At 40.4% G+C, this 65,151-nt stretch overlaps 2 protein-coding genes across 2 annotated transcripts in view; one reads left to right on the forward strand and one right to left on the reverse strand.

Annotated features, from left to right (window-relative positions):
- The first annotated feature begins 16,910 nt into the window (after positions 1–16,910).
- SCG3 (secretogranin III) lies at positions 16,911–60,729 on the forward strand. Its single transcript, XM_079767642.1, has 12 exons — positions 16,911–17,300; positions 17,969–18,021; positions 18,487–18,532; positions 18,627–18,842; positions 25,739–25,881; positions 26,702–26,851; positions 29,774–29,951; positions 32,352–32,468; positions 36,105–36,188; positions 36,959–37,090; positions 53,943–54,023; positions 59,882–60,729. Exons 1-12 carry the CDS (start codon positions 17,210–17,212, stop codon positions 59,998–60,000), a joined length of 1,410 nt encoding a protein of 469 aa, XP_079623768.1. The 5' UTR covers positions 16,911–17,209; the 3' UTR covers positions 60,001–60,729.
- A 3,457-nt stretch (positions 60,730–64,186) lies between these two features.
- LYSMD2 (LysM domain containing 2) overlaps positions 64,187–65,151 on the reverse strand; it is a 16,136-nt gene continuing 15,171 nt past the window's right edge. Inside the window, exon 3 of the mRNA XM_079767763.1 lies at positions 64,187–65,151. This exon is cut by the window's right edge and continues 9 nt beyond it. Within this exon, the coding sequence (XP_079623889.1) occupies positions 65,118–65,151 (34 nt within the window). The 3' untranslated portion in view covers positions 64,187–65,117.

The raw sequence follows: 65,151 nt of genomic DNA on the forward strand, positions 1-65,151 counted from the left end.
AAAGTGAGGAGCACTTTGTAGTAACAGAGTAAAATGCTTGATCTCTCTGACTCCATCTAGTTCTGGTTTCTTTCCAAGTGAGGATCCAAGTCCACTGAGAGGAATTTAGATATCTCATTCATTTATCAGGAATCAAAGGATAATTCTAATAGATTAGAGAAACTCTTTTGTATTTTATCTCATCTAAGATGACACTGATTCTAAGACTATCATTATTGTATAGACCACAAGGAAAGAACAGAAACTGCTAATTAAACTATGACACATTGCTTTCTTATTACTAAGGATATTTAAATTTATTGAAAGATCTCTTGATTTTTATCAAATTTATCTCTCTTGGGCATACATCAAAAAAAGAAAATGTAAACAAAATTAATGGATGAGAATGTCCTAAAACTCACTTTTACTCAGACTTCAACTCTCCTGAACTACTCATCACCTCAGAGTTGTCAACATTGGTTGTTTTTGTTTTGTTTTTCACACTATATCATTCTCTGTGCCATCAAAAGCATTAGTGTTGCAGAATTTCTACAACAGTGTTTCATCATTGTCTCTGGGATTTTTCTCTGAGCTTCTGCTACCCGTTCTAAAGAATCGATGCACATGCACAGGCAATAACTCTGTCATGATGGTTGCCTGATCAACAGTGGCAATAGGAAGCAAGAGGAACCTAGGGCTCTGGTTCCTGCATGTCAGTCCATTGGCTGATGCTGGGCTAATTTGTAGAAGCTTTACCTGGAGAGCCTGTTAAAATCTAAGATTAAGCCCTAGCTGGTTTGGCTCACTGGATAGAGTCAGCCTGGGGACTGAAGGGTCCCAGGTTTGATTCCCATCAAGAGCAAATGCCCGTGTTGTGGTCTCAATCCCCAGTTAGAGGGTGTGCAGGAAGCAGCTGATCAATGATTCTCTCTCATCATTGATGTTTCTCTCTCCCTCTATCTTCCTCTCTGAAATCAATAAAAAATATATACTTTTTTAAAAACCTAAGATTAAGAGTCCTATTCCTTGAGATTCCGATTGAGTAGGCTGAGGTAGGGTTCTAATGAATACAATTCCAAGTAGATACAAGTAACACAAGGACTATTGAAACATGTTGGGATCAAAACCTAGATCTACCATTTGCCAATTACTTGATCTTGAGCAAAGTAACCATGCCACACACCCTAGATTTCTAATCTGTAAATGTGGGTGATAGTAACACCTGGCTGATGGGTTATTGTAAGAATTAAATAAATTAACACATATAAAACACCCAGGACACTGCCCAACACAGAATATGTGCTATATAAGTGTTTCAGGTCAAATTTAATAATAATAACCAAGAAAATTTATTAAATTTCACAAATGCATTTAACAAATGCATCTGTATCACTACGGAGACACTAGAAAGGCTAGTGAGAGTACTGATAAAAGTAATCAAGACCATTTATTGAACATTTATTATGAACCAAGTGCTCAAAAAAATGGCATCTCCCCTTTGCCTCCTGTGTTTGCAGAATTCAATAAAGCTGTACTCTGGTTACTGTCCCCTAATTACATCAGCAGAAAAGGTGTCCATATCACTGAGCCGACTCAGGCAAACCCTGTATATCTTTTATAATGATAGAACTTCACTTAATAAAGCATGTGATTGGGACGCTTAACTCCAGACTTCTTAAATGGGGCTCAGTCCACTGCTGGATCCAGTGCTGCTGGAGGGCAGGAACTATGTTTCTTGCTTTGGATTGGGATCGTTTTGTTTTTGCTCATGTCTACATTGTTTTATTTTCATTTCATCTTGTGGTGGGTGCTTTATTTCTCCTAAATTTATCTCACAAACAGGAAGAGGTAGCCCTTGATTCTAGTTCACCACGGTTGGGTGAACAAGCCTCTGCTCATTTCGTCCTTGTCTGTTGTGATCTTATAAGTGCCTTTTGTTTATTTGTTCTAATTTTACTGCTAAGCAGTACTCCAATGTATGAATTTAGTAGTTTATGTACTTCGTTGATGAACATATACTTTGTTGGAACAGACACTATTTTATTAACTTTCAGTGAGAAATGTGACACAGTGGAGTCAATCTGACCAGCCTATGCTGTCCCTGTGGCTTCACTACATGGGAAGCTGAATCTTTAGAGTGTGTCTGTATAAGTCTGGAATCAGATAGGACAAAGGGAGTTTGTTAGATAATTCAAAAAGCCAATTATTAACAGTGATATTGTATTAGGAGGCTTGACATAAGGCTGGGTGAGTAAGGCCCATATTTGCTTCAGGGACTCTCCTTTGTTTCTCCACAGTGGGTTCCAGACCCTCATGATTGACACATATTAATTTTAATCTTGGGCATTTCCTTGTTTAAGAATGTGCTTTGACTGTCTCAGCTGTTCTATTTAGTTGAATTACCTGAAGCCCTCCGCCCCCCTTCTTCCATTCCCTGTTCTAGGATGGAGGACTTCCCCATTACCCTCACCTAAAGCATCACCTACAGGATTTATGCCACAAGGGTCAATCGATGGTGCTCCAGCCACCTGGAGGAGTCATGTGGATCAGCCACCCCACTCTGCCTTACTCTGAAAGGTTTGCAAGAAGTCATAAAAGTAATCAATTTTGTAGATGGATAGGATAACTGATGAGGGAGCTAACATAATCAAAATGAAAAATATTTTTTGAAACAAAATTATTTCCAAACGTGGAAATCAAGTAATCAAGACCATTTATTGAACATTTATTATGAACCAAGTGCTCAAAAAATAGAATTATACACAATTCAAATTTCAGTGTCCAAAAATAAAGATTTATTGAAGCCCATTAATTTATGGGTTGTCTATGGCTGCTTTGGCACCCTCACAGTAGAGTTGAGTAGTTGCCACAAAGATGATATGGCTCACAAAACCTAAAATATTTACTATTTGTCCCTTGATGGAAAATATGGACCCCTGATATAAGACAGCAAGTCATACCAATATCTAAGGGGAGAATGTTCTGGGGAAGAGAATGGCAAGAGCAAAGGTCAGGACTGTGGTTGGCTTGTGTTTAAAGAACTGCACAGAAGGCAGGATGGCTAGATGGCAGGGAACAAGAAGGGGATGGTAGGAAATGGCAGGAAATGAGAGCAGAAAGGACACTATGGGCCACATCTTCTTGGGATAAGGATTTTAAGTGAGATGAGAAACCATTTAAGGGGTTTAAAAAGGAAATGACGTGATCTGACAGCTGGTTGCATAATAGACTGAAGGGCACGGCTTCTTAACCCATATTTTATGGATAGGAAAAAAATTATTGTCACTAAGTTTTAGCTGCAATTTAACATTTACTTCAATTATGAATATAGCCAACAAAACACAGTGACTTTGTCACTAACAGAAATCACAAATATTTTCATATCATATCGCAGTTGTTGCAATTATCTTGAAATGTTATTTATTAATATCTCTACTTATAAATTATTACTATACCTTCTACTGAATCTTATTTAATGCATTAAAAAAGTATATGTTTTAAAAAAGCATATAGAGCCCTGGCTGGTGTGGCTCAGTGGATTGCAGCATCATCCTGTACACCAAAAGGTGGTGGGTTCAATTCCTGGTCAGAGCACATACCCAACTTATCAGTCCGGGTGTGTTTGGTAACTGATGAATATTTCTATCTCTGTCTCTCCCCTCCTCTTTCTAAAATCAATAAAATTCTTTAAAGAAAAATAAAGTATATAGATATATATTAGTATATTACATATATCTACACTATTTGTACATATTACTATATCACACATTTCTTTTTAGTTATTTTAATAACTATTTCATTGTAATTCTTTCTTGTTTAATGCAATGTGTTTTACTTTATGTATTTAAAGACATCTTTCTAAATTTCATATGCATGACCAGCCTGCTAAAGAGGCCCAGGGCCCAAGAAAGGCTAGGAATGGAAGGAGGGGGGAGCATTAGGAGGACTAAATTGGAGAAGAGAGGAGTAGGTGGGTCCAAGATAACTATTTTAATCTGCCTGACACATAGCAAGCACTAAATACATATACATTTTTATTATTAGCACTTTGAATTATATCCTTGTGGTGTTTTAGCTGTCTGTGAAATATGCTACTTTGTGATCTGCATTTTTCACTGGGTTTTGAACTTCACGGGTCTACTTATATGTAGTTTGTTTGTTTTTTAGTAAATATACAGTTGGCCCACTATATTCCTGGGTTTCACATCAGAGGCATCAATCAACCACTGATCAAAGCATTATTTTCCATCCATTGCTGGGAATCCTCTGATGCAGAGGGCCAACTGTATGCATTGTTCTATGCCATATAGAAAGGACCTAAGCATCCAAAGATTTTAGAATCCACAGGGGGTCCTGTAACCAATCTCTCTCGGATACCATAGTTAAATTTGGGGGGTAATTAAATGTTACACACACATTTTCAACTGTGTGGAGTTGGCATTCCTAACTATGTTGTTCAAGGGTCAATTGTATATGATATCATTCTTTGTCATTACACATTTTTAGTACACTTTTAAGATCAAAGAGTAGTTAATTGTAGATATATATCATTATTAATCCTCAATAATTGGACATTTACATTTTTGTTTTTACTTTTATAAAAAAAAAAAAAAAACATGAGCCCTAGTCGGTTTGGCTCAGTGGACAGAACGTCGGCCTGCGGACCAAATGGTCACGGGTTTGATTCCGGACAAGGACACACACCTTGGTTGCAGGCTCCTCTCTGGCCCAGGCCTGGTCAGCGCTTGTGTAGGAAGCAACCAATCGACGTGTTTCTCTCACATCGATGTTTCTCTCTGACTTTCCCTCTCTCTTCCACTCTCCCTAAAAATCAATGGAAAAAATACCCTCAAGTGAGGATTAACAAAAAATAAAAATAAGAAAATAAAAAAAAACATGATAAACAGCAGCATTAAATCTGCACATCCATGATTATTCAGGACATACTACTCAGTGTACTAGATACTCAATCAGTCTCTTGAAGATTTCTACCTTAGCTTCCCTCCTAGTTGGGATTTCATCTTTCCTCCTTGGCTCACATATACATGAGCAATTTCTGCGTTAATTCTCCTGATTCAGCCTAAACCCCCAGGAGTTTCCCCAGATATATACACTCTTTGGTCTATTCTATTCCGACTTGCTACATAGAAGTAAAGCAACAGGAACCCAAACTAAATTCTTTTCTTTTTTTTTCCAAACTAAATTCTACTATCCACTTGGTGGCAGTATTTCCTAAATTTTTCGAAGAATATCTGGGGAGGAAATAGGCACCTTCTGTTATTTCAAGAGTACTTTCCGTGTAACCCCAATCCCATAAAGTGATGTCCAATGTCACATGAATGGAAAGAGGTAGGATTGTTTCTGCAGATACTTACTAGGTCAGTACAATGGTATGGTAATTCTAGAACTTTGCTTTGAGGGTTGCTTCAACAAATAGCTTCTTTTTAAAAGCTTTTGTTAGACCTGTCTGGTGCTCTCAGTGGTTAGAGCATCGACCCACACACTGAAGGGTCAAGGGTTCTATTCCCAGTCAAGAGCATGTACTAGGGTTGCAGGTTTGATCCCCCGCTGACTCACATCGATGATATTTCTCTCTCTTTCTCTCTCCCCCTCCCTACCTCCCTTCCACTCTCTAAAAATCAATGGGAAAAAAATCCTCAGGTGAGTATTAACAAAAATAATAATAACAAAGGAAGAGAGAAAAAAAGAAACTAAGAAAGTTTGTGTTCATTTTTCTTATTAAAATATTAGGTTGCACACATTTTTTTGAAATAGAGAAAAGAAGTCACATGTTTTTACTTGTATTTCTTTCTGGTTCTTTTTTTCTCTAAGCATATTTTTACAGTTGTAATCAAACTGTACATAAAATTAACTTCTATTTCCTCCTAGCATTAATCGGGTTGAAAATTAATATATTGAAATAAAATGTTAAGAATACTTATTTCCAGGAGAGGTGGTTACAGGTGATTATCCCAGATAGTCAAAGTGGATTTTCCTTATTCTCTATCACATCATTCTATTTCCTTTGGGATTTCATCTTTCCTCCTTGGCTCACATATATATAAGCAACTGTCTGAGTTAGCCCTCCTGATTCAACCCAAGCCCCCAGAGTTTTACCAAACAACACACACACTTAAGTGAGTTCCTTCACCTATCACAATCTCTAGTTATCTAGCTTATGTACTTTACTAGAGGCCCGGTGCACAAAATTCGTGCATGGGTAGGGTCCCTAGGCCTGGCCAGTGATCAGGGCTGATCAGGTTCCCTGCCTCCCGGTCTCCCTGCCTCCTCCTTCCCTTGCTCCTTCAGCACACTGCCACCGCTGGTCCCCCGCCATGTTCTGTGCTGTCCCCTGGTGATCAGTGCACATCATAGCAATCGATGGAACTCCCGGTCTCCCAGTCAAACTCCCAAGGGATTAATTTGCATATTAGCCTTTTATTATATAGGATTATATTAGTTCAGATTCTCTGAACACAGGCTCTAGTGTAGAGTTGTGTGCAGCAGGTTTATTGGGGGCCGTAAAGAAGAGGAGAAGGCAGCTTTGGGCTGAGGGAGAAGCTGTCTGCAATGTGTCTGTTATTGAGGAGGCCTCAGCCAAGCTTGTCACAGCTCCGGAACTGAGATGGCTCTTTAAAAAATAAAAGTAAATAAAAAAAAAAATATATATATATATATATATATATATATATATATATATACATATATATATATATAAAATTGATTTCAGAGAGGAAGGGAGAGGGACAAAGAAGTAGAAATATCGATGATGAAAGAGAATCATTGATTGGCTGCCTCCTGCACACACCTCACCCAGGATGGAGCCTGCCACCGGGCATGTACCCTGACCGGGAATCGAACTGTGACCTATTGGTTCATAGGTTAATGCTGAACCACTGAGCCACTCCAGGCTGTGATGGCTCTTAAGAGCTGTCTGAAACTGGGGTAAAGAGGCCAGGCCTTTGTATGTCCACATGAGCTAGTCACTGGCCATTGGCCACCCCCAGAGAGGGGGTGTAAACCTGGGCAAGGCAGTTCCCAGTGAAGGGCTAGTGGTAATCTGGGAAGAGCACCAGTCTCCTGTATATTTACTGCGTTTTTATTTATATCACCCGTAAAATGGAAGCAATATGCAGGCAGAAGCCTCATCTATCTTGTTTAGTATATTTCCTCATTAACATACAGTATAAATACAAATATAAACAACCCTGTGTTAGAATATTGAATGAATAGAGGTATAGAGAGTTCGAGGAACCTGCCAATGGTTTCCCAGTTAGTGAGTGGTGGCATCGGGTCTCCACATTTCTCACTCCAATACCCATGCTACTAACACTTAACCAGAACACACAAAGATTCCTATTTACACGTAAAACTTTCAGAAAGAATAAGACCTCTAAAAACGGGAAATCCCCAGAGAAATCTGAAATGTAAAGCACAGAGTTAGGCCAGCTGAGTCTACTCAGATCCCCTGCCCACCTACAGACTGATCTAATACTCAACATTAGGGGTTCTGCATTTCATTTTTAAAAGGAAGAATTTCTGTGTCTAAAAATGGGTTTTCCATTTCCATGATTGTCAGACTTTTACACTTGATCTTAGCCAAAGGGCCGAGAAGCGATGAGATTGTCACACTTTTAAAAACGTGAAAATGTGAAAGCAATTTTGGACAAGGGAGAGGTAACATGAATCTATTCAACTTCTGAAGCTTTCTAAGTGTGAATACTGAGGAAGAAACCAGCCACACATGGTTACTGTTCACCTTCATCAAATTTGGTGAGTATAATACAATGAGAATTCTAGGAAGAGGCTCTGGGCATAGCTTCAGCAATTAGTGCAAAGAATTTCATATTTGCAAGTCTACATGAAAAACTCAATATTTTTCAGTAGAGATGAGTTGGAAAAATTCCTTTCGGAGGAATTGTGCCGAACTGTAGCCTATTCAACTGTGAAGGCTGTTCAGTTACCTGTTGCAAATAAAACAAATGGTCTGACTTGTTTAATTTATTATCCACAATTCATTCATAGGCATATGGGCAGAGAAGGCACCAGTTTGGGCGGGGAGGCACCTGAAGCTTATAAAATTTTTGAGGCTCTCTTTTAAAAAAAGTAATAACAATACCAAATTGTGGTATTGTTATGTACGAATATTTATTTGGATGAGGAAATAAATCATAACAAATTACAAATCTTGAAAAGCTGACAAATACTAAAAACACTATAAAATAAAAAAAAATACATAACATTTTCACTAACTGCCTGACATACCTGTATGTTATCTTTCTTCTCTCTTATTTTTGGGCCATAAGTTTTTCACATGATATTGATTTTTATAGTATTAATTTATATAGAGAAAATATAAGGAGCACTCAATCTTTCCTATGGCATGATGGTCAAAACTTTGTTTTTAATTTCTGATTATTGGGATACTTGAAACACACACACTGCATTGCTGCTACAGATTTATTTTATGCCCCCCATACACAGGGATTCTGATAATACCTATTGTGTGAGAAAAATGGTGTATATCTAAAACTGTTTACTCAGCATTATCAGGTATAGTGTTATTAAAAAGAGAGAGCTTCCATTTGGACTTGGCAAGGATAACTGTATCTTCCATTTATAGTTTTACACTTCTACATGTCAGCTCTGGCTCAGTGTGCTTCTGTCTTTTTACTTTCAACCTTTCTATGCCATTACATTTAAAGTATGGACCTTGGGAGCAGCATATAGTTGGGTTGTTTTTTCCACCCAGTCTGATCATCATTTCTTTTTTTTTTTCTTTATTGATTAAGGTGTCACATATTTGTCCTCATCCCCCATTCCCATCCCACACCCCTCCCCACGGATGCCCCCACCCCCCTGTTGTCCTTAACCATTGGTTAGGCTTGTATGCATGCACACAAGTCCTTTGGTTGATCTCTCCCCCTACCCCCACCCTCCCCTACCCTCCCTCTGAGGCCCGACAGTCCGATCGATGCCTCCTTGTTTCTGGGTCTGTTCTTGTTCATCAGTCTATGTTGTTCATCATTTCCCCTAGATGAGTGAGATCATGTGTTACTAGAAATATACTTATAAGAACCGAATGTGAGACGAGCAATAATGGTTATGGTGACAGGCAAATGAATCAGTCTGTAGTGAGTTTCTTTCTGGACCAACAGTTCTTTTGAGACCCAATTTCAATGTCCACCAGTTCCTTATGTGTACAGGTCGGCACTGACTTTTCAGCTCTGGATGGTGGACAAATGGTGGTAATGCAGGTCCGAATCCCTCTGGTTTGGTCTCGCCCGGACGCAGGGGCACGGCTTCACCTGGACTCAGGGGCCCGCAGCCTCACCCGGACCTGGGACCCAGCATCACCCGGGCCCCGGGGCGCGTGGCCTCACCCGGACCCAGGGGCGCGTGGCCTCACATGGACCCCGGTGCACATGCATGGCCTCACCCAGGCCCGGGACCCAGCCTCACCCAGACCCAGGGGTGCGCAGCCTCACCCGGACCCGGGACCCAGCCTCACTCAGATCCAGGGGCGCACGGCCTCACCCGGACCCGGGACCCAGCCTCACCCGGACCCGGGGGCGCACGGCCTCACCCGGACCCAGGATCCAGCTTCACCCGGACCCAGGACCCAGCCTCACCCGGTCCCAGGGACGCAGCCTCACCCGGACCCAGGGACGCAGCCTCACCCGGACCCGGGTGATCATCATTTCTTTTGATCAAAGTGTTTAGTCCGTCTGCATGCTCTTCAGGTTGTACTTTGCAGCAGCATTGATTGTCCCCAAGTTACTCTGTCATCCCTATGACTTTGTTTTCATCCACTGTTGACATTCTTTGGTGCCAGAAGCAGTAGGACACATTCAAATCAATTTTTTAAAAAGTTTATGGCTATCTAAAGAAGAGCTAGGTCTTTTCCTTGGGCCTTGGAAGAGGCTTCTCCAAGCTTAAGTATGTTTAATTGGCTTCACAGTAAATCTGTCTTTGAGCATAGGAACAATGGCTTGAACAGAAGTAGGGTAAAAGAGCCACTTGTTTATCATTTTCCACTAACTGTTGAGAGAATCTGACGATATACCAGAAATGAGATGGTTGTCTTTGAGTGGAGAGGACAAGAGAGGCAACTGGACTATGGAACACCAGATCAGTATGTCAGGAAGTTCCTTTTTTCCTACTGTTGTCTGTTGACCTCTATTGGAATTTCCAGAACATAATGCTTTTAACTTTTTATGTGGTTAAAATTATCAGATTTTATGACCCCAATGTAAGGATCATAATAAAATAAAGGATTTGGGGGGTTTGTGAATTTATGTGCATGAACATAGGTATAGAAATTAAATATTTAGTTATATATATATTTTAAATTCCCTTTATTTTAAAAAGAACAATGTTCGATAAAATGCAATACAAAATTTAATAATATTTGAGTTGTAATTTTGTCATATACTGTAGAAGTTGGTAACATCTGTCCTTTATATGGAATTCAGAATTGCTAAAAATTATTTATACTCCTTATTTTTTCAAATATCTCTTGGAAAAGTCTTTGGATACTTTTTTGGTGTGTTTTTTGGGGGAGGGATGTTCTTTTGAACCCCAGTTACAGCTGATTTCCACCAGACAGGACATTGACCAGGGAAGGCCTGTCTGAAGAAGGGATATTTACCAGGATAAGGACGAGCTAACCATGTGAAGGAGCACTCCAGGTAGAAGGAAGAGCAAGGAAAAAAGGCCTGAGTTGAGGGAAAGTTTGTCATATTCTGGGAATGATATAAACAGCATGAAAGGAGATAAAAAGTGGTTATCTTCAATTTTCTCCCTCCCTCCAGATTCATCATCCACCCCATCCTGTGCCCAAGAAAGCTGACTTGTAAGGACTGCTGGCATCAGTGGCTCCCTTGCCCTCTGGTTTCTGGTTGAGTGCAGCCACAGGTGGGCACTGGTAGGAGATGAGAGGAAGAAAGGAGAGTGGAGTCAAGAGGTTTATTTTCCTGTCAGGGGCCCTGTGTACAGCTCTCAGGCCGTGGTTGGTAAAATGGCTCCCAGCTGTTACTAGGCACAGGGTGCTGCACCTTCCACGTTGCTTCACCAAAGCTCCACAATTACCTGTGAGCAGATTTACATCTTTATTTTATTTTTAATTTTAGAGAGAGGAAGGGGGAGAGGGAGAGAGAGAGAGAGAGAGAGAGAAAGAGAGAGGGAGAGAAACATCTATGTGAAAGAGAAATATTGATTGGTTGTCTCCTGTGTATGGGACAATACTCTAACCACCTGAGCCACATCGGCCAGGGCATGACTTACATTTTTAAAAGATCACTTTTGTTGTTTTAATAAAGTATGAACTGGAGGAATGGGGGTTTAGGGCAAGAGCAAGGAAGCAAGAGAGATTTGACAATAACAGTTAAAATCAGAACTGACTTTAAAAATCTTGAATGTCTGGACACTGTTTGAGAAACACAGGACTCTGAGCTCCATTTATTCATTTACGTTTACAATCACTATTTATGTGCCAGCACTGTTATAGTCACTCAGGAGAAATAGATAAATAAATTATATATTTGAAAGATCAGTGGCAAGGAATAATAAGAAAGTAGAGCAAGGTAATGGGGTTGGGGAGTACAGGGTTGGTATAGTGGGTGCAATTTTAAATAATTCATCACTGAGAAGGTGACATCTGAGCTAAGGCTTGGAGCAGGTGAGGGAATGAGCCATGTGGAGACTATTGCAGGCAGAGGAGGAGGTCACTGTGAAGGCGCCGACACAAGGGCATGTCTGGCCGTGTCAGGAGCAACAGAGGCCAGTGTAGCTAGAGCTCAGGGGCCTCAGGGGGAGGGAGAGGAAATAAGGTCAGAGAGGCCACAGAAGCCTTATCATGTGGGGCCTTTCTTGGGGATTTTCTTGGGGAAGAGACAGCAGAGAAGAGGTTACTAATCCCCTCTCCGCTCTACCCCACCCCATGGGGAGAAGTGCGCACTCTCGCTCAGCCTCCTTCTATCCACTGTCCATGACTGACAAGAGGGGAAATTCATAATCACTCTTAGTTTCTCAGAATGCATTAGTCCTGTCTAATTGTATTTATGCAGTGTCTAGCAAAAAATGCTGGCCTAATTCTCCAATGTCTGTAAAGTATTGGCATCCTAGGAGAAGAAAACTGAAACTGCATCATTAACCCTGCAGGGGCATTGGCAGCTAAGTCACTTGGGGTCCCCATGGCAGCAGCATGCCTACCGGGATGGCTGGAGGACAGGCTTTGGAGCACCAGAGCAAAGATATTGATTTTCTGTTCCACTGAGGAAGATGTTTAATTGTATTTTCAGAAAACCTTTGGGAGCAAAAGAGGAAAGAAAAACAGTCTCTCTTATTACTCTCTCCACTTGTAAGCAGTAAATTTAAAATAAACCTTTTTTAGACCCTGGCTGGTATACTCAGTGGTTAGAGTGTGGACCCTTGAACCTAAGGGTCTCCGGTTTAATTTCAGGTTAAGGGCACATACCTGGGTTGTGGGTTCACTCCCTGCCCTCCCTCCCCAACCCCCTGTGGGAGGCAACCAATCGATGTGTCTCTCTGGCATTGACATTTCTCCCTTCCACCTCTCTCTCCCCCACCCTCCCTCCCTTCCACTCTCTCTCTGGAAAGCAATGGAAAAAGTATCCTCTGGTGAGGATTAACAAACAAAAAAACAAATAAATAAATACACCTTTCTTTATGAAAAATGTCAAGCACATACAAAGTTTGAGAGAATAATATATTGACTCTCTGAGTATTCATTACCCAATTCAGTAATTATCAACTAATAGCCAATTATATATATATATTTAAAATATATTTTTATTGATTTTAGAGAGGAAGGGAGAGAGTTAGAAACATCAATGACGAGAGAGAATCATTGATAGGCTGCATCTGCATGCCCCCCACGGGGGATAGAGCCCACAACCTGGGCATGTGCCCTGACTGGGAATCGACCATGACCTCCTGGTTCATAGGTCAACTTTCAACCACTGAGCCATACCGGCCGAGCATGGCCAATTTTATTTTTTCTATTTGTTTAACTATATATTTTTTTCTGGGGCATTTTAAACATATTCCAGGCATCAATATGTGTTGAGCACTTACTACATGTCAGACACTGTTCTAAATGCTTGAAATACAGCAACGAAAAAGTATATAGACAAAAATCCCTGTCCACAAAAATCTCAGTCTAGTTGAAAAGAAAGATAAAAATAAAATCAATAAATGAATGATATGGTAGGTTAGGTGATAAGTACAATGGAGGAATATAAGGCAGGGGAGGGGAGGGAGAGTGCAGGGATTACAACTTGAAATAAGGAGGTCAGGGGATGAGCACTGAACTTTGAATGCACTGCTCAGATCTCACTTCAGGACCGAAGGACTTAATCCCCCAGCTGCTGAAAAGAACCACTTCATCCAAGGTTATGACTCCTTCCTGGGAAGGCCTGGGAATGATTGATCTATGCAAGAGTGTAAGTGCCTACACCTCGAGCTCCAATTCAGGACAGATTGGCTAAAGCTTCCACTGAAACTAGGTTGCAGCTTAACTTCTCCCTCTGCCAAATCCTGCATCTTTCCCAGTCTTTCCCTTCCATAATTGTTGGTTCAAGAGCATATCCTAATAAACTCCCTGTATGTTCATCTCCATTTCAGGGTCTGCTTTTCAGACCCTCTGACAGTAGGCCTTCCTAAGAACATGGCTTCTTAGCAAAGATATGTTTGTAAAGGACTGAGTCCTGATAATAAGGCATTCCAGTGGAGAATCACACTGGCAGAGTGCCTAAGAGCTCTTTAAGGAGCTGGCAGCTCCTGGTTACTGCAAGACTTTGTGATCCTCCAATGTGGCACAGCCATAATCTCAGCATTTGAAGACCGAAGGTAGATAGGCAACCTTCCGTCACTTCACTGTGTGTAAATGGATTTCCAGGTAAGAAGGGCTGTAAGAAGGGCTGAGAAATGAAAGATGAGTAAGAGAAGATCCTATCCCTGGAGGAGTTTACAGTTTAGCGGGATACCCAGATATGTAAACAGATCATTACAGTGAGAGGTACAATTTTATAGATATATGTATAAAATATTTCCTTAGAAAAAAACATGCACCAAAAGGACATATATCAAAAGTTAGCAGTGATTATCTCTGTCAGAAGATATTTTCCCTTTTTGCTTATCTGTTTTTCAGAAATTTTCCTTGAATATATATTTATTATTTTTGAAGTAAGAAGAAAAGAAGCATGTACAAAAAGCAGCACAATGGGATACATGCTGTATTGGAAGTGTGCACAGTATTCTGAGGAAGCAAAGAATGTCTGGGGAAGTCAGAGAAAATCTGGCAACCTCTACCTTTCCAGTCTTACACTTATATGTGTCTTTCACCTTCCAACCCAATGCAATGCATGGCCTTCTTTGGATCCTGGTCCAAGCAAACCAACTGTAAAAATATTGATAAGGCAAGTGGGAAATTTGTACTCTGCCTGGATATTTGATGATACTTAGATAGTATTATTATTATGAAGTATGCTAACGGTATTACAATAATGTTGGGGGGGGGAATCCTTATCTTTTAGGTAAATATCCTGATATACTTATGGATGAAGTGATATGAAATCTGGGATTCTGTGGGTAAATAATCCATTGGGGGTGCAAAGTGATTGAAAATAAAAAATAAAAAGAAAAGTCATAAGTTAATGACTATTGAAGTTGGGGAATGAATGCATGGAAGTACATTTCAATATTTTCTCTACTTTTGCTTTTGAAATTTTTATAATATACAAAAATAATTAATATAACAATATTATCTATAATAAATAAAAACATTCTTCAAATATATCTTCAAGTCTCACTCAAAAGGCATCTTCACTCATGAATGAGCAAGCAACAATCAATCCATGTGCATGCTGATGCCTACGCAACCAGCACTCAGCTCACTGGGCATTGCATGCTGTCTGTCTTATAATCATCTGATCTGTGTCAATGACACTTGTCTTACAATTTCAACATATGTCTTTTATATTATTCAACCATTATAGTGTGCTTACACACAATAATCAAATATTTTAATCTTTATATTATTAAGAAAAGTGGCATCTTTTCTTTGAAACCTTTCTTTTTTACCTTAATTTTTTAAAATATATTTTTATTGATTTCAGAGAGGAAGGGAGAGGGAGAGAGAGAGAGAGAAACATCAATGATGAGAGACAATCATCAATCGGCTGCCTCCTGCACGCCCCACACTAAGGATCAAGCCTGTAACCTGGACATGTGCCCGGACCAGGAATCGAACCATGTCCTCTTGGTTCATAGGTCAATGTTCAACCACTGAGCTATGCCAGCCGGGCTACCTTAATTTTTTATTATGAAAAAATTTAAGTATATACAAAAATAGAGAGAAGATTATAAAGAACTCCTCTATTACTAATCACCCAGATTCAGTAATTATCAATGTTTTGAAATACTTGTCATGTTTGTTTTTTGAATGAGTAGAACTGTGTTAATGAAAATCTTATACTGTTTTTCATTTCACTCACAAGCTCTAAAAATATCAATATTATCTTACATTGTGAGGTAAACAGCACATGCCATCTCTGTTTTAAAGAAGAGGATACAGGAAATTTACTCTTAACTCAGCTGGGATTATAAATTGTGATTTAAAGTTTTTAAATGCAGTATACTGGGATAATAATGCTATGTTATCCCAGCCAAGAAACAAATATTTGTTTTAAAGTAACTGTTAGATTAAAAGTACTCTTTAGATTCTTAAAGGAAATATTTGAATGACTTCCAAACTCAAAAACCTCCAGAAGGAGGGGAATGTGTTTGTTAGCTTGTTTGTTTGTTTGTTTTAGGTACTTGAATGGCTAGCTTGCTCTTGAAAAGCCGGGGTACAGAAATAAAAGGCCTGATTGTGCTGAATCCTTCTCTTCTGTCATTATTCAGGCTGGTTCCCAGCATGCTGCAGTCCAAAGGAAAGGGTCCAAGCACTATTTAAAAATCAGAGACTAAAGAGCTTACTCAGCACTCTGCTCACATTAGCATTGCTTGCTTTCATCTTTAAAAGTATTTTATTATACAGTAACCTCAGGTTGCTGGGAATATTCTCAGAATATAGGAAGCACCTCCTTGACCTAATTATGAAGAAAAATGGTTTTCATCACTATCCCTTCTCTTCAAAGCCCCCTGGAACAATCAGATTTTTAAGCATAATTGAGTGCTGGCGAAGAATTTTACAGAAGTGCAGCTTTTTGGTGGTGGTGGTGGTGGTGAAGGGGCAGCTGTCCCCTTTGGTGAGAATGGGAAATTTTAGAATAAAACCAACCCTTGCTGTTCACCTACCCAGGACTGATGAAGACATTCACTCTTAGGGGAAGAGGCATTTTTTTAAAATATATATAAAGTTCTGTTTCAGCATCTAGGAGTGAGAGTGTGTTGCAGCAATCTGTTTGAAAGAATGCTTCTTGAATTTCCCAATTAAAAAGACTCCATAGAGCCGAGACAAAAAGAGCACCAAGGGATGCTTGATATGTCAACCTAATCACAAAAGGCAGGGCTTTTCTAAGAATTGTATCTACCTTTTAACACAAGGTGGAATGGGAAAAAGGGATTCTGGAGCAGATATCCCAGAATGATCCCAACGCAGAACCCTTCACACGGATTCTCTAGCTTTTCTTGACAGGTGCACGGGCAGAGAAGGCATTTGGTCCTCGAGGCAGTGTTTACTCGGGGAATTACGACGATGGTGTCCAAGCTTAGGGCAATCGAGGTGACCCTGAGCGCAGGAGCAGCCCTAGGACTGCGGCACAGAAAATACGCTAGCCGATCTGTCACCCTTCCCCCCTTCCTTTCCCAGGGGATTGGAGTAGCGTTGGAGTCGCTGACGCCATCCTTTCCCGCCTCTGGCTTGCAGGGAGCATGCGCTTCCTTCCACACTTGGTCTCAAGGAGAGTAAGGCTACGCCCTAGCGGCTCCGCGGCGGGCTCCGCGTCACAGGAACTTCAGCACCCACGGGGCGGACAGCGCTCTCCTCCACCTGAAGACCTGACTCCCGAGCGCCCAGAACCCTTTCTAGTCTCTTTACTCGCTAGCGGCGTCAAGCCCCACCCCCGGCTGGGTTCCCACCACTCTTCCTCCCTGCACCCGCCCTCCTAGCTCTTCCTGTTTTTTACTCTTCTTTTTCATTCATAACACAAGCCACCGCTCCGGGAGCCCGGCGCCAGGCTGTGTCTGAGCCAAGAGTGGAAGAATGGGGTTCCTTTGGACCGGCACTTGGATTCTGGTGTTAGTGGTCCACAGCAGCCCAGTTCAAGCTTTCCCCAAACCGGAAGGCAGCCAAGGTACGTGGACACTTTCCTTCCCACTTCCCTTTATTCGCCGCGAAAACGTAAAGCGTGGCATAATACATGAGCTGCAAATCACCTTGCCTCATTTTCTGATCAGATCATATCTGCGCATATTGACAGAAAATCCGTTCGAATTTAGAGAGAGATCCCCCCCCTCACTTTTTATATGATAGAGCAATAACCTGGATTGTTTTTGAAATATTTTATTTTGCAATTGGGAGAGGGAGGCTTTTCTGCCTAATAAAGTGGCTTGGGTTGTTAGGTTTTGTTTTGTTTTCTAGTTGTCTTACCATCTTTCTCAGACACTCGATTCAGAACAAGGTTGGGGGAGAGGGAGTTTTTAATGTGCTAATAATACCAATCTAAATTATGCTCTGTCTAATTGAAAACAGCTGGTAAGCCAAGTGTTAGAACTATATGTTAGTTTCTGGTAAAAAACAAGTATAATTCTATTAACTCAGGAAACACAGCAGGATAATAAGCAAGGCAACATGATGGTCATTGTATAATCTTGATAATCTTTGTTAACATATATTTTTGTTTCATGGTTATCCAAAATATGTCTCCTAATATTGGTTTTGCTTTATGAAGATTTTATTTTAAAGAGACATATTGTGTCTGTCCAAAACACAATTAAACTTATATTTTTGTGTTTATTCTAGGCAAACCTGTACATAATAGAGAATTAAGTGCAGAAAGACCTTTAAATGAACAGGTAGGTCAAAAATAAAATAAAAAATTCTATTTCAATTTATTTTAGTTATTATAACTTAATGTAATTATGTTATGACATTTTAGCCATTTTGAATTCACAAACTTCAGGGGATTAATAATAAATGGACATAAACTAGGATGGGCAATATAATTTTGGTAATATCTATATAAAACATAGAGTTGACTATGTAATAATCCAGTAAGGTCCACTCTATTGTAAGATTGCTTATTTTTTCAGAGATTTACTTTTCGTCAATAATGTAGGAGAAGGGGATTAATACCTATAGACCATCGGCCTTTTATTTTATCTCACTTACTCCTTATGATGATGTTTTGAGATAGAAATTATCTATATTTTACAAACAAGAAAACTAAATCCTATGGAGATTACATTATTTAGCTGTAAGAATTAGTAAGAGGTGGAGCAATGGTTTAAAACCAGGTCTATCTCCTCTTTGTTTCACAGATTGCTGAAGCAGAAGCAGACAAGAGTAAAAACATATACTCTCCAGGTAAAAAGAAACTGTTTTGATGTTAATTTAAGTGATGTAGGCTCTGAGAATTGTAAATTAAATGGATATTTTGGGTTTGGGGCTTTTCTTACAGAAAACAAGCCAGGTGAAAGCAATTATTCCTTTGTTGATAACTTGAACCTGCTAAAGGCAATAACAGAAAAGGAAAAAATTGAGAAAGAAAGACAATCTGTAAGAAACTCTCCATATGATAATAAATTGAACATGGAAGATGTTGATTCAACCAAAAATCGAAGATTAATTGATGATTATGATTCTACTAAGAGTGGACTGGATCATAAATTTCAAGGTAAATGAGGGTGGGAAATGTTGCTACATATGTTCTCTAATTTGGACTTCTCATTGTGGGTTAGGAGAAAGTCCCATATATATATATTTTTAAAAATATCTTATATTCTCACAATCCTCTATTAATCAGGTTCAAACTTGAGATAAAGCCCAAATTTACTGGCAATGTACAAAGCCCTAGCTCCACAGAAGCCCAAATTTTATTTGTTCTTTAAAGGTCCCTTTACTGCTACTTTGAAATATTTAAATCTACTGCTTATGTTTTATGCTATTTAATATTTAGCATCTATATATTTATATATCTACATCTGTATATATATGTATATAACTACCTACTTAATATTTTGCTTTAGAAGTCTCAGAAGCACCTCAAACTTAGCATGGCAAAGATTAATCTCGTAATATCTGTACACCTTACAACCTAGCCCTCTTAGAGTGCTCTTTCTCTAAGAAAGGCACTACTTCCCATGCAATTTTTTCAAGAAAGTAATCTAGAAATCAAACTACTTCTCTTTTTCCTGGCCCCTCAAATTGTAATCCACCAATCTTATCAATGTCACCTCCTGTGTCTGTCAATGTTTTTTCTCTATTTCTAATCACCAATCTCTAACCACGTCTCACTTCAACTCAGCAAACTCTTCTACTGGATCTTCCAGCATCCACTCTGCCCCTCTCCAACTCATTTTTCACGTAGCAGCCAGAGTGATCTTTTCAACACACAAACATGTTACTCTTTTGCATAAAGCCCATTAATAGATTGCCATTTCCCTTGGGATAAAAATCAGAATCCTTAACATGGCTTCTGTAGTCCTGCATGGACTGGTTCCTGTCTACTTTTCTAGATTCATCAAGCACACATGATCTGATAAAAAAAAATCTTGTTCCTTTCTTCATGGCACTTAATGCAATTTGCAATTTTACATTCCTCAGTGTGACTACTTAGGATTTATCTTTTTATCCTAAACTAAACTGAAAACCTCACAAGAACAGAGACATTGTAGCCCCAGTGTCTGGGTGGTCATGAATTCATTGCATGAATTCATAAATGAATGAACGAATAAGAAAGGAATACATGAGAGAATAAATGAACTACTTACCTAGGCATTGAAGAAGAGAGTGTGTTTTCAATCCTGAATACTATTGCTTAGGAGTGACTGCAGATTGTCTTATATGTCCTTGCTCTGCTCCATGGCCCAAGAGAATTATGCTGATTATCTCTGCCAGAAAATAACTGCCAACTTTTATAAGATATCACAGCCTGAGGAGATTTCAGATATACTGTGTTGTGCATGTAATAAGGTGGGACAGATGGTTTATATTTTGACACATTTTATATTGCATACTAGTCCCAGAATTTTTTTTCTTGAATTCTACGTTTTAACCTAAAATATGTTGGCTAGAAATAGACACTGGGCATTGCTGTATACAAAAGAGATTAAACTACTTTGAACTGACATTTGATTTAATGAAATTTAAAAGCAGTCTAATGTTTGAATTTTTTTGGTCAAACCGATTGTGCGTTCAGGCAAAGGCACAGATCTGTTTGTGATCTGATCACTATCTTGAGCAACTTATTTTTAAATTATTCAACATTTTACTACCATCCCAGGTGGGTTCCCAATTACCAAGTGTCAGTCCTGATGGCTCTAGGTTTCCCTTAGGAGTCATTTTAAATCTATTTAAGATTACACATAAGATTCTTGGAGAGAAATGATTTATGAGTGAATTTCTGGTCTCTTTTCATACCCTGGAAATCCTGGAAAGAGCATTTGATAGCACCAAGGTGACTAGAACTCAGAGGCATGCAGACTTACACCCCAGAATGGGGGGTAGGGAGGGAACCTAACTTTTGTGGGTGCTTTCACATCTTTAGGAAACCTCTAAATGGGCTTGTGATATAGGCCTATCAATTCTCCTTTCAGTGTGTTCTGCACCATGTGTGATTAAGGATTTTTTCCAAGTTTCTTTTATTAAGTAGTCCTTCCAGGTTCCTGTGTGCATTCACCAGACAAATGTTCACTGCACAATTACTATGTATCAGACTGTGAACTAGACCAGCGATTTTCAACCTTTTTCATCTCCTGGCACACATAAACTAATTACTAAAATTCTGCAGCACACCAAAAAATATATTTTTTGCTGATCTGACAAAAAATATAGGTAGTTTTAATTCATTCACAATGGCTATTGTTGTATTGGCTATTGTCATTTTTTTCTTTTTTTTTTTAAATAAATCTTTATTGTTCAGATTATTACAATAAAGATTGGGGTTCTCTGCACTTCCTGGACTTGTAAGTCTATTTCTTTCACCAGGTGGGGGAAGTTTTTGGTCATTATTTCTTCAAATAGGTTTTTAGTATCTTGCTCTTTCTCTTCTTCTGGCACCCCCATAATTCGGATGTTGGTACGCTTGAAGTTGTCCCAGAGGCTTCTTACACTATCTTCATATTTTTGGATTCCTTTTTCTTTTTGCTTTTCCAGTTGGGTGTTTTTTGCTTCTTTGTATTTCAAATCTTTGACTTGACTCTTGGGATCCTCTAGTCTGCTGTTGGATCTCTGTATATTATTCTTTATTTCAGTCATTGTATGCTTAATTTCTAGTTGGTCCTTTTTCATATCCTCGAGGGTCTCACTAAATTTATCAGCGGTTTCTGGAAAATTCTTGAAAAACCTTATAACCATGGTTTTGAACTGTATACCCAGTAGTTTGCTTCCCTCCATTCCTTTCATTTGTGACCTGTTTCTTTGTCTCTGAATTTCGGCTGCTTTTCTGTGTTGACAGAGTGGCTTTGTGTGCTAGGTGTCCTATAGGGCCCAATGGCTCAGCCTCCCCAATTACCTGAGGTGGACACTCTTGGTGCAACCCTTTGTGGGCTGTGTGCACAGTTTTGTTGTAGTTTAGCCTTGATTGTTGTTGGTATCACTGGGGGGAATTGACCTCCAGGCCAATTGGCTGTGAGGACCAGCTGTGTCTACAATGAGAGAACTGCTGTGCTGGAGACACCCTTATGGTGCAAGACTTGCTTCAGTGGGGCTTTGGTGCTCATTGAGTCTGCCCCTTGAGTGTGTTACTTATGGATGTGAAGAGTTATAATATGGTATGGTCTCACACTGACCATGGTACACTGGCTCTTGGATCTCCAAGGAAGTGCAAAGTCAGCCACTGCCTGAGTCCACCCAGCAGGAGCTGTAGAGAGATCTGCAGATTCCTCCTCTTTGTTTGGCGTTTGGCAGTGCCCAGATGAGGCCCAGCTGTGAAGCAATGCAGGCTGCTGCTGCAGAGTTCTGGCCTTCTTTTGGAAGCTTTGAAGCTCTCTGACCCAGCTGCAGTTTGCTAAGTTTTAGGTTGCAAAAAGACAGACCATTCATATGCAAAAGTCGCTGTGCACAGCTTGGGTGGAGTTGTAAATTGGGTGGGGCGGGGTCTCAGGGAATCACCAGGGCGGGGCAAACAGCAATAGCTGCCAGTCAGCCCTGCTCCATAGAGGTCCCCGGGTCTCTGTGTCTCGAGGCCCCATGCAGGAACAATGATTTCAGCAAGCACCTCTGAGAGAAAGCCACCCTCACGTTCCTGTCCCGATGCCAGACAGTCCAGTTTCTCCCTGTATGAGTCTGGGTCCCCAGAGTCTCACCCGGAACTGGAGTTCAGAGCAATCTAGAGCTTGTACTTCCCTCCTGATTGAAAAAAACAACAGCACACCCAGTTGCCAGCCCATTTCGCGTGCTCCATACCTCTGTACTTCCGCACCTCCACACCTCCTACCAGTCTCAATGCGCTCTTTTCTTTCCTTCTAGTTGTAGAACTTCCACTCAACCAGTTTTCCTATGGTTCTGGACAATACTTGTTTTATCTTTTAGTTTTGATGTGGTTGTGAGAGGCAGCAAGTACAGGTGTTTACCTATGCTGCCATCTTGGTTGTTCTCTGGCTATTGTCATTTTTTAAAAATATATTTTTATTGATTTCAGAGAGGAAAGGAGAGAGTGAGAGAGAAACATCAATGATGAGAATCATTGATCAGCTGCCTCCTGCATGCCCCCCACCGGGGTTCGAGCCTGCAACCTGGGCATGTACCCCTGACCGGAATCAAACCCGGGACCCTTCATTCTGCAGGCTGATGCTCTATCCACTGAGCCAAACCAGCTAGGGCTATTGTCATTTTTTTAATTTGACACTCTAAGGGAGAAGAGGTCAGTGCCCCTGACTAAATAGACAGGTATTGCATGTTTTAAAAAAAATTCTTGTGGCACACAGGTTGAAAACCACTGAACTAGACAATAAGCTCTGTGCAGTTAGGGACCAAGCCTGAACTCTTTGTTGTCACTCTATTTCCAGTTCTGGCTTATATTAAGACTTTCATAAAAATGTATTGAGCAAATGAATGTCAAGTGCCATATTAGATGCTGGAGATTCAAAACATAACTTGGCAAAACCTAACAAGGCAGAACATGGCCCTTTTACATTCACTTCTTAGAATGTTATAGCTGCTTTTAAAAAGTTATAAATGTTGAACTCATGTTTGGCTTCCTCTTGATGGTCTACACAGGAGGGTGAAATACCCCTTCCCCAGCATCAGAGAAGTCATTCTGAGTAATTCTGTCCATTTTAGAGGAGCCAGGGGAAATCAGAGGAAGGTAAGGAGCAAGGCCCGATGGTTGTTATTGACCCCATCCAGCGAAGCTCTGCTAAGGGAGGCCTTCGTTCCTAGTTCAAGGCAATACAGCAGTGCAGCAGAGGAAAGAGGCCATTTCTTGAGTGTTGCTAATATTCTCCCTGTTGTGAATTAAATGTACTGAAAAGCAGTCATCTCAGTTATTTATTTCCTTTCCCATTTATCCCTTGGGGTCTGAAAAAAGGAAGACTATTGGTAGCTCCAGCAGGCAACCAATAGTCTTTATTTTTCAGATCCTGAGGATAAGTGGGAAAGGAAATAAATTCTTCTAATTCTGCATAGACCCAAGCAGTTTCTGCTCCACCTATTCCCAACAGTCTGACCTGTAACCCACAAATGGAAAAAAAAAATCACACCGAACTGATAATGGGTCTCTACTCCTGAAAAAAACCAAAACAACCACCACAAAACACCCAGATGATGAATCCAATTTTCAGTCAGCCAGGAGAGGAACTGATTTTACAGAATGTTTGTGTTCATTAGTCACTTTAGTTCACAAGGGTCAAAGGGACCAGAGTTCATGGGTTGGTTGACAGCTCAGTAACCCCAATATCATGCCAGAAAACTTCCAGTCCTCCTGGCATAATCACACTATTTATTTTCCTTGGCTTCTTTCCAAACAACAAGAAAATAATCAGCTCAGGCTGCATAGACTTCCGTCTCCATAGAATCGGAAAGACCATGGACAACATTTCTTGTTCGAATCCCCAGAAGCCATGGAAGAAAGGGGCAGAATCAGAATAGAAATACTAGGTTCTTCCTTCTTTAAGTGAATATGGTCAGGATTATTTGGGCAGAATTTGGCCAGGGATTCAATGTTTATTTTCTCTAGAAGATAATTGCAGTTCCTTTATTTCAGGTACAAATCCACTGTCTGCTACAATAACACTACGTTAACTTTCACATAATACTTTGCAATTGAAAAGGTGCTTTTACATCTTATTTCATCTTATCCTCACAATCCCATGAAATAGATACTCTTATTATATTCCTCTAGAGCAGTCTAAGCATATGTAGGTAACAAGACATTATCACTGGGGCTATAATTCTGATCGTTCCAATCTGCCTAGAGGTGACAAGGAGAGTTAAGTGCCCTGTAGAGTGCACATATGAATAGACTGCTCCATGTGATATAGATTGGAAAAGACCAATTGACTCCTGGGAGTTCTCCGAGGACAAGGCACACTGCTTCCTTGTCACCAACCCTACTGCATCGTCCCTTCCCTGAAGTAATGCTACCAAAGTATTCCCAGGAGAGCCAAGGATACATATTTGTAGTCTTCTCTGCAGGCATTTACATAGATTTACATACTGCTTTGTGCAAATCTGTTGTCACATTTTAAAAGTTTAAATTCCAGGCACATAAAATAAGTTCCCTATTCTTTAGAGAAAGAGGCTTGTCACACTAAGCTGCTTTATACTAGTATAAAGGCACTCTGGCACATATTCACATAGAAGTGAACATTTAGGCTCTGGCTGGGTAGCTCAGTTGGTTAGAGCATCGTCCCAATATGCCAAGGTTGTGGGTTCGATCCCTGGTCAGGGCACATACAAGAATCAACCAATGAATGCATAAACAAGTGGAACAATAAATCAACATTTTTCTGTGTGTGTGTGTGTGTGTGTGTGTGTGTGTGTCTATTCCTCTTCCTCCAAAAAGAAAAAAATCAATAAATTTTAAAAAATTGTAAAAAGAAGTAAACATTTATTCCAGGTTAGTCATAAAATCTTGAGCACACACTCTGTGACTCGGTGTGAGACAGGTTCCCTCCACCCCCTTGGTCCGTGAATTGGCCTGCCAATGGGGTACATACTACTAATCTACTCCTTTCATGGAAATAGAATATCATTATTTAATATATAGAAGGGTGCTTTAAGCAATATGGCATACTAGATAAATATGGCATACTTCAAAATTAGAAGTATACTATTATTTGTATTATTAGTGATAATAAAAAATAGAGAGGCCTTTTGTGTTGACTTCAGATTTTTCTGCCTCTTATAATCACATCAGAGGCTTTCAGAATTTTCATTGTCATCCTAGTTTCTTCACTTAACATTAAATTTTATTTCAAACCAAAAGTTTCTATGGACCAAGCACCACTATAAATATATTCCAAACATATTAAAATGTACAAGAGCAAGGTATAGATTATAAATCTAATATGATGCAAGAAATAGAACTATGTTTTCACCATGATGTGAAATTGTGATTGCTCTCTTCAGATGACCCAGACGGCCTTCATCAGCTAGACGGAACTCCTTTAACCGCTGAAGACATTGTCCAGAAAATCGCCACCAGGATTTATGAGGAAAATGACAGAGGAGTATTTGACAAGATTGTTTCTAAACTCCTGAATCTTGGCCTAGTGAGTCTCATGCATGAGAATAAACCAAATTCTTAATACAGTTTGGAATATGCTAAGAAGCCAAGCCATTTGATTCAAATAGTTAAATGTTTATAATGCATCTACTTTATGCTAGGTACCATAGGTTTCCAAGACAAGTAAGGCACCATTCTTTCCCTCTAGAAAAGTAGAGTCTATCAGAGGAATTAGACAAGTACACTCATGCATATGATGGAAGCTACATAAGAACCATAAGCTCAGTTTGTTTGCCAGAGGATGAATTATATCCACTTGAGCTATAAGGAAAAGCTTCAGAGGAGGAGGTGTTAGAAGTGAGCTTAGAAAGATGATTAGGATTTAACCAGTTTAAGTAACAGACATGTGTGAGGTAAGAAGGAAATAGCATGTACAAAGGCATGCAATATTTAAGAAACTAAGCAATCCAGTTTGACTCTCTGCCTCAGCTTGGCTCCCAGCCCTACACAGCCCTCACAGGCTTCAGGGGGGTCCTAAATTTTCAGGTTTCAAAGGTTACCTGACCATGACTTGCAGCTGAGGGTTGAGAAACAATCCTCAAGATGTATCTCAGAGTAAGTGTTCTGTGGGTTCCAACAGACAAGACTGACCACTTGCATGGTGAGTCCAAAGACACTTCTTCCTAGGAGTGCTGGTCAATCACTATGAAGACCTACATGTATGGAGGCATAAACAAGGGTTGTCCAGAAGGGGGGTCAGAAGATTCTCTTGTCTTCTAGAACTCTGTTCAACTACAGAGCTTATTCTAGATATTTTTTAGCCATAAAAATGGGAGTAATAGCCACATATGTTTTTACTATAACAGATCACAGAAAGCCAGGCTCATACACTGGAAGATGAAGTAGCAGAGGTTTTACAAAAATTAATCTCTAAGGAAGCCAACAGTTATGAAGAGAAACCCAATAAACCCACAAGCAAGACTGAGAGTCAGAGTGGAAAAATACCAGAGAAAGTGGTATGTATATGTCAATATACATGAGCATGCAATGTACATGTGTATGTATGCATATGCGTGGACATGAATGTGTGTGTGTTTACTCTAATCTGCATGTAATTAATACAATCTGTATATAATTAGTACCTCACTTGGTGCCAAAGAAGATTTGGGGTATGTGATATTTTTAGCCCACCTAAATATTCATGAAATACCAATAACTTAAAAGATATAAATGAACTCTACTTTGAAAATAATTTCGAGATCGTGTGATATTACATAGTAAAGGTTACATCTTATATCCTGCAGTATAATGACACATAATATTATGTAAAATGGTTATTTCACATAACAACTATTTGTATAATCCCAGTGTACTGAAATTAAATATTTCACAGCTCTTTTGGTATCCAACTTTTGTTCACTGTGGATATCATTATATGCCCCCCAATTTTTTTTTTTTAATTAAAAGCTCAGGTTGACTTGATCTACTGCCACACCCACTTTTATATCCCCCAGACCTGGTTGCCTGAGCTACCTCTACTCTACCCTGTGCTCCCTAACCTGCTCCTTCCTCTTTCCATTGGTTCAACGGGGTCTGTCATCCTTTACTTAGACCAGTCACTCATTATTTTCTTTGCTGGACTCCTTGCCTCTTCATCTCTTCTTTAATCTCAGCCAAACTGCTGAAATTTTTGTCTCCTCCTTGAATTCTCTTTAAAACTCTAGATGGAGCTAACAATAGGAAGATATCAAACTCCTCACCTCTTCTTTGATTTTCTCCACCAGAACACCCAGGCCCCATGGCCTCTCATCCCCTTCAACATCCTATCCCAAACACAAGGAAAAAGAGTATAGGCTTACATACTCCTGTTTTAGAGGGGGCTGGGACACATAAACTGGGTCTTGGTTTTTGTTATTAGGTAGTCTAAAAGCTCTCTTTTGTTCTCCTTACTTCCAATCCCCATCAGCTGCCATCTTTTAAAACAGTTTTTGAAGATCTAGCCACTGTAAAAAAAAACTTTCTAGCTTCATCAAAGAACTCATGACTTTCATTCAAGCTTATCAGTCTGAACTGAAACTGACATACTGTTAGCTATTTTCACTATCTTTTACTCCAATTATATACTCCTTATTTCCCATCTCTAAAATGTCCATATTCTCCACCTGTTCACTCATGTTATCTAAATGCATCAATGTAAATAAAACACAGATGAAATATTTTTAAATAAATATTTATTGAGGTACCAGCTCTAGCTGGTGTGGTTAAGTGGTTAGAGTGGCCTGCTCACTGAAGAGTCAAGGGTTCGGCTCCCGGTCAAGGGCATGTACCAGGTTGCAGGTTGACTCCTCACCCCTGAACAGGACATGTGCAGGAGGCAACCAGTCGATATGGCTCTCTCACATCGATATCTCTCTCACTCCCTCTCCCCCCCCCCCCCGGAAAAAAAAACGCAATGGAATAAATATTTATTGAGGTACCAACTATGTACCAAGCATCAGGGATATAATGCTCATTTAAAAAGGCATAATCCCTGCTCTCAAGAAGCTTAAGATAGATGGCTTTTAAATAGCCATGTATTTTAATTGCAACTGCATTAAGTGCTCTGAAGAAAGAAACATGGTTTTATGAGCACTTATAAAAAAAGGAACTTGTCCTGGACTTAGGCTCCAGGAAGGCTTCCCTAAGAAAGCAACCTGAGCTGGAAACTGAAGGCTGAAGAGGAATTAACTTGTGACCATGAGAGCCAGCATGTAAAAAAGGATGTGTGGAGTATCCAAGTAACTAAAACAAGCACAGTGTGGCTGGAACATAGAGAGAGAGCAATAGAAGATGAGACTGGGGAGTGGACCCAGGTCTGACCAGTCAGGGTCTTATGAGCCATGGATGGATTCTGATCTTTATCATAACAATGGAAAAACACTGAAGGATTATAAGCAAAGGGGTTACATAATCACTTTTTTAAACAACTCTGGGTACAAATGCAGAAAATGCAATATTGGGAATAGATTGGAGGTGGGTGGTGTACTAGTTAGAAGATAAGAGATGAAGGCAGCTTGGACTAGAGTTGGGTAGGGAGAAAGAGAGAAATGTACAAGTTTGGGATAAATTTTGAAAGTAGGTCTAAAAGGGCTATTGATGGATTGAATGGAAGAAAAGGAAGAGGAAGAAGCAAAAAAAAAAAAACTTATAAATTTCTGTCTGGTTCATTGAATGGAGAATGGATCACTAATATGAGAACCTGGGCATGGATCAAGTCTAGGAAAATGAGTCTTGTGCATCTTTCTAGACAGCCCTTAAAATGTCACCCAAAAATCTCCAAGGTGTGACTGCTCTACTCCTGTTAGATATTCTGATAAGGTTTCCTATACCTTGCACCATCTTTCTTGGTAGAGTCTGTGAACTCAAAGCTTCTCTTGTTGGTGAAAGGCAATTTTACCAAGAGACAGTCATGAGAATTGATGGAAGGGAACTCAGCCAGAGCAGAAACCTAGAAATTCCCTAATTCTCCCCTGAGCAGGATCCAGGGTCTTCAGTCTCTATGTCCCAATGACTTTTCCATGTGACTAGATGCCCATCCTCATGCCTAGAAAAGGGTTTGATCCTGCAGGAGCAGGCAAAGGAGGAAGTATTCTTTTTTTTTATTTAATTCTTTATTGTTGAAAGTATCACATATGTTTCCTTTTTACCCCATTGACCTCTCCCCACTCCCTCTTGCCCCCCAACACATGCTCTTCCCACCCCTGCCACCTCCCCCAGCACATGCCCTCACCACCACCCCTATTGTCTAAATGCATACAAATCCTTTGGTTGATCTCTTAGGAGGAAGTATTCTTGTATTTCACAGTCAAGGGCACAACAGAGGAAAGAATCAAACTGGAGTGTCATTAGTTCTAACAAAATGTTTATTTTTCATTGATTTTTTAAAATTCCCACTGGAGATTCCAATGGCAGCAATTCAAGATGGTTTTGCTAATGGAGAAAATGATGAAACAGTATCTAACACCTTAACCTTGACAAATGGCTTAGAAAGGAGAACGAAAACCTACAGTGAAGACAACTTTGAGGAACTCCAATATTTTCCAAACTTCTATGCACTCCTGAAAAGTATTGATTCAGGTAAAAACTGTTTTCTGACTATGTGGAACAGAAACAATAGTTCCAGGAAATGTGTGGGTGGTTTTCTCTTCCTGTTTTCAGTTTCCAAATGTAATCCTCAATGACATATTGTATCCTTGGGAAAAATAGTTCATATCAATTTTTTCTAAAGAAGTGTACTAGTCATGGCAATATTTAGGAAAGGATAATCAGGAAAGGTGGGGTTTCTGGACAATTTAATCTTCTTGTTAACAGAGGGCTCATTTATTTGTTCAACAAACAGTTACTGAACATGTGCTGCGTTGATGGTACTGGAGTGAACCGGGTGCAGGTGTGTAGATGAATCAATGTCCCAGCCTGACGCAGTTCAGCCTCAACTCTTATTGCAAATATTCCCGTTTTAGTGGGAACAGTGTGTGGAACATAACTGATTATTTTTTAAATGATTCAGGATTTTGCTTTTCAGACATTTTTAACTTCAGTCTTCAAATGAGTTACAGTGAAATAAACATTGGATTAAAGGTGGTCAGAAGCCCAAAACAGACTTGGAAAATGATTTGTTTTTTAAAAAACAAAGACCTTAATGTGTCTTGCTCTTTCTCTTATATGTGAACCAAAATAAGTTAACTTAAGATTTTAGTTCATGTTAATTTTTGGTCAATCTGTAAGGAGGATAATATTGGACAAATTTTCTGTTGTTATTATTGTCCAGACAGATGGCTTTTCCTCTTCCTATTCAAAAATTTAGTCCCAAATTGAATGTTTATAATAAATATTTCTGTAATTCTAACAACATTTTCCCAAGAAGTGACCTTAGAGTGGTCTTTCATTACTGGAGAACATCCTTTGTCATCCTTTGTCCTTCAATTCCAGACATTGGCCAGATGGCACCAGCTCCTCTGCTGGTGACTGCAGGGTTGGTAATCTTGAGGGTCCATTCTGAGTCATCTTGCCCAACTGGTTGGCAGATGCCCAGCTCAGATCCTCTGTCATCCTGGTGATTCACCTCTTGTCAGTGAAGAGCATCAGCATGATACCAAAGATTTATATGGCTGTGACCTTAAGCAAATAATAGGATGCCTGGAGTTATTTACCAGCCCTTTTTCAAGATCTCTCCCCACATCTCTTCTCCTACCTTTCCTTTCTCCCAACCTTGTGACTTTGATGATATTTTAAATATTCTACTGCATGGGATAGTCCTTATTTTATTTGTTTTTAATCTTTCAGATTCTTTGACCCCATTCCATATTGCCTTTATTTTTGCAGGCTTTTAATTTAAATACTTACATTGAGGTCTTTGATAGTACCTGTCTTTCTCACTCAAGGTCTGAACCAATTGAGAAATGGTAAAGTGGGTAGAAAACCAAAATATCTCTAATGCTGATAAAGATGGGTTGTGGAATGGAGCTTGGTATAAGAGGCCCACAGTGGGTTTGTACACTCATGCTCCTCAGTCTAGCTCTTGAAACAGTCAGTCCCAGGGATAGTCTGAATCAGCAGATCAGGTGCTTTTCCTGCCTTCCACTGTGCCAGAGGAGTGGAAAGAAGAAAGACTTCCAATCCCCATTGGTAGAGAAATGTACACTAATCTCTGTTGGCTACTAACCTCATGTGTGAGAAGGATGAAAAGATGAGGGGGAAAGGGCAAGAAGTATATAAAGAAAATCCTTAATAGCAGCTAAAAGAATAGCAATAGATTTTTTAATGGTTTTAGAAGTAATATTTCTACTGAATTTTAATGGAATCATTAGCCATCTTGTTACATCAAGATGTAAAACAGTATGTCAAATATGAAGAGTTCCCAAGAAACTCTTACTAGTGGTTAACTACAGGGAGTAGGTGTTGGGAGAAGAAGAGAATGTTACTTTGACTATTATTTACTTCTGCACTATTGGAATACTTTTGCTGTATACATATATCCTTTCAAATGAAAGTTTAGAAAGTAATATATACTACTGTTAAAAATAAACCTTATATTTAAAAAATAAAGATAAATGTATATTCTTATTTAAAATACAGTATTAAGCTTGATTAATGAAAACAGGTAGTTCTTGCCCTCAAAACGTACAGTCTGAGTAGAGAAAGTTATTGGGTCACCAACCTTCTATTTTTCCTTTTGAATTCATATTGTCTCAGGTCATAAACTGTCTCTATCATCTACTCCATTAATAAAGTATTTTAGATTAAAGTAAATCTTTTTGGAGAAGTTAAAATTGTCCACTTCTGGAAAAGCTTAGTATTCCTGTACATTGCCCTGTACTCCCAAGCAAGCCTTAGGCTTTCTGTAAATTAAATATAAGCGGGTTTAGATATAAATGTAGGGAGAAATATTTCAATAAGATGCTGTACTTTTTAAATTGACATTGAAAGGTAGAACTGTATGCCACTACTTAAAAAAAATTATTTCATCCTTTTATATAGAAAAAGAGGCAAAAGAAAAAGAAACACTGATTACTATCATGAAAACACTGATTGACTTTGTGAAGATGATGGTCAAATATGGCACAATATCTCCAGAAGAAGGTGTTTCCTACCTTGGTGAGAGTCCTATCTGTTTTGTTTTTACTGTGGTTAGTCTTCATCGTCCAAAGTGAGTTAGGGATTTGGCAATAATTACTTCACTACTCTGATAATTTATGCCAAATAGTCTGAATTATCTGGGTAAGCAGAATTGCCCAGCTTGATAATGCATATTAAAAAAATTAATCAGAAGTTTTAATCAACTTTTAATCTTTATAGATCCAGTTTTAGTACAAACATTTCACATTTGTTTTATTTTGTCCTGCTAACACAGAGACAATTTTATCAAACTTGAGCTTATTATTTTTTTCAATTATATTTGAATGGTCAATACTAAAAGAGTCTTGACTTTAACCAGTGAGATTTGTATGTGAATAGGAGAAAAGAGCGCCCTTCTAGGGAGCCCTTACAACTGAACTTCTGAGGCCCAGCTGGGCCTCAGAGGTTCTGTCTCGGACCAGCTCTGTCATGTGGACAAAGGCAAATGCCTCCGTTTCTACATCTTTTAAATAAAGGACTTTGTTATCTATAACAGGAGCCAGTAAACTACTGCCCATGGACCAAATCTGGCCCATAGCCCATTTTTGTATGGTAAGCTAAGGATGACTTTCACATTTTCAAATGGTTGAAAAAAATCAAAATAACAGTATTTTGTGACACGAGAAAACTATGTAGAATTCAGATTTCAGTGTTTATAGATGAAGCTTTATTGGGACATAGCCATGCACGTTTGTTTTAGTGTCTATGTTGTGTGATACAATAGAAGAATTGAATAGTTGAGACCATATGGCCCAAAAAGCCAAAAATATTTACTATCTGGCCCTTTAAAGACAAAGCTTGTCAACCCTTGATTCCTGGAACTTTATAAGTAAGCTTGGACATTTTTTGATCTGCATGTAAGTTGTAGTTGCTATTGTTGTTTAAAGTCTTTTATTTCCCTGCTTGGTTTAGTTAATCAACAAATACCATTCACCCCTGATGTCCTTCGGGCAAGATGACTTCACAACCCTTTTCTCTGATCTTTGATGAGGGAGGGAGAATTAAACAGAAGAGAAAATCTCATAGCACAAACAATCTAGAATTATTATGTATGAATTGAATTTCTTTCTACATAAAAAGAGTTGTACTGTTTTTTTCTGATTATAAAAGAGCACTTTTTTTTTAAAGCAGTCAATGCAAAAAAGGTAGTAAAAAAATCACACATAATACCAGCATTCAGGTAATATTTTAGTTTATGTCTTTTCAGATATTTTCTGTGTGTGTGTGTGTGTGTGTGTGTGTGTGTGTGTGTGTGTGTAGGCACACATGTATATCTATGTCATTCTTTTAAAAAATATATGCTTTTACTGATTTTAGAGAGAGAGGAAGGGAGAAGGAGAGAAAGCCCCCTACTGGGGATCAAGCCAGCAACCCAGGCATGTGTCCTGACCAGGAATCTAATCAGTGACCTTTCAGTCCGTGGGACGCCACTCAACCCACTGAGCCATTCTGGCCGGGCCCTATGTCATTTTTTTCTTTTATCTGACTTAATAAAAACATGGATTCATGCTATATACATAGTGATTTGTGGACCACTTACTCACTTAACAGTAGATCAAAGACTGTTTCAAATCAGTCATTGTTTCATACCAATGCCCCATGACTCAGAACTTCCACACTTTAATCCTTTTTTCTATGGAAATAAATTAGACATACCACAAGGCTTATGTACAAGGTAGATATTTCCACTACTGTTTATGGCTGTACTGTCCAATATGGTAGCCATTAACCACATGTTGCTATTAAAATGGAAAGTAATCAAGCCCAGCCGGCATGGCTCAGTGGTTGAGTGTTGACTTATGAACCAGGAGGTCACGGTTCGATTCCCGGTCAGGGCACATGCCTAGGTTGTGGGCTTGATCCCCAGTGTGGGGCCTGCAGGAAGCAGCCAATCAATGACTCTCTCTCATCATTGATGTTTCTCTCTCCCTCTCCATTCCTCTATGAAATCAATAAAAATATATTTAAAAATAATAAAAATAAAAAAAAATGAAAAGTAATTAAAATTAAACAAAATTTATTTATTTGTTAAACTGATTGGGGTGACATTGGTCAACATGAACATATCAGTTTCAGGTATGGGTTTCTTTGTTACAAGATCTGTATATTGCACCATGTGCCCACCACCCAAAGTCAAATCTTCTACTGTCACCTTATATTAAGACCCCCTTCTCCCCCTACCCCCTTCCCTCTGGCAACCACCACACTGCTGTTTGTGTTCATGAGTTTCAGTTTATATCAGTTTTATGAGTGAAATCATATAGTTCTTAGCTTTTTCTGACTGACTTATTTTACTTAGCACAATGTTCTCAAGGTCCATCCATGTTGTTGCAAATGGTGCTACTTTATCCTTTCTTATGGCTGAGTAATATTCAATTGTGTGTATGTACCACATCTTCTTTATCCAGTCCTCTATCACAGGGCACTTTGGTTGTTTCAATGTCTTAGCCACTGTGAATAATGCTGCAATGAACATAGGGGTGCATATATCTTTGCGAATACATTATTAGGCATGGGGTAGAATGGAAGGGAGAGTTACTTGGAGAGGAATAATATAAAGTAATAATTGATTCTTTATAGATTAATTGCAAAGAAATGTTTGTTTGCAAATAGCAAAAATGGCCTGCCCTATTAGTGAGATAGGATATGTGGCTGGTGGAATAACTGAATACAGAATGTAGATTCTAATGCATTGTCTACCTTGAGCTGGTTACAGTCTAGATTCATGTCTAGTAACATCTATGTGATGTTACTCCAAAGGGCATAGTTAGGACAAAGACAAGGATAAGATTTCATCTTGATAAGAATAGGGCAATTCTCACCCTTATGACTACCTAACAATAGAACTAGCTGTCTCATGAATTAATGAGGATCCTAAATGATGGAAATCCAACTCTTTGGCTTAAATGAAAAGAAAATTTAATTGCCTCATGAAACTGAAAAGTCCAGGGTTAGAGGTGGTCTGGCTTCATGTTTGTGAAGTCTACCAATAGTGTAAGGAGGAGTCTATTACTCCCCATCTCACAGCTCTGATTTTCCATGTTTTCATTTTAAACAAGTGGTTCCTTTATAAGAACAAGATGGCTAGCACAGCTCCAATCTCACATCCTCACAGAACAACAATCCCAGTGGGAAGAGAACCTCTTTCTCCCAATGGTTCTAGCACTGAATCTAATTGGCCTGGCTTGACTCATGTTCTCCTTGAACCAATCACTGTAGTCCAGGGGGTGGAAGACCTTGAGCCAAATGTGCTGAGAGTGGGAGAGGTGTGGGTTCTCCAAAGGAAAACGAAGGTGTAGTTACCAGAAGGTATTGAGTAGGCCAAAACCACGGTGTTCATTATAGGTTTCAACCCTATATGTTCTAGCAGTGGCCATAAAAATATGGAAGGAACTTCTGCAATTAATTGAGTAAGAGGCTGAACCTGGGATCTCAGATAGTATTCTTTATTATCCTGAGAGTCTAGCAATAAATCCATGTCAAATCATCTTTCTAGCAGTGTTAATATCATGAAATTCCTATTGTGATATTTTTGGTGAAATTTGAACATTGTTAGTAGAAGTTTGATAATATCTTTCAGGAAATAAAATTATATTTTTCCCCTCCTCCCTCAAGAAAACTTGGATGAAACAATTGCTCTTCAGACCAAGAACAAGCTAGAAAAAAATGTTACTGACAACAAAAGCAAGCTTTTCTCAGGTATGATTTATTTAACAATTTTTCTAGCTTTTAGCACAACAACCCTTTTGAATTATAAATAATGAGCTTCAGTAAGCATTAATAAAGAATTATAGATTTTTTAAAGTTTTAAAATCTGAAATCCAACCATAGGATTAAAGAGCTACAACCTTGGTTATTTTGTGGCCAGCCTCAGCACAGAAATCTGATCCCAAGAAGCACTGAAAATCAATGTACACCTTTACTTAAGATTCTTAGGAGGTGGTCAGGGCCCAAACAACTGCCATAGTCTCGAATTCTTAGGTGCTATTCTGAGTAATAAGCTGTTCTTCAAATATACAACAAAGTAGAGATTGGGCAACTACAGACTTATTTGCATTTTGAATCAAGACTCAAATTTACGTTGGGACGTGACATATCCCACTTAATTGCCTACATTAATTAAAGTAAGCAAAATAATCCATGGCTCTAATGACACAGTATGGCAGAAGAGAAAGAACATTAAACCAAAATCCAGAAAGCTGACAGGTTGGCCCAGCTCTTCTGCTAGCTCAGTGGGTGACCGTGGCATATCTCTCCCTTCTCTGGGCCTCAGTTTCCCCCTCTGTGAAATAGGAGGAGGGAGATGGAGTAGATAACCACTAAGATCTCTTTTAGCTAAAAAAAAAAAAAAAAAAAAAAAAGACCTAAACTCAAACTGTACTTTTTCAATAGTTTATTTCTACATTAGGAGTTAATTAATGGATAGGGAATAGGGTTATAACAACAGTGCACAATCTGATTACATACAGCACCATCAATGAAGAGTCATGAAGAAACAGACAGTACCAAGGAAGAAGCAGCTAAGATGGAAAAGGAATATGGAACCTTGAAGGATTCCACAAAAGATGATAACCCCAGAGGAAAAACAGATGAGCCAAAAGGTATGGAATTGGTATGGAACAGCTCTAGGTTGGCAATGAAATTGGGGAAGCAAAAATGTTCAACACACCTGGAAGGGTGATCCATAAGTCAAGTCCCACCAAATAAGAATAATTATTGAGCAATCATTTCTTCTAATGTTCTTGAGTGTCCTGGGATTGCAAATTGGTTTTATCTTTTTGATGGTCTTTTTTTAAAATTTAAATTCTTTTTAGTTTAAAGTATTACATATGTCTCCTTTTCCCCTCATTGTCCTCTCCCCGCCCACTCCCACCCCTCAGCACATGCCCTCATCCCCCTACTGTCTGTGTCCATTGGTTATGCTCATATGCATGCATACAAGTCCTTTGGTTGATCTCTTACACCCCACCATTCCCCTGCCTTCCCTCTTAGGTTGGATGGTCTATTTGATGCTTCTATGTCTCTGGCTTTATTTTTGTTCATCAGTTTATGAGTGAGATCATGTGATATTTACCAGTATCTTTCTCTAACTGGCTTATTTTGTTTAGCATAATGCTCTTTAGATCCATCCATGCTGTTGCAAATGGTAAGAGTTCCTTCTTTTTTACAGCAGTGTAATATTCCATTGTGTAGATGTACCACTGTTTTTTAATCCACTCATCTGCTGATGGGCACTTAGGCTGTTTCCAAATCTTAGCTATTGTAAATTGTGCTGCTATGAACATAGGGGTGCATATATCCTTTCTGATTGGTGTTTCTGATTTCTCAGGATATAGTCCTAGAAGTGGGATTACTGGGTCAAATGGGAGTTCCATTTTTAACTTTTTGAGGAAACTCTATACCAGTGATGGCGAACCTATGACACGCGGGTCAGCACTGACACGCGTAGCCATTTCTGATGACACGCGGCCGTATGCCGAGGATGAACCATTTGCTGCTCCTGAGGATGAAACATTTGTGACTAGAGTCTTGGAGTTAGTTTTTTCCTCAAAGTGACACACTACCCGAGTTATGCTCAGTTTTTTGGGGAAGTTTGACACACCAAGCTCAAAAGGTTGCCCATCACTGCTCTATACTGTTCTCCACAGTGGCTGCACCAGTCTGCATTCCCACCAGCAGTGCAGGAGGGTTCCATTTTCTCCATATCCTCGCCAGCACTTGTCGTTTGTTGATTTGTTGACGATAGCCATTCTGACAGGTGTGAGATGGTATCTCATTGTTGTTTTGATTTACATCTTTCGGATGATTAGTGACTTTGAACATGTTTTCATATGTCTCTGGGCCTTCTGTATGTCCTCTTTCGAAAAGTGTCTATTTAGGTCCTTTGACCATTTTTTTTATTGGATCATTTATCTTCCTTTTGTTAAGTTGTATGAGTTCTCTATAAATTTTGGAGATTAAACCCTTATCTGAAATAGCATTGGCAAATATGTTCTCCCATGCAGTGGGCTTTCTTATTGTTTTGTTGATGGTTTCTTTTGCTGTGCAGAAGCTTTTTATTTTGATGTAGTGCCATTTGTTTATTTTCTCCTTAGTTTCCATTGCCCTAGGAGCTGAATCAGTAAAGATATTGCTACAACATATGTCTTATATTTTGCTGCCTATGGATTCTTCTAAGATTTTTATGGTTTCCCATCTTACGTTTCAGTCCTTTATCCATTTTGAGTTTATTTTTGTGTATTGTGTAAACTGGTGGTCTAGTTTCAGTTTTTTGCATGTATCTGTCCAATTTTCTTAACACCATTTATTGAAGAGACTGTCTTGACTCCATTGTATGCTCTTGCCTCCTTTGTCAAATATTAATTGAGCATAATGGGTTGGGTCGATTTCTGGGTTCTCTGTTCTGTTCCATTGGTCTATATGTCTGTTCTTGTGCCAGTACCAGGCAGTTTTGAGAACAGTGGCTTTATAATATAGCTTGATATCTGGTATTGTGATCCCGCCGACTTTGTTCTTTCTCAGGATTGCTAAGGCTATTCGGGGTCTTTTTTTATTCCATATAAATTTTTGGAGAGTTTGTTCTAGGTCTGTGAAATATGCTGTTGGTATCTTACTGGGGATTGCATTGAATCTACAGATTGCTTAGGGTAGTATAGACATTTTAATGATGTTGAGTCTACCAATCCATGAACATTTGTTTATGTCTTCCTCTATCTTCTTTTTCAACGTCCTATAGTTTCCCAAATACAGGTCTTTTACCTCCTTAGTCAAGTTTATTCCTAGGTATCTTATTTTTATGTTGTTGCAATGGTAAATGGGATTGGTTGGGTTTTTTTTAGTTTCTCTTTCTGTGAGTTCATTATCCTATTTAATAAAAGCCTAATATGTAAATTGTCCCCTCTGGCGGTCGTTTGACCACTCGCTATGTCATGCGCTGACCACCAGGGAGTGACATGGCGCTGGCAGCAGGCGGCAGTGGAGGCATGGCCAGCCCTGATGAGCAGGATCGCGGTGGGATGATGGAGCAGGTGAGGGGGTGGCGCCAGGCCAAGGCAAGTGCGAATGGGGGCCCGATCGCCCCACCAATCACCCCACAGACAGCGACCAGCAGTGGTGGGCTGGGCCGCCACCTGGCTCCCAGGTGCTGAGGGAACTGGGTGGGGGCGCCCAGTCCCGATCGATTGCCTGGCAAGCAGGATGGTGGAACAGGTGAGGGGGTGGCACCAGGCCAAGGCAGGGTGCCAGGCGGGGCTGTGGGGCTGCAAGGCTGGGGGACAAGCTGAGGCCCAATCTCTGCAGGCCACCCCAAGGACCCCACCCATGCACGAATTTGTGCACCGGGCCTCTAGTTGGTATATAAAAAAGCCATAGATTTCTGGGTGTTAATTTTGTATCCTGCTACATTGACAAATTCATTTACTAAGTCTAGTAGTTTTTTGATGGAGTCTTTAGGGTTTTCTATGTACAATACTATGTCATCTGCGAATAATGACAGTTTTACTTCTTTTCCAATTTGGATGCCTTTTATTTCTTCTTCTTGTCTGATCACTATGGCTAGCACTTCCAGTACTATGTCGAACAGGAGTGGTGAAAGTGGGCATCCCTGTCTTGTTCCTGTTCTTAGGTGAAATGGTTTTCATTTTTGCCCATTGAGTATGATGTTGGCTGTAGGTTTGTCATATATGGTCTTTATCATATTGAGATATGCTCCCTCTATTCCCACTTTGCTGAGAGGTTTTTATAAAAAATGGGTGTTGGATTTTGTCAAATGCTTTTCCTGCATCTGTTCATATGATCATGTGATTTTTGTCTTTCAATTTGTTTATGTGATGTATCACATTTATTGATTTGCAGATATTGTACCAGCCTTGCATCCCTGGAATAAGTCCCACTTGATCATGGTGTATGATCTTTTTAATATATTGCTGGATATGATTTGCTAATATTTTGTTGAGGATTTTAGCATCTATGTTCATCAGGGATATTGGCCTGTAATTCTCTTTCTTTGTAGTGTCTTTATCTGGTTTTGGAATTAGGATAATGCTGGCCTCATAAAAAGAGTTTGGTAGTGTTCCTTCCTCTTGGATTTTTTGAAATAGTTTGAGAAGTATACCTAGGTGTTAGTTCTTCTTTGAATGTTTGGAAAAACTCCCCTGTGAAGCCATCCAGACCTGGGCTTTTGTTTGCTGGGAGGGTTTTTTTTTAATACTGCTTCTATTTCATCAGTTGTTATTGACCTATTCAGGTTTTCTGAATCCTCTTCATTCAGTTTTGGGAGTTTATATTTTTCTAGGAATTTTTCTATTTCATCCACATTGTCCAGCTTGTTGGCATATAGTTGTTCATAGTATTTTCTTACAGTCCTTTGTATTTCTGTGGTGTCAGTGGTTACTTCTCCTCTTTCATTTCTGATTTTATTTATTTGGGTCCTCTCTCTTTGTTTCTTGATGAGTCTGGCTAATGGTTTATCAATTTTGTTTATCCTTTCAGAGAACCAGCTCTTGGTTTCATTGATTTTTTGGGGGGATTTTTTAGTCTCTATGTTATTTATTTCTGCTCTAATCTTTATTTCTTTCCTTCTATTTACTCTGGGCTTTTCTTGTTGTTCTCTTTCTAGTTCTTTAAGTTGTAGGGTTAAATAATTTATTGCTGATTTTTCTTGTTTTCTTGAGGTATGCCTGTGTGCTATGAACTTCCCTCTGAGGACTGCTTTTGCTGTGTTCTAGAGATTTTGAGTTGTTGAGTGTTCATTTTCATTTGTTTCCAGGAATTTTTTTTTATTTCTTTCTTGATCTTGTTGGTAACCCATTCATTGTTTAATAACATGCTATTTAGCCTCTATGTGTTTGAATGGTTTTGTGTGTTTTTACTGTAGTTGATTTCTAATTTCATTCCACTGTGATCTGAGAGGATGCTTGATATGATTTCAATCTTCTTGAACTTGTAAGACTTGTCGTTTTTTTATGGTTTTTAGTGTCCAATGGACTTTTGTGCTTGGGGAGGAATACTTGTGACCATTTGTGTATTGTTTAATGTCCAATTTATAATCTTGGGAATCTATTAAGCAATATTTCTTTAAATGTAATTATTGAGACTCTTCTCATAGTCACATACTACTTATTCAACAAAAGCAACAAAATTTATGGACTTGACAAAGCAAATTTTCTTAACTGTTTATAGTGATTGCAACGTGACAAATACTCTTAAAGACTTGATTAAAAATCATAAATCAAATATATCAAATTTTTAAAAATAAGCTAAATACCTTAAAAAGCAAAAAAACACATTAAACTAGTTCAAGAATTACACAACTTATGTTTTTATCTTTATTCTTACACATTCTTGGAGTCTGGGTTTTACTCTGCCTTAGTAAGTCTATGTGACATAAAATTTATATCTTCCTAGAATTTTAGAAACTTTACCATATCCTGAAAGAAAAAGATCCTATGAGGCTCTAAGTTCTAAGTTATTACTCTTTGATTTCAGTCAGGATATAGGATCTGGTTGCATAGTCAGGGGTTCAAGCCCCATTTATTACAAAGTGTGCTAGTTAGAACATGGAAAATTCACAACCCTGTCTCTCAGACAGATATTCTTTTTCTGAACTTCAATGCTGTTTACCAGAAATTGTGAACAGATGGCATAAGCCTATTTTTCTGTCACTATGATATGTTGACCTCTTTGGTATAATTGGGACTTTACTTATGTTTTATCAGTGTCTCATTAGTATCATCAGAGGTTATTTCCCCTGAGAGCTGAGGGAGTGGGTCACCTTGCTCTCTAGGGGAGTGGGCATGACATTCAGCTAATTTATCATCTGAAAACACACCATTGGGTTCTCTTTTCATTGTTTATTATATATAATCATTAATGGCAATGAAATGATGGATTTTGCTTATTCCTTGCTATAGTATGATATGAGGTCACAGAGTCTATTGTGTTCACAGTATACCTTTTAATTTTGAAGCAACTGTTTGGCCCACTGACAGTTCCCAATCTCTCCTGCTTATCCTATACTAGAGACCTGGTGCACAAATTCGTACACGGGTGGGGTCCCTCTGGGTGGCGTGCAGAGATCAGGCTGAAACCTGCAGTTTAACACCACCTGCAGCTCCTACCTGCTGCTTCTGCTCATCCCAGCCCCACTGTGCCTGCTACGGACTCGTGCCCAATCAGTCCCGATTGGGAGAGGCTCATGCTGCCACAACAGCGCTCACCAACTATTAGCCCTGCATCTGGTGCCCTCCCAAGGGAAGTGGCCTGCAGGATCAGGCTGAAACCGGCTCTCCAACATCCCCTGAGGGGTCCCGGATTGCAAGAGGGTGCAGGCCAGGCTGAGGGACCCCACAGGTGCACGATTGGGCCGGGGAGGAACCGCGGGAGGGCTCCAGGGCATGTCCGGCCCATCTCGCTCAGTCCCAATCGGCTGGATCCCAGTAGCAAGCTAACCTACCAGTCATAGCATCTGCCCCTGGTGGTCAGTGCATGTCATAGCAAGCAGTTGAGCAGCCTTAGCATATCATTAGCATATTATGCTTTGATTGGTTGTTCGGTTGTTCTGCCATTTGGTTTGTTTGCATATTACCCCTTTATTATATAGGATAATAAAAGGCTAATATGAAAATTGTCCCCTCCACTGGGAGTTCAACCAGGAGTTCGACCAGGGGTCAGGGTCGGCTGGCCAACCGCCCGCGGCCCCTCCCCCTGGCTGGCCCTGCCCCCAATCACCCACACACACACACACACCAATGGGGGGGGCAGCTGGCCAACCTCCCACATCCTCTGCCCCCCGGCCAGCCTGGCCCAATCGGCCCCCACCCGTGCACAAATTCATGCACTGGGCCTCTAGTATGGATAGAAACAAGTGCACATTCATACTTGATAGATCCATGCTTAACAAGTGTCAATGTATTAAGTAAAAAAGAAACAAATGAGCTATGTAGTTAATACCTTGTAGCTTAATAAAAACCATAAAATTACTATTTCTCTTATATATTACTACTACCTCTGACATTATAGTAACTTTTTATGTATGTTGTTCTAGATGATGATGATGATGACTTTATGCTTCCATGGTTATAACTTGGACAATAGGAGCCTCCCCGCAACTTTGTCTTTTGTCTTTCTAGCACTGACCAGTGGTTTTTAAAAGCATCTTTGCTCTCTGCAGCAATAGGATATTCTAGACCCACTCTGAATTTCCCTGTCCCAAGACTTCAAATCAATTCTTTTTCAAAGAGTTCTGGTTCTTTTTTAAAATATATATATTGGGGATCGAGCCCACAACCCATGCATGTGCCCTGACCAGGAATCGAACTGTGACCTCCTGGTTCATAGGTCGACACTCAACCACTGAGCCACACCGGCTGGGCTCGGGTTCTTTATAGAGACCTGAACTGCGTTATGTTGGTTCAAATGAGTGGTGGTGGTGGCCAAAGGTACTGCTTTTTCAGTTATTTTTGGAACTTTTTTGAGACAGGGCTGAAAAAGAAATTTTTTCTTAATATATCAAGTTCATGTTGATTTTTCCTATCTTATGAAGTTTTATATTATTGAACCCTTCCTTTCTCTGGTATGGATTTCGTGACAGTCACAATTTTCTCCTATGTTGACATAGCTGACATATTAAGTCTAATTGTTTGTTAGTGCCCTGTGTTAAGAAAGGTTATGATGCTGCATCTGGGCTCAGAAGGAAAGAATATTGGAATTATTAATTAATAATCATTAATTGTGGGCAGTGGACAGGGGAATTGGTGAGGGACATACCATGTTTGCTGACTCTGTAGACCAATCATGCTGTCTTGATACTTCTACTCAACCCTAGACCCACTTTGGATCAGTGATAAACTTTTATTTAATATATATTTTTGGAAATTGTGGTAAAAAAAAAAAAAAAAATATATATATATATATATATATATATATATATATATATATATATATTATTATTATTATAAAATTTACCATCTTAACCTTTTTATTTAAGTAATTCTTATTTAATCCTCACTGAGGATGTGCTTTTATTGACTTTAGAGAGAGGGGAAGGTGGAGAGAAAAAGACATCAATTGGTTGCCTCTCATATGTGCCCCAACTGGGGGATGGAACCCACAACCTAGGTATGTGCCCTGACTGGGAGTCAAACCCATGACCTTTTGGTGTACAGGACATCGCTCCAACCAACTGAACCATCTTAACCATTTTTAAATGTACAGTTCAGTGGCATAAAGTATATTCATATTATTGTGCTGCCATCACCATTCATTTTCAGAACTCTTTTCAGGCAAAACTGAAACTCTACTCATGTCCCCCTTCCTCCCCAGCCCCTGGCAACCATTCTACTTTCTGTCTCTGGATTTGACTAATTTAAGTACCTCATATAAGTAGAATCATACAGTATTTGTTCTTTTGTGATTGGCTTACTTTAGTGAGCATAATGTCCTTAAGGTTCATCTATCTTATCATCCCTATTACTCTGGGATAAGAAAAAGTGATTCCAGCACTGTTTAGAAAATACCAGACTGAGCTGTAAGCCAAAGGCAAACATTTCTTGGGGGGGGGAAAAAAAGTAATTAAACCCCCAAAGGACATATTATGATATATACCTTTGTATTCACAGTTGCTTTATTTGCACTTTTTCAAAAGATGTTTTGCTTCTCTGTTATTAAACCCACTGAGGAAACACTTGATAAAAGCATCCATATGGGTGGAGGTAGGGTTGACTGGGTTTTCTGAGACATTTATTCAGCAACAAATAAACATTAATTCCGATGGCCTGCCTGGCATTGTGTTCAGGAAGTAGTTACAGAAGGAATAACAGGGATGGGGAACATCCAGCCCTCGGGCCATATAAGGCCCAAGAGAGAAATCATTTGGTCCAGCCCTGTCAAGGCTTTAGGGGTAAGTTAATTAAATGTTTGACCAAATATAGCAGGTTAATTTTAAGTTGATAATTTTATATGGCCCCAGAATGATGTTATAAATATAAAAATAGCCCTTGGCAGAAAAATGGTTCCCCACCCTGGAATATAAGAACCTATGTTTGACTCTGAGGACGCAAACAAGCTTTGAAATGACCTGAGAGTAGTTCTTAACCCGTGTGTGGGCAAGTGTAACACAAGCCACATCCTTATTGATGAATCAGGAGTGTGTAGAACAGGCTCCCTTCAGAGAGAAAGTTGGAGGACATTACAGAGCAGAGCAAGGGATGAGGTAATGGCCCAGCTAAAACCATTTTAGGAATTAATTATAAGCCAGACACATTGGCAGGAATGCCTATAGGGAGACTGTTTTTAGTCTTGCAATGTGAGATGAGACAGCAAATATTTATTAACTATATCAAGCATATGTTGGGTCATTGGGAAATAGGAATAATAATAATAATAATAATAATAATAATAATAATAATAGTTTACCTACATTTGTATCACTCTTCAACTTACTGAGCATGTTTACATGAATCTTATTTCAGGCAGACAATGTAAAATAATTCAATGATGAAATATGACACATTCACTTTTGAATATTGTTTAGTTAAATTATTTAAACTCTTGCTTTCTACAGGACTCACATTAAGAATACTATTTTAAAATATTGATTTCTAATTAGTGCAGGTATTTGAATGATTCAATAATTATTCCTAAATTTAAGGATATGACAATGAAATAGAATTTATTCTAATTTTTCCATACCTATAAAGTTGCTTAATGTTTCAAGTAAATCACTCTCTGGAGACCAAAAAAAAAGTATTTTGAAACTTTATTCCATGATCTAAGTATACTCTCTTTTGCCAGTTCTATGTTTACTCATTCACTTCTGCTTTATGAGTCACTGAATTTTTTTTTAATCATCCAGGGGATGAGATAAACATTATAATACCCAGAAATTCATTCCAGTGCTCTCATTTATCAAGTTTATGGCCAGATAATGAAATTGAGTTTAAAAAGTGATCTCTAATATACCTTTCACTTAAATATCCTATCATTTCCATATCTTTACAGAAGACAGAAAGAGAAGGTAACCTACTTAATAAATTGATAAATTAACTAACTCATGTGGATGTTTTTATTTTTAAAGCAACATAAGAGGAGAAAAGTCATGCCTTTATTCAAGCCCCAAGGCATTCTTCTAGAAATGTCCAGAAAATAGCGAGTCCTGTCTTCTCCCCTGTGAGTCAGCAAGAGCGCTCAGAGCTAAGCACAAGCACAGAGACCTACCACCAACACAGGTTTTTCAAGGATAGAACAGGAGAATTTCTTCCCATATTTAGAAATCATGAATAATCTTTTTAGGATTTACCCCTTAATTTACAAATAAGTAAGCCAAGGCCCAGAAGATGAAGTGACTCGCCCACGATCTCATAGCCCAAGACTGGCAGAGCTGGGCCTTGAACTCACGGCCCCTGACCCCATTCAGTGCTCATCCCAGTATTCCATGCTGCATATGTGGGGCATATGAAATGCCATCATTGTGCAGAAATCCTTGAATTGAATGGTTTTGGGGCCCATGTTGACATCCATAATACCAGTACTAGTTGCTTTGCTTAATGCAGTTCAAAACTGTAATCATATCATCTTTCCTATAAGAATTTTAAGCATCATCTATTAAACTTAATTTTCATATACACTCTTTTAAAAGATCTAGTATCTTTAGTACATTCAGTCTTCAATAGGTTAACTCTATTGATTTCTACAATTTTCTGAGGGGGTGCAGATCAGGATAGCATAGCAGGGTCGGGACAAATTCATGTATAAAAAAGGATATTTCTTTTGCAGTGCTGAAAACCAGAACAGCCAGAAAAGCGGGGTTGCCTCTTGACTCTGGCCCTCTTCCCATCTGCTCCAGCATATGTTTTCAGGCTTGTGCCATATTACCTCAGCCATGAGCTATTTTTTTCCACAGGAAGCTGAAATCAATTTGAAAAAAAAAAAAAAAAAAACAGTCCAACTTTCCAAAGTGGACTCTCATGGGCTTTCAGTGCACACTGTGTAAATAAAAGATTTGCTTACGGCTCCCGGAAGAGAATATGTAAATAGGAACCAGCTGCTTCTCTCCACGAGCAGAGCAACAGCTGATTGCATTCCCGTCATTACCGTGCTCCTGTGAATGTGTGGAGGTCCAGTCCCGGTGGCCGTGGTTTCCAAACTTTACCCCACATTGGAATCACCTAAGCATAGTTAGTAAAAGGAAAAACAAAAAACATGATGCTTGGTCCCTACCCCCAGATGTTCTGACTTAATTGGGATAGGGAAGGAAGGACCTGCGCATCGGGATTTTTGAAAGTTCACCAAAGTGATTTTAATGTGCAGCTAAGTCTGAGAACCACGCCTTATTGGCCTAAAAGGTGGATTTTACCAAACTCCACTCAGTTCATTCCAGTTCAAGACGAGGCTCTGATGCTTACTCAGCTGTGTCTCCACAGGCATGTCACCTAACCTCTCTGAGCCTTAGTTCCCTCATGAGTAAAATGGGAATAATAATGTTTATTTCCTAGAGCTCTGTGAAGATTAAAGGACATATGGATATAGTTTGTTTAGCACATTCGTAGGTATTTAAAAATGTTTCTGATATAACCATCATTTAAATTCAGAATTCATTAAATTTCAAGTCTTTCAAATAAAGTTTATTTTTTTGTAAAAAAGAAAAGACTATAAATACCATTTATATTTTTAAAATTGTATTTAGTTTTGATTCCATGCTCACCAAGCAATTTTCTGACTATAATTTGGCTACTATATGAAGAGCTTTTATCCACTCACCATTCCACTAATATTTATTGAGAGTCAGGCTTTATTCTAGGCATGGGAGTACATCAGCAAACAAGAACTATTTCTAAGGGAGGAAGACAAACAATAAACTTAAATAAATTATATGATATTGTAGAAAGTGATGTGCTATGGATAAAAATAAAGCAGAAAAGGGAGGGTAATGGGGGGTTCTATTAACCCTTTGCACTCGCTTGCTTTTTTCTCGAGCTGCTACCAATGCTAACCGTGTCGAGTCACACTCAACATCTGAGTGCAAAAGGTTAAATTAGAGAAACCTCCTAATTATATTCTAATCCACAAGATAGTCGTTTTTTAATGGATTGCAGTCTAGATTTCTTTAAGCTGCAGTAAACTCGCTCTCTGTTAATGTCAATATAGTGAATTAAATTACTTTCCATGCATTTCATAAACTCAACATCATTTTTATATAGGTAACTAGAGGCCCGGTGCACGAAATTCATGCACGGGGGTGTGAGTGTATGTCCCTCAGCCCAGCCTGCACCCTCTCCAATCTGGGACCCCTCGAGGGATGTCCGACTGCCCTCTCACAACCCAGGACTGCCAGCCTGATCACTCCCTAACCACGCCCCTGCCAGCCTGATCGACGCCTAACTGCTCGCCTGCCATTCCAATTGCCCCTAACTGCCCTCCCCTACAGGCCTGGTCACCCCCAACTGCCCTCCCTGCTGGCCTGGTCACCCCCAAATGCCCTCCCCTGCAGGCCTGGTCACCCCCAAATGCCCTCCCCTGCTGGCCTGGTCACCCCCAACTGCCCTCCCTGCTGGCCTGGTCACCCCCAAATGCCCTCCCCTGCAGGCCTGGTCACCCCCAAATGCCCTCCCCTGCTGGCCTGGTCACCCCCAACTGTCCTCCCTTGCTGGCCTGGTCACCCCCAAATGCCCTCCCCTGCAGGCCTGGTCACCCCCAAATGCCCTCCCCTGCTGGCCTGGTCACCCCCAACTGTCCTCCCTTGCTGGCCTGGTCACCCCCAACTGCCCTCCCTGCTGGCCTGGTCACCCCCAGCTGCCCTCCCCTGCTGGCCTGGTCACCCCCAACTGTCCTCCCTTGCTGGCCTGGTCACCCCCAACTACCTTCCACTGCAGGCCTGGTTGCCCCCAACTGCCCTCCCCTGCAGGCCATCTTGTGTCCACATGGGGGCAGCCATCTTGTGTGTTGGAGTGATGGTCAATTTGCATATTACCTCTTTATTATTATACTAGAAGCCCGTTGCACGAAGTTTCGTGCAATAGACTTTCCTTCACCTGGCTGCTGGCACCAGTTTTCCGCCAGCAGCAGTTTTCCTCTGGCCACCTGCTGATCAGAGCATCTCCCGCCAGCGTGATCAGCCACCCCGAGAGGAACTCTGATCGGGAGGTGCTCTGATCGGCGGGTGGCCAGAGGAAAACTGCTGCTGGCAAAAAACTGGTGCCAGCAGCCACGCAATTCCGCCACCAGCGTCTTCTGCCGGCCCCATGGGTCCTTCTGCAGCGCCGGCGGCCATTTAGGCCGTCGGGAGCAGAGGAGGTCGGGGACTCGCGAGTCCCCGCCCCCCGCTCCTACTGCCAGCCAATCGGCCACCCTGAGTCCCGCCCCCCGCACCTCCAGCCGGCCCAATCATGGGCGTAGCGGAGTGATGCAATTTGCATATTACCTTTTTATTATGTAGGATAGGATTGGTTCCTGAGCAAAAAGCAACCTAAAAAGATAATGTTGAATTCCCTATTTCAAATAGTCCATGTTCAAAATGCCTTTTCTAACTGAATTAATTTGAAATAGAGAACAGTGTTTTTTTTGTTACCAAATCCAGTTGACCTTCTCAGCCAACCGGCACTAGACAGTGAAAGTCTCTATATTCATTGTGCTATAATTGAATAATATCAGCAAGGGGACATGAGTCTTTCACATGCTCTAACGTTCATGAGAACAAGGCACTGAAATCAAGGCTCTCCCTACACAGTCAACTGAAGCTAATAGGGGCTAAAAATTGCAGATCTCTTCTCGTATCCACTTTTTGAACAAGAGTTTCTCTGTGTTTCTTTGGGGACCAGATAACATGGAGCCCCAGTGGTGAGGCAGGAGTGGGCTTACGAGACAAGGAAGAAAGAATCTCAGGAAGTCACCCTGGCTGGTTTGGCTCCGTGGATAGAGTGTCTGCCTGCGGACTGAAGGGTCCCAGGTTTGATTCCGGTCGAGGGCATGTACCTTGGTTGTGGGCACATCCCCAGTAGGGGGTGTGCAGGAGGCAGCTGATTGATGTTTCTCTCTCATCGATGTTTCTAACTCTCTATCCCTTTCCCTTCCTCTCTGTAAAAAACCAATAAAGTATATATTTTTTAAAAAGAATCTCAGGAAGTCATTTAGGTAAATGCAATAGTGGAAATTGGAATATTGTTAAATCTTTTTCTTTCTTTTTGTTAACCACATTGTAGTTTTTTATTTTCCACAGCCTAGAACTCAGAGGTCAGATATATATTAGGTCCTTATAGGTGCCCCACAGGACATCTGCGCTTTTCTTTTTTAATTCTTTAATATTTTTCAATTACAGTTGACATTCAATATTATTTTGTATTAGTTTCAGATGACATTAAACAACCATATACTTTACAAAGTGTTCCCCCTGATATTTTTCAGTACCCATCTGGCACCATAGTTAGTTATTAAAATAACCTGACACCATAGATAGTTATTGAAATATTATTGACTATATTCCCCTACTGTACTTTACATCCCCATGCATAGTTTATAACTCCCAATCTGTACTTCTCAATCCCTTCCCCTTTTTCACCCAGTCTCCCAAACCCCTCCCCTCTGTCAACCATTAGTCTGTTCTCTGTATCTATGAGTCTATTCTGTTTGGAACATTGTCACATTTTTTTAATTGAACTTATTGAGGTGACATTGGTTAATAAAATTTTATTAGGTTTCAAGTATACAATTCTACAACACATCATCTGCATATTGTATTGTGTGTCCACCACTACAAGTCAAGTTTCCTTCCATCACCATTTACCCTCCTGTTTTACCTCCCCCATCTCTCTTTCCCTCTGGTAATTACCATACTGTTGTCAGTTATGACTTGTTTGGGTTTCTTTTGTTTTGTTTTTGCTTAATCCCTTTACCTTTTTCACTCAGCCCCTCAATCTCCCTCTCTGTATCTCTGAGTCTATTTCTATTTTGTTTGTTAGTTTATTTTGTTCATTAGATTCCACATATAAGTGTAAATCATATGGTACATATCTCTCTCTGACTGGCTTATTTCCCTTAGCATAGTGCTCTCCAGGTCTATCCAAGCTGTTGCAAAAGATAATATTTCCTTCTTTTTTTACAGTGAGTAGTATTCCATTGTGTACATGTATCACCCCAGAGCCACACAATTTAGTCTGTCCCAGATTCTCCCCATTCCTAGGCAGTGGTGAGCCACCAGGAGTTGTGAAGGTGGGGCTTCCAGGAGCCCGGAGAATGGGATATCTGATCTCCCATGAGGGGAAGGCACCAATCAGGTTCACAGGAAAGTTGGGGGGAATGACCCCTACCCTGAAGCCACATAACTTAGTCACTGACACCCGGAGTCTACCCTGAACTGACTCCTCAGCAGGGTGTGAGCTCTGCAGGGTGCAAAGACAGGGAGTCCAGGGCTGGGGCTATTGCATTCCCCCAGGCTGATGCCACGCGGAAGGGAGTGGGGTATCTGGGGTGTGGGACAGTGACTCAGCACAGGTTCTTGATGGCTGTCCCTTCAGCTCTCTCCCCAGAGTCACAAGCCCCAGTCTCTCCTCACACGACTCTAGTCTGCTCTGCCCTCCCTCTGCCAGAGCCTAGGGTGAGTGGCTGTGAACAAGACTTTGTGTGCTGGTTCCTTACGAAGGTGACTGGGTTTCTCTTGTCTCTCCCTGGCAGATGGAATCCCTGCTGATTTTCATAGTCAGATGTTATGTGGGCACCTCTTCCTGGCATTGTTGCTCTAGGCAGTGAGCCCACCTTGGGGTTGAGACCCCACATTTCTCAGGGGGAACCTTTGCAGCTCAGATATCCCTCCAAGATCTCAGATACCGTCCTGTGCAAGTAGGACCAGCCACCAGTCCTTTTCAAGTCTCTGGCCTTTCTACCAGTCTCGATGTGGCCTCTTCTGTAAATCCTTAGTTATAAGACTTCTGTTTAACTAGTCTTCAGATGGCTATTCAGGTTGATTGCTCTATATTTTAGTTGTAATTCCAGTTTGGGCCTGGGAGGAGTAAGTATCCACCTACTCCGCCACCATCTTGGATCCTTAGAACATTGTCAAATCTTAAGGCAGTGTTATTGTTCATGGTCTGAAGTCAGATGTAGCCATGTTCAAACCTGGATCAGTTACTTACTAGCCTTGCAAAAGTGATCTTTGGCATATCACTTTTATCTGTCTATGCCTTCGTTTCTTTGTCTGTAAAATGGGGATGAAATAGGAGTGCCTCAAAGGGTTGTTGTGAAGAATAAAAGAGATAATGCATTTTGGTGCACAATGCACAGCCCCTGGCACATAAAAAGCACACAGTACAGGTAGTTCAAAAAGTCTGGGCAGTAGACTAGAGGTAATAGGGCTCAAAGGAAGCTCAGAGTAGGTGGTCACCACACTAAGCCTTGGCATTCCATTACTTTTGCAAAGGCCCTGCACTTTGAAAGCCTTTTTTCTTAGGCCATCCGGAACTCTCCAGACCCCCCTGTCTTTTAGTACAGACACTCTGAGCATTAGGGACCTCACTTGCTTAAGGGGATGATTGCTTTGAGACAAAACAAGGATACATCGGTGTTCATGTCTGAATACAGGTGTAATCTTTCAAAATTGTGCAGGTAACAGAAACTTGGCAAGATCAGAACCCAAATTCCAGCTCTGTTATTTCCTGTGTGTCCTCAGCCAAGTCACTCAGCCTCTCGGTGCCTTAGTTTCCTCATCTCTAAGTTGATGATAATACCGATTTGTAAGCAACAAGTCACTTAAATGCAACGCCGTCAAACTGCAGGTGATGTGTGGTATTCTCCCGCCGTGGTTGAGGCCCATCAGAAAATGGTTTACATCCAAGGGAGTTTTACTAGAATAAATTATAAGGTTCACCATCCAAACATTGAAATGAGGTTTGGACTGCCCTCTTTATCTGAATGAGGTTTGGACTGCCCTCTTTATCTGAGTTTCTACATACTCCCTATCAGAACTGAGCTGAAGACTTGCGTAACAGCTTACACAAGCCACACATTTGGGCTTACTTAACATCACTTAGTGATGGATTCTTTTAAATGTCTGCCACTCTGACGCAGGTCTTGACCTGACAAGGCTCCTAGGTTTAGAAGAACCATCTGTAACCATAAACAACTCAGTCTAAGAATTATAGGGACCCACCTACCCAGCGAATTGAATCAAAACTCTCCCAGAACATCAAACTATAGTTATTCGTGTAGGGGGAGAATGGCTTCTTGACACTTACCAGCTTGGTCCTGCCTCCTAGAATCTTATCTCCACCCACTCTCCTTGACATCCCTCCCCCCGCCCCCCCAACACACACACACACAGAGGGATGCACACTACCTCATTAGGGATACCACCGCACAAGTGCTCGATAATGCCAATACTTTGTCTATGGTTTTACACATAATGTGGTCTTTAAAAAGAGATGCAATGGCATTGTGTGAGTGTTTGATATGCTTCTCTTGCCTTTTCAGGGAAAACAGAAGCCTATTTGGAAGCCATCAGGAAAAATATTGAATGGCTGAAGAAACACAACACAAAAGGAAATAAAGAAGGTGAGGCTTTCAGTGTGGTTATAAACTGCAAACTTCACCCATTTGCCAGGGGCTGTTGTTAAATAAACATTCCCACAATCAAATTAGGCCCCGTGTCCTTTCAGAGCCCAGAGAGATTCTAGCACTGCTCGGAGGCAGAGGGAACCTCCATTTCTCTTATTTTTCAAACCAGCCTTTCAAACAAAGGCATTTTCCCCCCTCCATTTTATGATGAAAACAAAACAAAACAAAACAAAAGTCAAACAGCCCTGACTGGTTTGGGTCAGTGGATAGATCATCGGCCTGTGGACTCAAGGGTCCCAGGTTCGATTCCAGTCAAGGGCATGTACCTTGGTTGCGGGCACATCCCCAGTAGGGAGTGTGCAGGAGGCAGCTGATCGATGTTTCTCTCTCATCGATGTTTCTAACTCTCTATCCCTCTCCCTTCCTCTCTGTAAAAAATGAATTAAAAAAAAAAAGTCAAACAAAATTAGAGAGAATAATATAATGAATCTCCATGTGTCCATCACCACTTGGCCAATCTTGTCTTGTCTACTCCCACTCCTTTCTTGGATAATTTTAAACAGAGGCGTTTTCCGAGCACATGTTAGGTGCACTCGGCAGTCACGAAAGCAGCCACTCACTCACTTAAAACATGGCACTAACTGGGCTCTGTTCTGAGTGCCAGGAAAGTGAAGCACGGTAAATGCAGCACCCCCGCCCCCATGTCGCTCACAGCATCAGTAAAGCACAGCTGGCCCTGTGGGTGCCATCACAGACACGCATGGTGGTGCAAAGGAGGGCGAGAAAGGGGCACAGAGGCAGAGATCACTGGGAAGAAGGGCCGTGAAAAAGGCTTCACTGGAGCCCTAGCCGGTTTGGCTCAGTGGATTGAACGTCAGCCTGTGGACTGAAGGGTCCTGGGTTCGATTCCGGTCAAGGGCACATGTCCAGGTTGTGGGCTCAATCCCCAGTAGGGGGTGTGCAAGAGGCAGCTGATCAATGATTCTCTCTCATCATTGATGTTTCTATCTCTCTCTCCCTTTCCCTTACTCTTTGTAATCATAAAAATATATTTTTTTAAAAAAGAAAAAGGCTTCATTGGAAAGGTAAGTGAGGAGAGATGGAGACAGAGGGAACACTGGGTGCCAAGACATAAAGGGACAAAAGAGAGTGATGCATTCTGGGAACTGGAGCTATTCAGTTTTCCAGGAACACTGGGTGTCTATGGGGGCAGACTAGCAGACAGGGCTGGGAACGTGGGCAGGTCAGGAACATGCTTGGCCACCTGGCAAAGGAGGCTTGTTGAGCCAGGAGAACCTAAGTTAGGGCTTACTTAAGCCCTGAGAACTCAGTTAAGAACTGAGAAATCTAGCTGGCATGTAGTGTGGTTACAGATTGAAAAAATAATATCCCAGAAAACTAGAGAGAGAGAGATAGGAGGCAAGGATCAAGAGCAGAAATGATGGGGCTTAAACCAGGGCAGGGCAGAGGGAATAAAGAAGGGAGAAACCTGAGAGCTATGTCAAGAGAGAGGAGTCCCGTATGATTCCCAGGTGTCTAGACAGAGCAGTTGCAAAGTGATGCTTTTAAAATGAGACGAGCGGTTCGTCTCAAACCTTATAATGCATTCAAAACACATGCAGAGCCTCTACATATGCTGATGCCCAGTGAGCACCAGTAAATAAAAACTTGAAGGGCAGGACCCAGGCATCAATATTTTTTAACGTGTGCCCCCCCCTCCGCCCCCCTTTCTACCGTGCAGCCAAGCTGGAGAACTGCTGAGATAGAGCACAGCAGGAGGAAGACATGTTTTCAGCCCCTTGTTAGCCCGTGGTATCGTAAATTGAGCAAGATGGAAACAGTTATCAGGTCTTCACACATTTTCATTTTATTTGGCTCAACATAATGCCAATTTCCAGGCTGTCAGTTCCATTAAAATTCACATGAACTGTAATTCATCAAATCTGTCATTGATTTGGGAAATGCACCATTGTGTAATGCACCACTAAGGAAGAAAAAGTGTAGCATGCTATCCGTGACTGCGAAGACTTGAAAATAAAAATGATTCTCTTAGAATCAGTGTAATACCGGAGGGGCCAAAGTGCATTCCGAAACCAATGTAAATGACATGCTCCAACAATTTGGACTATTCGTGTGATTTCTTTCGCTGATGAGCATATGAATCAAACTCCTGGTCATGCCCAGCAACATCCTGCAATTCAATCTGTCACTTCAAGAAACAGCCAACCTAGTAAAGCATGGAACTCTGGTGCTTGCATAGGGAAGGCTCTGCCAGCAAACTCAGAACGACAGGGTGGAGTTTGACGTTCCCTTCTGCCTGCAGGAGGGGAGGTGACATGCAATACAGCCTCCTGCAGGCAGAAGCAGGGAGCTTTTCCTCCACTGCTTCAGGTATGCTCAGCTAGACTTGGGTCATCTCTCAGAGCCTGCAGGGATCTGGCCATGCAGGGGCTGCAGCTGTGTGAGAGGGAGTCTTGCTACGGTCCGACTTCCTTAACTTCTGCTCATGCCCTTTGTTTGGCAGGGGGCTGGGGGGCCTGAATCTCCTTCCCAAGTCCAGGAGAGAAAGGCCCATGTGATGTGGCCATGGGGATGATGATAAAAGCGAATGCAGCCTTTTTTAAAAAAAAGTTTGCTTTGTAAATCACAGCACTCTCTCTTTTGTGCATAACAACTTTACATCCTCCTTTAAGATGAGCAAGGTGGGCACTGACTGTGTACTCGCGCAACCAGCTGCCGGCCTCCCTCCGCACCAGACTGGCTTTCCCGGCTCGGGGTGATAGCGACGTCATGAAGATACAGTTCTTCCACTTCAACACCGGCACAATGGTTTCCCGTTTGCCCATTCAAATCACCTGGACCTCTTCACATCTGTCCTTGGGAGCCTGCCTTTTGTCTCACTCAAGATGTTGATCCTGCAACCGAGTCTGAAGAGTATTAATGTGAACCAGTGAGTGGGCTAGGAATCAGCCAGTGAGGCGAGGTGCACACAAAATGTACGGTCAGCTTGGTTCTCTAGTCTGTGCCTGGGAGAAAAGGAAAGTCAAACAACAAGAACAAAAAAAAACAACCAAGCACGTACTGAACGTTTGTTCTGCACCAATTAGATGCTTCACCTTCACGATTAAAGACCGCAGAGTGGTCAAAGCCGTGACTACAGTCTGACCTGGTTCAGAACCTGACTCTTCCAGGGCAGGGGCAGGTGACTTACCTCCTCTGTCCTGTTTCTCCGCCTCTGAAATGGAAATACTAATGCTGACCTCATGGAGTTTTGTGAAGAGCAGATCAGATGAAGTTGTAAAGAGCTCAATGCCCAGAGATCTCTCTTTAACCCTCAAGGCTGTGCCCTAGTGGGGAGTAAACGCCCTCCTTGGTGGAAACAAGCTCTCAATAAGCCTCATCTCGATATGATCAACACCTGGTGCTTGTAGAGAGGTCTTTCAGGCTTAGTTTTTGGTTTGTTTGTTTTTTGTGGGTTTTTCTTTTGGGGGGGGATTTTTTTTTCATGCAGGGTCTTAAAGATGCCCAAAGGACCCAAGCTAGCTAAAGGGGCTGTGAGTTTTGTACCTCATTCTCTCCTTTCTCTTCTCTTCACAAATTGAAAGAAGGCAGGGCTCTGGTCCAGAGGCTGCCAGCTGCCAAGGTGAATGGCACTGTCCTCAAGGAACTCAGCCTCAAGCAACTCACAATCTGGAGGGTCTCCCAAGTACTGTATGGCATGGAAGACCGCCCTGCCCAGCCATGAGGGATGTGTGTCATAAATGTTGGCGCCTCCATAGGATGTATTGCATTTAACCATTAACAATGGTGTTTCTGAAGAATATTAATGCTCACTGTATAAAGTTAAGTGAGAGGAACTAGTTATAAGTTTGTATATATACTGTGATCTCAATTCTGGGTTGAGATAGATATATTTGAAAAGCTAAAAGGAAATAAAACAAAATACCAACTGTGGTTAGCTATGATTGATAGAATTCAGGTTATTTCAATTTTATTTTCATGATTTTATCTTTTTTTAAACAAGCATATAATATTTAAAGAATCAAGGGAAGACGTGGTTTTCTTTTTAAGTTTTCAGAAAGGTGCCACAGGTAGCCTCCTTGCTTGGGCATCTGTTTTTGGTGGGTGGCTTGATGGTGTATATAGGTTTTTGTTTGTTTAAGTGGCACAGAGAAACCATAAAGAGGTTATGGTTTGGCTTTTTGCTCCATGCATACAATTCAGTGTGAAAATCAAGGTAATTCTTAATTTGGAATAAAAATGGGAAAGTGGGTTGTTACCTCATTAAGGACTAAGCAGTGTAACAAGTTCAAAAAGTCAAAACACCTGGTTCTGATCGTAACTTTTACTACCTGTATGATCTTGAACTCAAGCTTGAGGATCTTCTTACCCCAAGTGTGAGTCCTAAACTAGCAGAATCAGCATATCCTGGCGGCTTGTTCAAAATGCAGAATCTGCTCCCGGACAGGAAGAGCTGAAGGTGATCACTTCATAAGTTACATGAAGGAGTTCGTCGTCACCACCGAATCAGCATTTCAAGAAATGTTAAAGAGACTTGCTTAAGAAGAAGAAAAAAGATAAAAATGTGAATAATAAAATGTCATAACTCCACACCTATCATTAATTACTTAAAATGTAAATGGATTAAATGCTTCAATCAAAAGACATAGGGTGGCTGAATGGAGAAGAAAACAAGACCCTTACATATGCTGCCTACAAGTGACTCTCTTCAGATTGAAAGACACAGAGACTGAAAGTAAAGGGATGGAAAAAGATATTTCATGCAAATAGAAATGAAAAAAAAAAAAAAGGCTGGGGTAGCAATACTTATCTCAGATTATCTGACAAAATAGATTTTAAAACAAAGGCTATATTAAGAGACAAAGAAGGACATTTCATATACAATAGCCAAAAAATGAAAACCTAAGTGTCCAGCAATAGATAATTGGATAAAGAAAATGTGGTACATATATACATATATACAATGAAATATTACTCGGCCTGAAAAAAATAATGAAATCTTACCATTTGCACCAATATGGATGGACCTAGAGGTTATTATGTTAAGTGAAGTAGGTCAGACAGTGAAAGACAAATACCATATTATTTCACCAAAACAAAAAAAGGAAAAAAAGAAAAGAACAATCAAAATAAATAAACTTGTAGATACACAGAACAAATGGATGGTTTCCAGATGGAAGGGTGTTAGGTGGCTGGATGAAAAAGGTGAGGGAATTAAAAGGTACGAATTGGCAGTTTCAAAATAGTCACGGGGATGTACGGCTTAGGGAATATAGTCAATAACATTGTAATAACTAGGTATGGTGCCAAGTGAGTACTAGACTTATCAGGGTGATCACTTCATAGGTTATATTAATGCCTAACCACTATGCTGTACATCTGAAACTAATTCAATATTGAATGTCAACTGTAATTGAAAATTTTTTTAAATTAAATTAAAAAAATAAATAAAAGCAGACTCTGGGGCCCCACCTTGGAGCTACTGAATGCAAATCTGCAACTTCCCAGGAGCCCCAGGTAATTGGTACAAACAGTCAAGGTGTGAAGCCCTGGTCTCCAAGCCTGTGTCCTCCATGGTCAGATGAGAGTGGTACTCCCGACCTGAACACCTAGTAGGTGTGATGCTGGAGAGCAGATGAGCTAATATACACACATACGCATGGTTTTAAACTGCAAAGCTCTGCACAAATGCCAAGACCTAAAATGCCTTCTGATGTGAAAGACAAGGATGGTTGTGGTGGTGGTATATAAAACGCTTCTTGGTTAATGGTGATCACTGTAATGGGATTGCTCTTTCCTGATCTTTCTCATGATGCCCTCGTGATATTTTCCAGATTATGACCTTTCGAAGATGAAGGACTTCATCAACCAACAAACGGAAGCGTATGTGGAGAAAGGCATCCTTGATAAAGAAGAAGCCGATGCCATCAAGCGTATTTACAGCAGCCTGTAAAAATGGCAAAATGGTCCAGGATTCTTTCCACTGTTTGAGAAGACATAATATAGCTTAAAACTCTCCTAATTCTGTGATTAAAGTTATTTTGACCCAAGGAGTGTTAGGAAGTGCTGGATTTATAGTAGATAACCTTTTAGAAGTGGTTAAGACATAGCTTTCTTGCCATAAAAACTATCTGAAAAGTAACGTAAGCTGAAATTTTGTACATAGAATCCTTACTTCCTTGTAGATTTACATTTTATAATCAGAGATGGGTTGCTTTGGAAAAGCCTGTAATGGACTGACCTTAGAACTGAACCTTTTTCCTACTGAGTCACACATATAAGCACCCCCTGAAGAAGTGGGGGTTCTGTTTTCAAGGCATGCTGGTTACCAAAGCACCTCATAGCATATCTGTTACAACATGTCCTTTTCACTACCAGTTCCCTTTTGGTTGAAATAAATTCACGTTTCCTCAAAGTCTCCATAGTGTGAAGGAAGCTACCTGCTTTTTTTCTTTTCTTTTTTTTAATAGTTAACTTTCTCTTATTTTAAATATATTTTTATTGATTTGAAAGAGGGAGGAAGGAAAAGGGAGAGATAGAAACATCAACATTGATTGATCGATCAGCTGCCTCCTGCATGCCCTCTACTGGGGATCAAGCCCAAAACCTAGGCATGTGCCCTGACCAGGAATCGAACTGGCGACCTCCTGGTGCATGGGTCAACAATCAACTTCCGAGCTACACTAGCCAGGCTGCCTTTTTTATTTTCTTACAGCTCTTCCTGCTAGTTCTCTATCAGGCTGAATAGCACAAAAAGGAACCTGAAAAACAGGCATAGGATTTTCTGGATTTATTAACCATTTCCCCCCACTCTTAATATTTTCTATAAGTGAGTTTTAAGACATTGATTTTGTTTATTATGAGGGATAACTATAGCTCTAGCTGGCTTGGCTCAGTGGATAGAGCATTGGCCTGCGGACTGAAGGGTCCCGGGTTCGATTCTAGTCAAGGGCACATGCCGGGGTTGCGGGTTCAATCCTTAGTAGGGGGCGTGCAAGAGGCAGCCAACTAATAATTCTCTCTCATCATTGATGTTTCTATCTCTCCCATTCCCTTCCTCTCTGCAATCAATAAAAAAAAAAAAATGTTTTTAAAAAGAGAGATAACTATGTACTCTCCAGGCAGAAAATGAGGTCATAAACACTACATAAAGTGAGGTAAAAATGTATGCCAGCTCTGAGTTTTCTAAACTGGATTTGATCCAAGCCATGATTTCTCAGCAGAGAGCAAGAGGGCCAGAAGACGGGGTAGAAACAGAGATAAAAATCATTCCCTTCCTTCCCTGTGAACCAAAGCTGGTTAGCTGAGGTTCCCTGGAGGAAAACGATTTCGAACTTCTGGTCCCTGCAAATCCTCTTCCTCAGCCACCACCACAACTCACCCAGGGTCCTCCTGAAATGTTAGTGGGAAATGTTCCCAAACAAAAGAATGCTTTGAAAATGGGTTATGCGGTATAAATTACATATTTTTCTGTATATATCAGTTGAAAATCATAAAAATCACATAATGCTTTGTGCATTAGCTGTCACTACTTTAAAAGGCCGTCTGATACTGGTCTTAAATGCCCCTACTTGGCATCTACTTTTTGGTGAGGACTGGGAACTCACAGGGAAAATGGAAGAGGCTGTTTTCAGGGTAGGAGACCCCTGCTGCTCCTCCCATCCTCTCTAGAGTTGCAAAAATAAACAAAAACCAAAGCCTGGCAGGCCAAAAAACCTAAACTCTTTACTTAATCTATTGTAGAGAAGCCAATACTCATTGGTTAAGTGGTGAGAGGAAACTAAAAACACCTTTCCCAAACTACACTTGCCAAAGCATGATGAATCAGACTTGTCTTAATGTCATCCTTGATAACGTGACTGACTCTACTTCACCCATGTCCTGTAGTCCAAATGGGCTGCTTCTACATCAGAGAGAAAAAACTTGCTGTAATGAAAGCATTTTACCTATTTGCTTTTCTATAATTTATTTATCTGCAGTATTTTTAAAAATAAGAAATTCGTGAGTTTATTGTAACTTTCTGAACCCACAGACATTCATCAGCTCCTATTGATACCCAAGACAAAAGGGAGCTCATCAGTCCTGTTTTATATGTAAGAAAACTGGTTTGCAAAACATAAACATGGGCACAAGATATGCTCAAACTCATATGGCCAAGATGTGGTAAAGCTGAACCTAGAACCCAGGTTTCTTATCTCAGTCCATTCTTCCACAGTGATTCCATGTGCAGGCAAGGACTAATCAAAGCCAGTCCGGGCCAGTTTTACTGCAGCCATAATTAATTCAAAGTTTTTAATAACTTGGAAAAGGAGAGAGATGTTTTGGCTAGAAATAGCTAAGAGAGACCCTTAGACAGAAATAAAATATTCAGAAAAAAGTTTTTGAGATTGTGGTCTTAATTTCAATTTTCAGCTTATGTTATATCCTTTGGGTAATGTTTTTGGATTTATGTATTTTGGGTTACTCTCATATTTCAGGCAATTTTATGTTAAACAGCATAACTTTACATTTTTTAAGTTCCTGGGCCTACATAGAGGCCAGAGCTTTGTCTTATATCCACAGCTGTTTTCCTTCATTTATTTTTTTCTTTTAGTTTTCTCCTCTTCCAACTAATTCCACATCATTCAGATAATAGAATACAAGAAAACAGCAAAGCATGATCAAGAGATCACCCTCTACTATAGATGACTAGAGGCCTGGTGCATGAAATTTGTGCACTGGGGGTGGGGGGTTGTCCCTCAGCCCAGCCTTCACCCTCTCCAATCTGGGACCCCTTGGGGAATGTCTGACTGCCAATTTAGGCCTGGCCTAAACCGGCAATCAGACATCCCTCTCTCACAATCCGGGACTGCTGGCTCCTAACCGCTCACCTGCCTGCCTGCCTGATTGCCCCTAACCACTTCAGCCTGCCAGCCTGATCACCCCCTAACTGCTCCCCTGCTGGCCTGATCGCCCCCAACTGCCCTCCCCTGCCAGCCTGGTCACCCCGGTGGAAGCTGCATGGAGCAGCAGCCAGGACCCCCCACTCCCAAGCAGAGCTGAGGGAACTCCGGGGAAGCCACGCTTAACAACAGCAGGGACCCACCCCACAGTGGGGCTGAGGGAACTTCGGTGGCAGGCGCGAGGATCAGCCTGCCCGCCCCTGCTTTGCGCGCCATCTTGTGACAGTGTTACAGCTTGAGGGTTAATTTGCATATTAGCTCTTTATTATATAGGATAATAACATGAGGGGAAAAAAAGAGAAATAAAAACAAGATGTTATCATTTAAAAAATGAAATAAAAAAACAAAATACACCTGGCAGGTGTGGCTCAGTTGGTTGAGCATCATCCCAGACACCAACAGGTCGCTGGTTCAACTCTCGGTCAGGGCATATGCCCAGGCTGCAGGCTCAGTCCTCAGGTGTGTGTGTGTGGTGGGTGGGGAGGGGGGGGGTAGGGGGGCATGCAGGAGGCAGCTGATCAATGTTTCTCTCTCATGAATGTTTCTATCTCCCTCTCCCTTCTCTCCCTCTCAAAAAAATAAAATAAAATAAACACACAAGGGATTATGTACATTGTGAACAAACAAGAAATTCAAGACAAGGACAAACAGCTACTGTTTCCCATTCGTGCCTCAAGGGCTGGACACGTGCAACTCTGGTTCAGTGAGCTCTGCTGCACTGGCACCTAAGGGCACAGTTCCGTGCTTAATGGAAGGAAGACCTAGAGCAGTGGTGGGCAAACTGCGGCTCGCGAGCCACATGCGGCTCTTTGGCCCCTTGAGTGTGGCTCTTCCACAAAATACCACGTGCGGGCACCTACATACAGTGCGATTGAAACTTCGTGGCCCATGCGCAGAAGTCGGTTTTCGGCTCTCAAAAGAAATTTCAATCGTTGTACTGTTGATATTTGGCTCTGTTGACTAATGAGTTTGCCGACCACTGACCTAGAGGATCAAGATGGACAAGAAAGTCAGGAAAGAGAAAGAGGGAAAGATAAGAAATAAAGGTCCTTTTTGTCCCTCAAAAAGCAGACCCCTTTTGGAATGTTGGGAAGGAATAAATATGAGGAATTTTGTGAAAGCTTAAAGATTTATTTAACCCAGCATTTGAATAGAAATTGAGACAAAAACATATTTAACTGTAAAGAATGTATTGCTTAAGGTTTCCTGCTGTAATCTATACATATAATAAAAGTAAGACAATTGAAATTATGTGAATAAAAACCGAACCCTTCATTCAAATGAGCACAGTGACTACAAAACACTCTATAAAAGTGACTAATCAATGAAATCTAAACTAAAAGTCATCAATGTGTCAGCTCATGGTATTGATTTTTTCTTCTATTGATCATATTCCATGTTCTCACTATATGTGAAACATATCAAGTCAAATATTATGAGAGTGCAAAGGTTACTAGTAACTGCAATTAATTTGCTTTTAGGTTACTAAAACTTTTCAAAATTGCAATTAAAATAATAAAAAACCATAAAAGTAGAGGAAAAGCTGTCACTATTTCAAAAATATAACTTAAAATAAAAATTTTCTCATTTGTTAAAAAAATTGGAGACTCAAATGTAAAAACATAGTTTATTTTTTCAGACTTCAGTAGCTTACTTTTACAAAATAGCAGACAAAATTTGGTTCTCTATATTAATACATAATATGTAATACATATCCAAATATATATATAGCACTTAATTATAAATACATAGCAAAGCCCGCATCACTCAAACAGCAACCATGTTTTTCACATAATTAGGAATTCTCAAGAGATAAACATTGTTTTAGCTTGACTATGTAAGTAGTCTTTGATGCTTTATGTCAACTAGTATTTACAAAAGCAAGTGTAAAAACTACCAGCACCTACAAAAGTGATGAGCTTTTGTTATCATGCCATAATGCAGACATAAAATTATAGAAAGCCGGAGGGAACCAATCACTTCAGTGCAACTGCAGTGGAACTACTTAATTGTGATTTAAAGATGTACACTCAGAGAATCCAAAAGAGGTGCTTTTGAATCTTCAGTTGGTGGTTTCCTTATGATCCAACTATCTCTTAATCCAGGTGTGATTATGGCCCCTGTTCATCTAACTATGATAGAGTGAAGTTGCGTAGGGATTG

This window comes from Cnephaeus nilssonii, assembly GCF_951640355.1.
Source record: "Cnephaeus nilssonii genome assembly, chromosome: 4".
In the NCBI taxonomy this organism is placed as follows: Eukaryota; Metazoa; Chordata; class Mammalia; order Chiroptera; family Vespertilionidae; genus Cnephaeus; species Cnephaeus nilssonii.

Coding starts and splice junctions, on each gene's coding strand:
- SCG3 (XM_079767642.1), top strand. CDS start 17,210: ATGGGGTTCCTTTGGACCGGCACTTGGATTCTGGTGTTAGTGGTCCAC. Junction 18,533..18,626: donor TAAAAACATATACTCTCCAG/GTAAAAAGAAAC, acceptor CTTTTCTTACAG/AAAACAAGCCAGGTGAAAGC. Junction 26,852..29,773: donor GAAAAATACCAGAGAAAGTG/GTATGTATATGT, acceptor TTCCCACTGGAG/ATTCCAATGGCAGCAATTCA.